The 66908-nt window shown below is 36.1% G+C and overlaps 1 long non-coding RNA gene and 2 pseudogenes across 1 annotated transcript; 1 reads left to right on the top strand and 2 right to left on the bottom strand.

The window, feature by feature from the left end:
• Positions 1–3414: 3414 nt before the first annotated feature.
• Positions 3415–3544, bottom strand: LOC123570690 (U4 spliceosomal RNA; annotated as a pseudogene).
• Positions 3545–9998: 6454 nt separating this feature from the next.
• On the bottom strand, positions 9999–25734 carry LOC141409293 (uncharacterized). The gene is made up of 2 exons (XR_012429130.1): positions 25604–25734; positions 9999–10125 (listed from the first exon to the last, which is right to left on the bottom strand). It is a non-coding gene; the product is annotated as an uncharacterized lncRNA (long non-coding RNA).
• On the top strand, positions 18228–18433 carry LOC123570668 (small nucleolar RNA U3; annotated as a pseudogene).
• Positions 25735–66908: the final 41174 nt, after the last annotated feature.

Genomic DNA, 66908 nt, shown 5'->3' with positions numbered 1-66908 from the left:
TAGGATGGTTTCTTGGTACTGAAAAATATTTTTAATAACTTTTTTATATTAAAATTTTTAATACTTTAATTTAAAATGTTAAGCTTTAAAGTCACACATTTCTGGATGCAATGTCTCATGCCTGTAGTCCCAGCACTTTGGAAGGCTGAGGTGAGAGGATCACTTGAGGCCAGGAGTTTGAGACCAGCCTGGGCAACATGATGAGATCTCATCTCTGTAAAAAACAAACAAAAAAAAAATCAGCCAGGTGTTGTGGCACATACCTGCAGTCCCAGCTACTGGGGAGGCTGATGCGGAAGGATCACGAGCCCAAGAGATCAAGCCTGCAATGAGCTGTGATTATGCTACTGCCTTCCAACCTGGGCAACAGAATGAGACTGTATCTCAAAAATAAACAAATAAAAATAAAATCACAAATTTTAAAACCTAGATTTCCTGAAGCCTTTAAATTCAACTTACAGCCTTATTCATCTATTTATAAATATAGGAAATAGTATATAAAAGCATTATCTTTCAGTGAGTGGTCAACTTCACTTGTAAACACTAAATTAAATTTGCCTTACACTGTCTTAATTACAAACTTGTTTTGTTTTTGTTTTGAGACAGGGTCTTGCTCTGTCACCCAGGCTGGAATGCAGTGGCATGACCATAACTCATTGTAACCTTGAACTCCTGAGCTAAAGTGATCCTCCCACCTCAAACTCTTGAGTAGCTAGGATTAAAGGGATGCACCACCACACCCAGCTAACATTTTCTATTTTTTATTTTTTGTAAAGACAGAGGTCCCACTATGTTGCCCACGCTGGTCTTAAACTCCTGGCCTCAAGCAATCCTCCAGACTTAGGCTCTCAAAGTGCTGAGATTACAGGCATGAGCCACTGTACTCAGCTAAACTGATTTTTTAAACAGGTAGAAATTTTAAACTGCATTTAGAAATTTAATATATTTATATTTATAAAATATATTTAGTTTTTAAAAATAACCTAACAACACATTGCTAAGAATGTATCCCTATCATTAATTGACACATGACTATATTTTATAAAGAGCACTTAAATATCACAAAAAATTCATAAAATTAAAATTTGATAGCAGAAATGTTTTCTAAATTAGTGAAAGGATGGGAAAATAAAGTTGGTGAAATCCCTCTGAAAGTAGAATCAAACAAAAGAATGTACAACACTCTGATGAATGTTTGACTAAAAGTTCCAGAAAGAAAAAAAAAAGAAGAAGAAGAAGAGGGTGGAGAAAAAATTGCCAAAGAAATAATACAAGAAAGCATCTCAGACCTTAAGAATATAACACTCTGTATTTAAAAGAATTGCCATAATAAATGAGAAAAAATGAAAACAAAGACACATCGTCATGAAGTTGTCACTGTATTTGGATTAAAAATGGTTCATAAAGCTTCCAAAGAGTGAAAAAAAGTTTAATAAAAAGTTTAATAAAAAGTTAGGAAATCAAATGGTAGTCAGGCTTTTCAAAAATGATATTAAAAACTAAAAAGAAATTAATCAATGCTTCTAAAGCACTGCAAGAAAATTCTTTCCAATTTAGAATTCTATGTCCAAACAGAAGGGGGATAAGATAAAGTAACTATACATCCACAGAAAATCTTTTTTATTATTATTATTATTATACTTTAAGTTCTAGGGTACATGTGCATAACGTGCAGGTTTGTTACATATGTTCTAGGGTACATGTGCATAACGTGCAGGTTTGTTACATATGTATACTTGTGCCATGTTGGTGTGCTGCACCCATCAACTCGTCAGCACCCATCAACTCATCATTTACATCAGGTATAACTCCCAATGCAATCACTCCCCCCTCCCCCCTGCCCATAATGGGCCCCGGAGTGTGATGTTCCCCTTCCCGAGTCCAAGTGATCTCATTGTTCAGTTCCCACCTATGAGTGAGAACATGCAGTGTTTGGTTTTCTGTTCTTGTGATAGTTTGCTGAGAATGATGGTTTCTAACTGCATCCATGTCCCTACAAAGGACACAAACTCATCCTTTTTTTATGGATGCATAGTATTCCATGGTGTATATGTGCCCATTTTCTTAATCTAGTCTGTCACTGATGGACATTTGGGTTGATTCCCAGTCTTTGCTATTGTGAATAGTGCCGCAATAAACATATGTGTGCATGTGTCTTTATAGCAGCATGATTTATAATCCTTTGGGTATATACCCAGTAATGGGATGGCTGGGTCATACGGTACTTCTAGTTCTAGATCCTTGAGGAATCGCCATACTGTTTTCCATAATGGTTGAACTAGTTTACAATCCCACCAACAGTGTAAAAGTGTTCCTATTTCTCCACATCCTCTCCAGCACCTGTTGTTTCCTGACTTTTTAATGATTGCCATTCTAACTAGTGTGAGATGGTATCTCATTGTGGTTTTGATTTGCATTTCTCTGATGGCCAGTGATGATGAGCATTTTTTCATGTGTCTGTTGGCTGTATGAATGTCTTCTTTTGAGAAATGTCTGTCCATATCCTTTGCCCACTTTTTGATGGGGTTGTTTGTTTTTTTCTTGTAAATTTGTTTGAGTTCTTTGTAGGTTCTGGATATTAGCCCTTTGTCAGATGGGTAGATTGCAAAAATGTTCTCCCATTCTATAGGTTGCCTGTTCACTCTGATGGTAGTTTCTTTTGCTGTGCAGAAGCTCTTTAGTTTAATGAGATCCCATTTGTCAATTTTGGCTTTTGTTGCTGTTGCTTTTGGTGTTTTAGACATGAAGTCCTTGCCCATGCCTATGTCCTGAATGGTATTACCTAGGTTTTCTTCTAGGGTTTTTATGGTATTAGGTCTAACATTTAAGTCTCTAATCCATCTTGAATTAATTTTCGTATAAGGAGTAAGGAAAGGATCCACTTTCAGCTTTCTACTTATGGCTAGCCAGTTTTCCCAGCACCATTTATTAAATAGGGAATCCTTTCCCCATTTCTTGTTTTTCTCAGGTTTGTCAAAGATCAGATGGCTGTAGATGTGTGGTATTATTTCTGAGGACTCTGTTCTGTTCCATTGGTCTATATCTCTGTTTTGGTAGAAGTACCATGCTGTTTTGGTTACTGTAGCCTTGTAGTATAGTTTGAAGTCAGGTAGCGTGATGCCTCCAGCTTTGTTCTTTTGACTTAGGATTGTCTTGGCAATGTGGGCTCTTTTTTGGTTCCATATGAACTTTAAAGCAGTTTTTTCCAATTCTGTGAAGAAATTCATTGGTAGCTTCATGGGGATGGCATTGAATCTATAAATTACCTTGGGCAGTATGGCCATTTTCACGATATTGATTCTTCCTATCTATGAGCATTGTATGTTCTTCCATTTGTTTGTGTCATCTTTTATTTCACTGAGCAGTGGTTTGTAGTTCTCCTTGAAGAGGTCCTTTACATCCCTTGTAAGTTGGATTCCTAAGTATTTTATTCTCTTTGAAGCAATTGTGAATGGAAGTTCATTCATGAGGGAAAGTTTTCAATTAGCAATAATCACATCTCGGATAAACCTCTTTGGCTACAATACTGCCACTGCACAAATCTTAGAAAATCTTAAAAAATGTATCTCTTCTGTATCATTTATCAGGAAACTATTGAAGAATGAGCTCATTCAAAATGCAGGAGTAAAAGGGTGAAAATACAAGATTTAGAGTATAAAGAATCCAACACAGGAGTGCAGGCCTGGAGAACAATCATTCTAGATTAGAGCAGGAGGATAAGAGACTCTGCGGGGAGGGGTGATGGATATGTGTTACATTTTGATCATGAGGAAAATAATATTCAGAGGAGTTCTATATTTGCTTTGGAGGAAGAATCAGTGATGAAGTGAATAATGCAACGTTTAAAGTGACACCATTATAAACTGCAAAAAAATGAAAAGTTTGAATAAGAAAGGAAACGTAATCATGTTCTTGCTTTGGCTCAATAGTGAAAATTCTTACATAATCATAATGTAAGTTACTTGGAGGCTTACTTCTCTCATTTATAAAATGGGTAAATGAATAATAATAACAGTCACTCTGATAAAGGAATTAATGAATATAAGCACTTAAAGATATTCCTGTCATATAGTAAATACTCAATAAATATCAGCTGTATTGTTAGCTATGTGTGAAGAAAATACTGAAAACGTATCAAAAGCTATGATACAACTATATTGAGAACAGCGAGTTCTTTTTTCTTAGATAATAATGAGTCAATAACCATATAAGCATATTTTTTAGAAACCAGGGGGTAAATACTATATAAAACAGCTAAAATAATTGAAAGTAGGTATCATTGGAAGTAGTAGCAGGGGAAAACTAGGTACTAAGGTTTTTTTTATAATCCTTTTAAGAATATTTGACTTTCTAAAACTACTTGCAGTTCTTTAATTAAAAATAAAAATAATTCTAAAACAACAGAGATAAACCAGGAAAACACTAAAACAGAAGTATGTGTGGCCATATTTGACAATATCAAATTGAAATTCAAAATGGATCAGAAAGGATAACCGATTACCATGAATATGAAACTATCATGAACCATTATGTACATAAGAATGTAATAAAACTATTAAAAGTGAAAAGGAAATTTGACAAATTCTCAATTATAGAGTGAAGTTTTAACAGACCACATATTAGTTCATTCTTACACTACTAATGAAGACATACCAGGGACTGGGTAATTTATAAAGGAAAGAGGTTTAATTGACTCACAGTACTTATGGCTCAGGAGGCCTCAAGAAACTTATAATCATGGTGAAAGGGGAAGCAAACAGTCCTTCTTCACGGGACAGCAGAACGAAGAAGTACCAAGCAAAAAGGGGGAAAAGCCCCTTATAAAATCATCAGATCTCATGAGAACTTACTCACTATCACGAGAACAACATGAGGGTAACTGCCCCCATGATTAAATTATCTCCCACTGGTCCCTTCCACAACATGTGAGGATTGTGGGAACTATAATTCAAGATGAGATTTGGGTGGGGATATAGCCAAACCATATCAGACCACTCTCCAAAACTGACAGATAAAATGGAACAAAAATAAATATCAAAAATAAGAAGTTTGAATAATATGTTTTCATTTTTTAAAATGTAATTTAATAGTTTTGCCTCAGAGAAGTTTATACCTAAAAAGAACACATTCTTTTCAAAAACTAATGAAGCATTTACAAAAATTGATCATTTATTAAGGTCTCAATGAAATTTTTATAAAATTTAAAACATAAAAGCCAAAATCTCTAACATGTAATCCAAAATTAGAAAATTAATAAGAGAGAAAACGGCTATCAGATTGGCAATGCTAAGCCTTTTGTAAAATAACTTTTGAGTTAACAATAAGCAAAAAGAGACATTATATCTCAATAAAGAAAAGAGAAAGAATGCACCTGAAAGAATAAAAAGGTAAATCCAAGAAAACACTGAAAAGAAAGAAAAAGAAAGGAGAAATTTGTGCTGCCAGATATTCAAATTGAACAATAACTGTACAATGAATAAAAGAGAGTGGTACTAACTAGAAACTCTAGCAATACATCCAAGCCTATATAAAGGTGACACTTCAGTGTGGAAAGGATTAATTATTCAATAAATAGTGCTTGGATCATTGGTTAACTATTTAGGAGAAATAAAGAGTAGACCCTCACATTATATTATTTGCCAAAATAAGTAATTTTCACTTAGATTAAAATTTTAAATGTTAAAAGAAAACCATGTAAGTTTTAAATATATATAATTTGGGGTGACTGGAACAGTCTTTCTGGCATAAAACCAAAGACAGCAATAGTAAGGAAAATATTGAAAGATTTGACAGTAGAGTGTCAAAAATATAATAAATAGAATTAAAATCAAACTACACACTGGAAAACTATATGCAGCAGAAAAATAGTTAATAACGCTAGTATTCTAAAAGTTTATATACTTCAGGACAAAAATAACCAATATCCTTACAAAAACTGATCAAAAGACCTAAAAAATAATTCACCAATGAAGAAATTTTTCCTCAATAAACATTTTAAAAAGTATAAACTTATTAGGAATTTAAAACATGAATAGTTAAAAAAAAATACCAGTGATATGCCATTTTTTGTTTGGGAAAATGGCACTCACACATTGCTGTTACGAGTTAAAATTGGCACAACCTTTATAAATAGTGTTTTGGCAGTAGATATCAAAAGTCTTAAAATATGTAAGTCTTTTAATCAAGATATTACACCCTAGGAAATTGTCATAGGAAAATAATGTGAAAAAAAATTGACAGTAAGATATTTATTACAACGCTGTTAGGAAAAAATTAACAATCTAAATGTGCACCAATGGTAAATTAGTGAAGTAGATGATGATGCAAATGGATTACAATGTAGCTACTCACAATAACAGCACTGAAATGTATTAGTTCACATATAAACATATGCATTGGTAAAGAAAACAAAAAGATTATGTAAGAATTTATACTCTCATTTATAATTTATACCTGTTCTGTTCTCATATATATGCTAAATGTCTAGTACATAACAGCTCACAATAACGGTTAAGTACACAAACTGTAAAAAATAATTGCATATATTATATACCTAATCACATATAAATAATTACAAATGTTAATTATATAATTAAGAACCTAACTATAAATTTAAATGTTATATGTAAGATAAATTTTACTCATATAAGAAGATAAGTATGCTATCTTGTTAAATAAAAAGACAAAATACAAATTATAAATATGGTGAATATGCCTAGAAAACCAGATTGGAAGAAAAGTTTGATTTCTTTTGGTAATAGAATTATCATGGATTTTATTTTTCTTCTTTCTATCTTTTTGTATTTTCCAATTTTTTGGCAATGAACTATTTGTAATGGGAAAAAAATATTTTAAACAAGTTGCATATTTTGGAATACTATGCATTTATTTTAAATTATATTTTAGAAGAATATCATTAACGTGAGAAAATGGCCACAGTATATTATTAAATAAAAACAGTCATTTGGAATATTACATTCAATATGGTTCTGATTACGTGTGGACATACACACACAAAGGCAAGAAAACTACAAGGTTATATTAAAACCTTTTAATTTTTTTTCTAGATATTAACATCGTTTTCATTTCCTTCTTAGCAATTTTCTGTATTTTCCAAATTTTCTACCAAAACAAATATATCTTTTGCAATCAAAAGAAAGGGACACAGGAAGGGGGAGGAAGAGACATTTTTATTTTTAAAAATGGAAAATATATGAATGGGTTGAAGGTCAAGCCATCAATCCTTAACAGATTTTTCTCAGCTTTGTGGGAATTCATTCTCAATGATAAACTTATTTTTCCTTCAAGTACATATTTTCTACAACTGTTCATGCTTATGCCTCTGAACACTATTAAAATATTAATGTATTCTTCTCATGTTGTTCTCTCATGTTGCCCACTCTCTATCTGAGCAATAAATCTATACTTTTCCAACCTCTAAAAGAGCAGGGAAACTTGCCCAAGGTGACACACTGCTTGTTGGTGGAGTCAGGACAGGACTAGAACACAATAGTCCTGGCTCCCAGGCCAGGATTATCCTCTTAGGAAACAAGTTTCCAAAATCTATTAAGCAATGTTTTAATGTTTGTTCTTTACATCCTTCAAGTCAGCAACAAGGAAAGTTTTGACCATTTCTATTATGGGCCCAATTCCAAACAGCCTCCAAGGGCTCCTGCCCTGTGAAGAGAGGAACACGATCATACAGTAAACATCAGTGTGGCCCACAATAGTGGGTACCTAAGGAATGTTTAATAACTACTTTTTACTGAATTGTTATCCTGTTTCATTGATGGAGGCAAAGCCTGCAGATGAATTCAAAACCAGGAAAATCTAGCTTTGGCTGTCACTCACAGTGTCTCTCCCTATCCATATTTGACATCCCCTAGAATCCTGGAAAGCTTCCCAGCACCACGAGGCTGATACACTTAGGCAGAAACATCAACCATTCACACTTATTCAAGACATATATACACTTCACACACATAGCATTCTGCCAAGGTCCCTCCTCGCAAAAACAAAAACAAAACAAAACAGATTTTAAGAATCTGTCAGATCCATAAATTGTATGTCATCTAATAACCCCCAATAAGTTCTAAAGCATATCAGATCAGCCTTTCAAATGGTAAATTTCCATGAACTATTAATGAAACGGCATCGCTCTCTTTTTAAAATTTTCTTAACTTCTGCATTTGAAATCCAATCCAACTTAGAACTCTTTAAACATCAAACCCAACTTCTCATTCACAGTGAACATGATGTCCAGAAAGCATCATTAGCCTAAGTTAGTAAAGAAATGTTTGCTGCTGTTTCTTCCCATCATAGTAAGAAATGCTGCCCAATAGGGAATGATTAAAAAGTCCATATGCCACATGAATCTCATGAATATACCTTTTCCATTGCTCTAAGTATCAATCCTATAAAGAAAACTAATACTGTGACTTAATGTTCTTTTCACTTTGCCAAAAACTTCTCCCAACCACCACACACATTTTAAAAGGCAGTAAAATCTAATTAACTTCTTTGCAAACCAGTGTAGTGTTTACATCTCAGTGTATGTACACAGGCCATTTTAATCTCCATCCAAAAGAAGGAAGAACACAAGGCCTGGGTGTCTCTCTCGCTGTGACTTCTACTACCATATTCACAATCATGTTACAAAAAGAAAATTAGTAATACCCTAAAATAAAGAATTCCACTGCAAGCTTTTTAATCCATCATTAATTTCCTCTTTACTCATAAAACAGAATTTCACATTTTGGAGTGTAAGAGTGCTGAGCTAAATATCCTTTTATGTTTAAGAAAGCAGATTAACTTTGGAGGAAATCATCGTTTCTTGTTATAGAGACAAAATAGTAGATCAAGGAAAAAATATACTAATTGATGGCTTTCTAAATAAAGCATGATCGTTGAGTAGTACTAAATTGGTTGTCTTGTGTGTCAAATTAATCTCTTCATTATGGGGAACCAGGCTGGCTATTTTGTGCTTCAATCCATCTTTAAGAGCAGCATTTTGATTAATCAAGTTAATGATGACAGTTTTTAGCTAGTAACAAATGATACATTTATTCAGGCCCTTTTTCAGATGATCCAAGCTATTGTGAGCAAAAGAAAAAGAAATTGAAATTTGGAAGATTAGATTAGTATGCCTAGTGTAAACTCTACACTTACTCTAGCAAATGAGATCAGAAGTAAGCATTAGTTAATGAGTAAATCTCCCAAGGAATCTCCACCATAAAAAAAATCATTATCCAACAGAGCATGCAAACTGTTACAGATATTTTATGTTAAAGAACACATTAAAAGCAACAGATTTGGGCTAACTTAAAGTTTATAGTTTTCAAAACCAAAATGGCCAAATACTTAATTTCAACTCAGCCACCCATAAAGTGACATTACTAAAATCAGAACTGTTTTTAGAACACTCCTCTTGAAAATAACTGTCAATATAGAATGAAAAGGCAGCTCATTTGCCCCCCTTCATTTAAGGTAAGTAGGTAACAAATTTGGATAGTCCGATCTATCAGTTTATAGCAAATGTTCTAAATACAGAGGTTGGCAAACAACAGCCCAGCCCATAGGCCAAATCTAGTCTGCCAACTGTCTTTATAAATAGTTTTATTGGAAGTAGTCACCATAGTTCATTTATGTATTGTCTATAGCTGTTTGCACACTACAATAGCAGTCAAGTTGAGTTCTTGCAACAGAAACTACATGGCCCACAACACCTGAAATATTTACTACTGGCCCTTTACAGAAACTCTGCTAGCCCCTGCTCTAATATATTGTTTTTCAAATTTTTCACAGTAGAAGTCTTTCAAGAAAAATCCTACAAGAAAGCCTAGCAAATAAGACATTTGAAAGCAATATTTTATTAGTATACATTACTTTTGTAAAGTAAATTGTATAACAATTACCTAATATGAAGTCAATCAGTTTTGTTGAACATAGAAAAGGCAGGTTGCAGTCGTAACAGTAACTTTGTTTTCTGTTCGAGGTTATTTTGTTTTTGTTTTCTGTTTTTTTTTTTCTTTGTATTTTGTTTTGGTTGCAGAGAATTGATTCACACAGATAAGTGGTTGCAAATAGTAACAGTTTTTTAAAGCTCCCTTGCAAACTCAGGATACTCTGCAATTAAAAGATAATAGAAGTTTTATTCCAAGAAACTGCACAACTTAACCCCGCAGCCCAAGTTAACACATTGCTCATCTCCAAGGTTTTAAAATTCAGTACCTAGCACATTTCTTATTTTTGCTTTGTATTGCCATTTTAAAAACAGATTAAGTTTAAAGGAATTTTTAGCTTGCTGTGAGTGTTACATATAAAGTACATAAAACTGCCAAGTTTTCTCTTCCCACTTCTAGAAAAATCTTTCCCCAAATTTCAAACATGTGATTTCAGTAAAGCTTTCATATTTCCTGATGATACCACCTTCCCAGTCACAATAATTGACTCAAGCCAATCTAATCATAGCCCCATCTCAGGATTCTTTTCCTAGGCATCAGAAAGACGACATTTCACTTCCTCTTTGATGTTGAAATGGGGACATATGAGGCCTGAAGTTTGCCAGGGGTGGTACTTTTCAGTCTTGTAAAAGAAACACATATAAAAGAAATATACTGAATAGACAAAGAAAACAGAGGTAGATGGGAAGACAGTCTTAGTGGCACTGAAATCAATGCTTCCAGTTGTCCTTGAGACCTAGCTGTATCACATCCTCTCTGTGTTTTAATTACAGAAGCCAAGAAATTCCCACATTTCTTGTCTGTGGTGGTTTGAATAAGGTTTGAATTGAGTATCCTGACAAATACACACAAGCATAAATATTTTAATAGCAAATGTATGGGTAGAAGTCTGTAAGAATATATATGATAGTGGATACTTGTCATTATTTCTGGCTACTCACTATATGAACCTCTTTCCTAAATCTGGACAGTCCTCCTCCCCCTTATAAGTCTCAGTGGGAAGTAGAATCAAGTCACACTATATACGGTGAAATAATAATAGCTAACATTTTATATATGCATCAGGAAGCATTCTAAGCAATTTACCTAGATTAACTTATTCAATTTTCCCTCCAACCCCATGAAGTAATTGCAACTATATTTCTATTTTACAAATGAGGAAACTGAGACAGAGAGATCAAGCAACCTGCGCAGAGCTACAACCAGTAAATAGAAGAACACAGTTGTAGCCCAAGAAATTTGGTTCCAGAGGCACTACTCTAAAACTCCTCTTCATTTTGTCTCTGAAAATCCCAGATCATTCCTTCCAAGTCCTTGCTGCATCCAGGCTACACCAATCCAAGTACCCATCCCAGAGTTGCAGGGACCAGGAAGATCTGTATATTTGACAGTGGTGGCAGGTGCAGAAGGATCACATTCCTGGGAAGCAATGATTGCAGTGCCAAGTCAACGTCCAATTTCTACAGCTCAGCACTATCAGTGGCAAGCCTCAGCACCTATCACACAGTGCCCATGACAGTGATATCCTCAGCATTATGCTGGGTATTGCCTCTCACTTGCCTCCTGGCTGCACAGTCCTCAACTTGGTTCTGAAAGCTACCCAATATCTTCTTAATATACTCTTTTCCTATTTAAATCAGCCAGCATTTTCTATTAGTTGTAATTAAGAACCTTGACTTATGAAATGTATTGCTAACAGTGGTTACTCCAGAGAAGTGGATTTGGGGAATGGTAAAATTTTTTGTTACTTTTTACATTTCTATATAGAAGGACGATGTCTGGACAGAGATGGGTTCTAGAGCAGTATGGAGAGTGACTTTGAAGAGGGCAAGACTACACAGAAGAGGACCTGTGAAAAGTCAGTTGCAATAGATTGCAACTGAGGTTCACTTTCTAGGCTTTAAATAGGGTTGTGGTAAGATAAATGGAAAGAAAGAAACAGAGTTGAGAGCATTTTGAGAGAGCATTTGGCAGAACTTGGTGCCTAAATTGACATGGGAGAGGATGTAAAGAAGGCTATCAAGGCTGAATTCCACGTTTCTTATTTCGGTGACTGAACGATGGTGATGCCACCATCTAAAATAGAATAAAGAAGTGGGAGAAAGCTTATAAAAGAAGATAATGAATGCCAGTTGCTCTTGCTGAGTTCTGAGAACCTACGAGATATCCAAATAGAAGTAGCCAACAAGCAGTTGACATTCATGGATTCCAGAGGGTCTATAGACCTAGAAATATAGACTATAGCTCATCTTTATAGATATAGCATATCAGCATTAGGTGATGATAACTGAAATCATGAAAATGAAGATCATCTAGGAAGTATGAAGTGTGAAAAGAGCAGAGATAAGGAAATAAATGGATTTCAGGGAAACATGTTAAGGACAAGCAAAGAAAAATTTAAAAGGTCTTATGTAAGAAACAAAGAAACAGCAGTCAAAGAGGCTGACAGAGATCAATTAATGTGAAATATCCAGAATCCAAAGGTGTACAGGACCTCAAAAAAAAAAAGAAAAGAAAAGAAACTGATCAACTATATCAAATTCAACAGAAAGATCTCATAAGAAAAGGACTGAGAAATGTCTGTGGATTTTGCAATTAGAATGTACCTACAAAGTTCATAATGAAGGCATTTCTAGAAGTGCTGGTCTGGAAAGTGTCTCATTTACAAAACATATTTAAAGACCTAGAACTTAAATGCAAGTAGCAATATAATGGCATCGAGAAAAAAGTCAATACAGCGGAAGTTTTGATTTGATTGTCCACATTACAAGTAATTAGGTTCTGATTCTGGATGAGGAAGGCAATTCTTTACATCTTTTCTGTAGGCTCAGAACCCATGGAATATGTTTCCTCACACAGCTGAAGGAATTATAAATAATCTACTCTTGAATATACACACACGCACTCTCCTGTTTTTATTACATTTTAAATAAGACTTTAAAATGCTAACTTATCAGAAATACACTAGAGGAAAAAGAAACAGCATGGATGTAACCCTCTACTAATGAGGCACTAATGCATAATTATTATAATACACGTACTTCTCTCCACAGACGAATATTTATAAACACTGAAATCGTCTAGTTTGCAGTGAAGTCTTATGTACAGATTATTTTTCTCTTGTGGTTTGTCCTTTTTTCTTATTGTGGTAATGTTTAATGAATTTCACAGGCTCTGCTCATTCTCTGAAAATACTGAATGAACTTGTATACATAATAGGTGCTGCCTTCAATGAGTATGTAGAGATGAGATATTAAACACACCATCATCAGTACCAGCAGTCAGTTGCCTTCTTTGTAAATACTCAGAGTTCAGCTAAAACACAATATGGTAAAACAAAGCTGGTCGAATTAAGTAATTTCAACATATGGTACCTAGGGAGGGGATCAAGGGAAGCATATATTAAAGTAATTCAGATTAAAGACTGATAAGGTTTGAGGGAATCCATTAAATAGCACCCTTTTCTCAGCCTGAGCTCTGAGCCAACTGAGAGCTAAACAAGAGACGGAGATCAAAGTATCAGCAGTGTTACCAACAAAGACCACTCTAGGTTGAAGGACACGGTTTAAGTATGCATCAACAATCACTGGAAGTAAGTGAATTCACTCAGCCCCATCAAGTGCTGAAACGCAGTCCTTTCTGGTCATCAAGGTGATCAAGCTTTGGAGAAAAATATTCTCCAAAGACCACATTTCACATCGTGTAAATATTACTATTTGTTCATTTAATTTCTCTCTCTTTTTTTTTTTTTTTTTTTTTTTTTTTGAGACAGAGTCTCTCTATCGCCCAGGCTGGAGTGCAGTGGCGCCATCTTGGTTCACTGCAACCTCCACCTCCTGAGTTCAAGTGGCTCTTCTGCCTCAGTCTCCTAAATAGCTAGGACTACAGGTGCCCACCACCATGCCCAGATAATTTTTCTTTTTTTTTTTCATTTTTTGATTTTTGTTTTTTAGCAGAGATGAGGTTTCACTGTGTTGGTCATGCTGGTCTCAAACTCCTCACCTCAAGTGATTTATCCACCTCAGCCTCCCAAAGTGCTGGGATTACAGGCGTGAGTGACCATGGCTGGCCTAGTTCATTTAATTTCTACTAATAGAAAACATACGTGGAAAAGCAGATTAGAATGTATGCTTCCTGTAAGTAGTTGAATGCACACACACACACACACACACACACACAGTGGGAGAAAGTGGCTAGGCTTTTCGTGCCCAATTCCTCTTCCAAACGCACTAGTGAGATAATTCACTGTACCTCTGTGGGTTGGAGAAAGAATTAGAGCAAGAGAAAAATTCCCCCCATGAAAACTACGGGATGGAGCAGGAAATGACTCCCATTTCCCATTCCCCTAATAAATACACATGATTATTAATTGATTGCAGTAAACTTTGCTTTTTATCAACTGCAGGGTGGGTATAAACATGTTGCTATATACTTCATTTCTCTTTGGTCCTATCTGCCAACATTATATCTACAGATAAGCATTGAAGACATATATACAGACTTATTGGTAGGAACAGGGCTTTAGCCTGGATCATAATTTCCTAAATAAAGATCTAGCTTCTGACTATGGAAAGTTAACATTGAGAAAAAGCATTACCCAAATTACATTCTGCATTGTGTAAACACCACCATCCATTCATTCAACAAGCCTTTATTGAGAATCTACAATATTCCAAACAGTAGGTTAAGCCATGAAGATATAAATATGAACAATTTAAATAAAATTCCTGACTTCTAAGAAAGAATTCCTCCTAAAAAAATTCACTTCATCAAATAATGCTACCAAAATATTAAAAGCTCAGTATCCAAATATATAAGAGAATGTAGCATACGACAACAGTAGCTTCTCAAAACCAAGAGGGACAAGTTGGACTACAAAATAAGGGGTGTTGAGGTATCTGGACGTCCATCTGGAAAAAAGCAAACATTTAATCACACCCTACACTTTCAGTCAGATTAAATTCCAAATGGATCAAAGGTCAGAAAATATACAAAAGTAAAACCCCACAATTTCTAGAAGAAAGCACAGGAAAATATTTTAGATTCTTAGAATGAGGGAAGTCTTTTTACTTGTGACTCAAAATGTAAAAGCTGTGTTCTCACCTGGAGATTTGACTAGGGAAAGATCCGCTTCCAAATTCCCTCCTGTGACTGGCAGAAGTCCTGGCAGTTAGCCTCAACACCAGCAACCAAGAGAACAAGCTTCTGCTACTTCCGGTCTCTGACTTCTAGACCCTTTTTCATAGAGCCCACCTGGTTAGGTCGGACCCACCCAGGGTAATCTCCCTTTTGATTAACTTTAAGTCAGCTGGTTAGGAACTTTTATTACAACTACAAAAATCCCCTCACGTCTGCCATATTCTCCTAATTAGAAGTCACAGATTCTGCCCTCATTGGAGGAGAGGGGTTTACACAAGAGCATTACTCAATGGGGATCAGGGTGTGTCTGCCGTATCTCCCTAATATATAAAGATTTCCACTCAACACTAATCATTAGACAAATGCAAATCAAAACCACAATAAAATACCATCTCACACCAGTCAGAATGGCTATTATTAAAAAGTTTAAAAATAACAGATGCTGGTGAGGTTACGGAGAGAAAGGGATGCTTATACACTGCTAGTGGGAATGTAAATTAGTTCAGCCATTGTGGAAAGCAGTGTGGTGATTCCTCAAAGAGCTTAAAACAGAATTACCATTTAACCCAGGAATCCCATTATTGGGTATAAACCCAAAGAAGTATAAATCATTCTACCATAAAGACACAGGCATGTCTATGTTTCTTGGAGCACTATTCACAATAGGAAAGACGTGGAATCAAGCTAAATGCCCATTAATGATAGACTGGATAAAGAAAATGTGCTACATATACACCATGGAATACTACACAGCCATAAAAAAGAATGAGATCATGTCTTTCGCACCAACATGGATGGAGCTGGACGTCATCATCCTAAGCAAACTAATGTAGGAACAGAAACCCAAATCCCACATTTCTCACTTGTAAGTGGGAACTACACAACAACACATGGACATAACAAAGGGAACAACACACACTGGGGCCGACTGGAATGTAGACGGTGGGAAAAGGGAGGGGATCAAAAAGCTACCTACTGGGTATTATACCTATCACTTGGAAATGAAATAATACGTACACTGAAACTCCATGATATGCCATTTACTTATGTAACAAACCTGCACATGTACTCTTGAACCTAAAATTAGATTTTTTTAAAAAAAAGAGAAAATTACAAGTGTAATTTTAAAAACATTTAATTTTAAATGATTTTTTTAAGTTCCAAGAAATCTATGAAAAGAAAATCCAGTGGAAAAACTGGAAAAAAAATGAATAGTTAATTCCGGAAAAAAATATACAAGTAGCTCTTAAATATATGACAAGATGTTCTATCTCATTTATACAAACAAAAAAATGCCTTTTTAAAGAATACCTATCATATTGGCAAAAATCTAGAACTGTTCATGTATTCTCTATGCGGTAACAGGTACTCTCAAACATTGCAAGCAGAGGTTTAACTGTGTCTAGCCCTTATAAAGAACAATTGGTAATTGGCAATATCTATAAATACACATCCCCCGACCTTGAAATTCCAAACCAGAAAATTTACCTTAAAGATCTATCAGCATGTATGTGAAATTATATTGATTTCAGCAATATTTCTAAGAGCAAAATATTGGAGACAATGCAGACATAGCTATCCAACAGGAGGTGAGTTAACTATTGTCCATTTATATAGTGGAATACTGCATAATTTTAAAAACTGAGGAAACATTCCAAATACTGCTATGGAAAAATTAATGTAGAACAGTGTATTTAATAGCTATGTTTTTCGTAAAAAAAAAAAAAAAAGAAAAATAAGAATATAATTTGTATTTGCTTGCAAGTGCATAAATTTTAGAATATGTGGTTCTACATCTGGAGGTGATATGTATGCATATATATATGTGAATAATAGACGATCAGTAGGTAGGTATGTAGATAGAGGATTGATAGATGCAGACTATTTTACATCTCATATCTTATGGTTGCTTCTCTGCTACCATCTAGTCATGGCCAAACTTCTAGTTCCAAATTCAGTCAGAACTAGAGTTGTATTATTCCAACATTCAACATGAAGAAATTCCTATAGGTCTGCAACAGTAAACTGGCTATGACTGAATCCCCAATTACCCAAATTCACCATATTAATACTTTGCATGCATTTTCACCCTTTGCCTATTCTTCAAGGTTTTGTAGTAACCCGACTATTCACCTGATGAATACAAGTTATATGCCTGATACAAGAATGGAAAGGGACTTTTTACCATTACCTCCTAGTTTGCTCAACAAGTAATCTCTTAATGAATACTTCTATAGAATTTTACAGTCATAAAAAATGCTTTTCGGATGCCTGCAATTATCTAAAATAAGAAAATTTGGCAACTTGAACTCACGTATTTATCTCTGTTTCCTCTTTTACTCTATTAAAATAACAAAAGAGGAATCAGAAGCTATGAATCCACAAGGACAAAGAGAACAGGAAACGAGACAAAAACAGGAGAGGGATATCTTTCTATCTCACTTTAATACGAACAAATTATAACTCATTTCACACAACTGAAAACCCTACAGCCTGAGACTGCAGAGGGAAAAATCAAGAAAATGTGACTTTATTCATGTCCCCAGAACCCTAGGAAAGCGTCAGAATTCAAGAGAAGTTGGGTTGATAGTTTAGCCAAAACTTTGTTAGCCAAAGCCTGTGGGCCAGCAGCATAGGCACTCTTCAAAAAAAAAAAAAAAAAAAAAAAAAAAGAAATGCAGAATTTCAGGTCCCATCCCTGATTCCGTCCCTACCCAATCAGGCCTACACTTTAACAAGATTCCCAAGTGCTCTGTAAACCCCTTAAAATTTGAAAGGCAGTGATATAAAGAGCAGTTCAAATCCCAGAATTTCTCCCACATTCCACGGAGCCATGCAACTGCTCCCTCAACCCTAGATAAGAGATTTTCTTGATGATGTTGAATCGAAGAGGTCCCAGATTCAGGGACGCTGGCATCGCTGAAGACATCAGTACAGGCATTCCGCTCGTCTACAAGAATAAGGCCCACAGTGCCCTTATCCTGTTGAGCAACCCAAAGTCTAGCAACAGCCTCCCATTCCCAGGTAGAATGTCTGAAATGTTTCTATGGGGGAAACCTACTAGCCCAGAAGAGAAGACCTGCACATACTGACATGGGGAGAATCCCGATTAAGAGTCACTTCATCAAGACTATACTTTCAGGGATCATTCCTACAGTGCACTACCAGAGAAGTTTCTGTGAACGTGCAGAGCACCGAAAACCATGAGCAGGAGGCGCAGCGTTCTCTCCTGAGCATGAGCCCGGATCTTGGTGTTGCTTCGCTGCGACTGCCATTGGCCGTTGATGATCGTTCTTCTCTGGGAGAGTAAGAAAGGACACAGTTTGAGTGGTTCCCATTTTTTTTAAAAAAGAGTCACCTCATCACCTTAGCATCCCTACAGTAAATAGAGAGTAAGGCACACAAGTCTGATTCCAATCAGAGTGAGGAGTAGTTTTTCAGGTTTTTTAATACAATGTGCCTTCTCTCAGATTAGTTTCTAGCTCAGCACCAATAATAAAAAAAGGAAATACTCCAACCCAAGCTACATGTGCAAAGATGTTCACTGAAGCATTGTTTAGCATGAAAACTATATTTAAAAAATCAGTAAAAAAAAAAAAATCTGGTTTAAGAAAACTAGGTCCCTGTGTGAAATGCAATACTACAAAACCATTACAAAGAATGAAGTAGATCTATATGTGTCCATATGACATAATCTTCAGGGTATGCTGAAAAGTGAAAAAAATAAGGTACAGAAGGATAAATATAACAGACTAACATTTCTATTTAAAACATGTATGTATGTAAGACATTTCCACCTACATATACACACAAATATATATGCTTGTACTTGGAAAGAAAATGTCAAGTACATTTCTGAAAACTGTTAACAATACCTAAATCTGGAGAAAGGAATTGCGGACTTGGGATGGGAGAAAGACTTGTGTTTTATTGCATCCATCTAATTTTTTTACCATATGCATGTATTTTCCCATTTAAAAACAAAATATTAAAAGGACACTTTTTAAGTAGTGTATTTTTATCTGAAGCATTAGCTACCATTAGAAATGAAATATTCCCAAATCTGTATCCCTTACCTAAAATTATCTCCTGATAGTTAGACACATAAAATTAAAACTCAACAAGTCCAGAACTAAGCTTCCAATCTGATTATCTCAACCGTGACTGGCACCACCATTAAACACGTTTCAGTTCTTCTATTTCCTAGTCTGACCACCCTTCATCAGGTCTCTTGAGTCAGAAACCTGGAAGTCATAGAAGACTCCACCTTTTCTCTCACTTCTTACCTCTAATCACCAAACCAAATGCTGTCAATTCTATCTCCTAAGTACCTCACAAATCTATATCCAACGTACCATCTACTCTGCCTGAACACACACAGTATTTATACTTCTCCCAGCTCACTCTAATCCTTGTTACTAACTCTCTGCATCTAGTATCTCTTGAATCTAAATTCCACACAATTTCCAGAGTGGTCTGTCAATATTCCCCAGTTTGATCAGATCATTCTCCTACTTAAAACCCTTCAATAGCTATTTGTCTTCTTCAGAATAAGGTCTAAATTACTTGGCATATCACACAGTTGTGGCTTCTGCCTGTCTCATCTACCACTGTCTCCACTTTTTCTCCCCCCCTCACCGCAATACACAAATCTACCACTCCAAATACTTGCAGCTCCCAGTTTTATCACGCCAAGCTTATGTTGTTTCCTCTGTCTTTTTTTCTTTTCTTTTTATTTTTGAGACAGGATCTTGCTCTGTCACCCAGACTGGAGTTCAGTGGCTCAATCATAGCTCATTGTAGCCTCAAACTTCTGGGCTCAAGCAATCCTCCCACCACAACCTCCCAAAGTAGCTGAGTCTACAGGTGCACACCACTGCGCCAGGCTAATATTTTTATTTTGTTTTAGAGACAGGGTCTTGCCTTGTTGCCCAGGCTTGTCTAAGACTCCTGGCTTTAAGTGATCATTCTTTCTTTCTGAAACATTTTTGCCCCCTTTTTTACCGAAGTCTCATTATTTCACTTGGTACCTCTCCTCTGATTATGAACATTTTTATACTACTTCTTTTATTTTCCTATCCTCAGATCCTCATTAAATATTTGTTGAATAAATGAAGCAAGTTAGACAAGCCAGCTGTCATTCTAACGCAGGTAATAACTCTTTTAGCTTATCATAAGTTCCTCCTTAAAAACAACAAACCCTTATGGCTTCGCATTGAAAAGAAAACGAATCTTGTCAATGCATCTTTTGATTCTTACCAATGCAAGCTGCTCTCTTAACACATCTTAAGATAACTTGAGTGAATACGGTTTTACATTGTGCCTTAAAAACTGAAGCGTTCATTCTACATGGAAAGGCCCACTGAGGGACACTACTAATGAGATGTGACATGGAAAAAATGACTCAAGTAAGAAAGTAACAGCTTTCAGCCAATTCAGATTAATACATATAAATTGCAAAAATGCTGAAGAACAGTTTATAGTTTACGTGTGGTTTGTCCCTTAAAGTTGCAACTTATAGGAGGCCAGGAGTGGTGGTTCACACCTGCAATCCCAGCACTCTGGGAGTCCAAGGCAGGCAGATCATGAGGTCAGGAGTTCGAGACCAGCCTGGCCAATATGGTGAAACCCCATCTCTACTAAAAATACAAAAATTAGCCAGGCGTGGTGGTGTGCAACTGTAGTACCAGCTACTCGGGAGGCTGAGGCAGAAGAATCGCTTGAACCCAGGAGGCAGAGGTTGCAGTGAGCCTAAATCATGCCATTGCACTCTAGCCTGGGTGACAGAGTGAGACTCCATCTCAAAAAAAATTATAATAATAAAACATCGCAACATATAGAAAAAATTCCAATTTATCTAACCAAGGAAAGGTTAGAGATAATGGTAAATAATGTTTGCTTGAACAATGGAATCAGGAAAAAATTTTAAATTATATAAAGCCTTTTGTGAAATATAAAACATTCAACTCTCAACTCATTTTCCTATTGCCTAAATGTCCTGTACTTTCAGAAGTATTCCCCATCACCTTGATGATATTCTTTTGTATGCAAATTTTATTTACCTGAATTATTAATGCTGCTTTTGTTTGTACCTATATCTTAATTCTTCTCTCTTCATTCACCTGTCATGAGAGTTTTGATTCACATTTCAGAAAATCATGAACAAAATATTTCTTTGGGAAGTAGGGTAGTGTCACCAATGTTTTTGTACTACTAGAGATTCTGTTTTTCCAGTTTTAAAAAATGAGCATTTCTTCTTTTTATAAACTGTCAAACACTGAAATTAAACTTTAAACTGTACTGAATGGATAAAAGATAGATTTTTAAGTATGGATTGTATGTCAGATGAAAAATATAGTACATAGAGACTCCAGCGAGCAAGCAATTCACAATATAAAATATATGCCTTCAGGAAAAATTCCTCAGGCCGATAACAGTAAATGGCAATTAGTAATGCTCATGAGAGTATTATTTTAGTCATACAGCCAAAATCTTTATTTTTTCACTAGCATCACACTATACAGCATACCATGTCTATGCTGAAAACCTGTTTGATTTAGTCAGAAGTTTTGCTGAAGCAAAAGTTGTGGATAGAAATACTCAAGGGTTGAGATTATAGTAGGACAAATTCATCAACTTTAGTTGAAAAGGAGGTGGAAGGTTCACACTCTCAGATCTTTAAAAAAAATGTACTTGTAGTTTGCTCTCTTTCATTGTACAATAAACTAAAATGTAATTATTGAAAAAGAAGAGAAAGCAAGTCTGTCTTTTTGCAAAAGTTTCTTGAAAGTCTTTAAGGAATAACAATGTCTCACTAACTCCCACTGAAATCCCAGATTCAACTGAGACATTAGGAGACCATATGCACAAACACTCTGTGATTTCAAAAAGACAAGCTCATTGGGAAGAAAAAAGTTCTCTGTCTTTGATTTCTTTTGGAATGATAAAATGAAAGGGACATTAATACATATTTTAAGCCCTGTGAATTCACAATGGGGCTTCACAATAAAGAGGTAAAAACCTTTGAACTAACAAAGGTCCATCACTGTGCACTTTTTTTCTCACAAGTGCCTTGTAAAGGAAATTACGCTAGATTGAGGGGCCAGCTGGCTTTCGCCACTACACCTTTAGTAACATAACACATTCTCAGACTGTATCAATCCACCCAGAATCGACCACATCATTGACTCCTCTTGGACCGCTCCTCTTATTGCATACTGCTGTTTTCAGTCCAATGCCCTGTGAAAGCATTCTCTCACTGGCTTACATCTGAGTGTCTCTTTGTACTAGCCCAAAGCCTGAAGTCAACAAACTCCATTAAATTGATTAAAGTAGTCCTAGAGACTACCCAGGCTTTTACACTGCCCTTAGATTAAAGACAAAAAAAAAAAAAAAAAAAAAAAAGGCTGCTTCTTCTGAGGATGTTTTAGTTCAGGTTGGAGGATTTGGATGAGGTGTTGAGTTCTGTAAGTCGTATGTTTTGTTTTGTTTTGTTTTGTTTGGGAGGGTTTGCTGGATTTATTTTATTTTCTCTGTAATTTTCAAAGAGGTCAACAAAAATATGAATGCTCTTAGAAAAAGAGAGAAGGCTTTTATTACAAATGATCTCCAATTATTCCTTTGTTCCCAAAGACAGCAATTACAGCTGCTGAAATTGAAGAAGCCAACACTGTGTCCTGAGGAAGGATTTATCATGCGCCCTGGAAAAAGAGCCTTACATTAAGTATCAGTCATTTCCCTAAATTTAACTCAACGGAAACGGTTCCTCAGTCAAATTCAAACTCCAAAGGAAAAATTGAAAGGCAAAAAAATCAAATAGTATAAGCTGTGAACTGATCATAAACCCACAAAAAATCAAAGAAAGTGAATGAGACATAGCACAATTGAGTGTTAATTTTCTACGACACAGGTAAATGTATTGCATAGTGGTTGCAGGAGTTAAACATCCTGGTTATCTGACTAGATTCACCAATGATTTGACCTCGGGAGAGTTGCTTAACCTCAAAAGCTCGTTTCTTATCGGTAAAAATGAGGATGATAGTATCTACCTTGTTGCGCTATAAAGATTTTAGAGAAAAGGGACCAGGCACGGTGGCTCATGCCTGTAATCCCAGCACTTTGGGAGGGCAAGGCGGATGGATCACTTGAGGTCAGAAGCTTGAGACCAGCCTGGTCAACATGGTGAAACCTCACCTCTACTAAAAATACAAAATTAGCCAGGTGGGTTAGTGCACCTGTAATCCCAGTTACTCCAGAGGCTGAGGCAGGAGAATCGCTTGAACCCGGAAGGCAGAGGTTGTTGCAGTGAGCCATATTGTGCCATTGCACTCCAGCCTGGACAACAGAGCAAGACTCCATCTCAACAACAACAAAAAGACTTTAGAGAAAAGGTATCTTAAGCATTTAGCACAATATCTGTAAAATACTACACACACAACACATTTTTTAAATTATTGTTATTCTATATGAGATATTTTCTGGAGTTCAACAAAGCAAGTTTAGAAGCAGTAGATGGTATTATCTGTGACCCTATGCTAAGCCCCCAAAAGACCTGGATTTTAGTTCCACCTGAGGCATTTATTTGCTGTGTGACTGTAAGCAAGTTTCAGAGCTTCAAGATCTTCATCTGTAAAATTAAGGAGTCAAACTAAATTGGGAATTTGTATATCCAGATCTCTTCTCCACAGCACCAGTCTATATGTTCAAAACTGAATTACTGCTATTTCTTCCATCCCATTCCACATAGCCAAAAGAGAACTTTTTCTCTCCTAAACCCACATCTCAACCTAAATTCATGACCAAAGGGCAAATTCTCCTATGGGTGAGATAATATGGATTTTCTCTAGTGTTATTCTTCGCTCACAGTATTAGCATCATCAAATATTATCTTAACACCAGTCACAGACCACACTGATGTTCAACCTACAATTAAAAGAAAAATTGAAAATAATTTGAGATTTACACAAGTTCTACTTCCTTTTTGCAATAATCTTGATGCATTTTTAACTCCCTATTTCAGTAAATGGTACTGTTATTCATCTAGTCCCTCAGGACAAAAACTTTGGAATTACTATTAACACCTATCTTTTATTTCATATTCCATACCAAATCCAAAAGCAAGTACTGTTGGCACCTACCTACAATATATACCCAGAATTTCACCATGTCACCTTAACATCCACACTTACCTTTCTAGTCCAAGGCACTGTCATCTCTGGCATGGATTATTACAATAGTCTCTTTCCTGATGGATTGTACAATTACAATTTACAATTACAAAATAGCCCTCTTATCTCTGATAATGCTTCTCCCCTTAAAAACCTACATCGATATGAATAAAGCTGTAATACCTTTCTTTTGGTCAGTGTTTTTTTAAGTATACCTTTTCCCAACCTCTCTTACATTTAACCTTTCTGTATCTTTATGTATTTGGATCCTTTGTTCTTTGTAAGCAGTATATAGTTGGAGTTTGTATTCTTATCCAGTCTTAAATGTCAGTCTTTTATATGGAATATTTAGTTCATTTACTTGTAATACAATTGTGGATATAGTGGGTTTATAACTATGACTTTACAATCTGTTTTACATTTTATATTCTGTTTCATATTTTTTTTATTTTCCTTTCTTTTTTGGATTAATCTAGTACATTTTAAAATATTTTCCTATGTTAATTTGTTATACTATCATTTTCATTGTATTTCATGGTATAGGAATATAGATTACTTAGATTACATCATATATACTTGAATTATCACATTCTAGTATAAATTATTACTTATATCATCTTCCAATACTGCTAGAACCTTATAACACCTTACTCCTATTTAATCCTTTTTTTACTTTTTGCATTATTTTTGTCATGCATTTTGGTTATATATCAATTTAAGACTCCAAAAGACATTACTTTTATTGTTCTATACAATCAATGTTCATTTGTATTTACCCAGATATTTTCCCTTTCTGGTATTTTTCATTCCCTCTTCAAGTTACATGCTTCTCTCTGAAGAGCTCCCTTTGCTATTGCTTATTATTATTATTTTTAGTACAGGACGGGTAGCAACAAATTTTATCCATTTTCATATGTTTGAAATTGTCTTTATTTCACCTTAATTTTTCAAGTATATTTTCACCAGGTATAAAATTCCTGCTTGGCAATTATTTTCTATCAGCATGTGAAAGACGCCGTTTCATTGCCTTCTGACTTCCAATGTTTCAGTTCAGAAGTCAGATATAAGTTTTACTGATGTTCTTTTGGAATATAGTCTTTCCCTGACTCCAGTTAAGACTTTCCTACTATTTGTTTTCAGCAGTCTTACATATAAAATGCTGGGTATTGTTTTTATTGTATTTATCCTACTTGAATCTATGGATTCACGTTTTCCATCAGTTTTGGAAAATGGTTAGCTTTTCACTCTGAATATTGTTTCTATTCTACTCTCTCGTCTTCTCCTTCCAGAAATTCAATTACACATCATTTTCATCACGGTCCACATTACTCTTACCTGTTTTTTCCATTATTTTTTCTCTCTGTGCTTCTGCTTGGGTGTTTTCTGTTGGCCTATTTTCCAATTCTAAAGAAAACGCAGAGCCTCCAGATCATGCTATCTTCCATCAGAAAGGCTTTCCTCCTGCTAATAGCAAGAACAGCTATTAGGGTGATTAATCATCTCAAGCCAATCAGGAATGCTGCTGAGTTGCAGCTGTGAAGAAGTTTTGGTAAAACTCAATGTAGTTCTGCTTGGCCCTGTTCCTAGGGCATGGCTCCCCAGGGTTTTCAACTGTAAACTTGGTAGGATTTTGATTTCCCAAATCTGAATGACTGAAGGAGGTTCAGTTCTGCCCTTCGGAAGTTTATCACTTGGTTCTTTAGCTTCCTGACCCACACAACTTCAAATGTGGCAAATGTCATCAAGGAACCTTCTATGTGTCTGACACTCCTCAAGTCTGCAATTTTGCTACTTCAATCCAAACAAACAAACAAAAAAGTCGAATCCTGTTGGTTTCTCTGCTTCTCAGGAAGGGCCTTCTGCTACTCTGCTACAGGTCTAGCCTAGATTTTCAGCCTCAAGGGGCACCCAGATTTACTAAGTATCCCAGACGAAAAGTATCTCCAGATCAATTCACCACTCCTTCTAGGGATTTTATTATCCTTGCATATTTTATTTTGGGGTCTGCTCCCCAGAGCAGCCTTTGTTTCCTAAGCATCACAAGACTATGTGATATTTCACTCTACCTTTCAGAAGCTTTCAACCTAGCTCTTTAATCTCCTACCTAGCTTCAGAGTTCAGCAGTTGTCTTGTGGGAAAACCTGGCCATGTATTTGAGATCCCTATAGTCTCAAATTTTGTCAGTCCAGCTTCACATAACCACTAAAGTTTTTATTTTCCCAAGAAGTAGTCCTCAGCCTGGGCCAAGTTTTAATCCTTAGCCCATGCCCAGAATTATCAAATGCTCTCACGGGAGAAAATAGCTCCTAATCATCCATGTCCCTCTCTGAAATTGTAGCCTGTCTTGTCCTCATAGCTCCCATAGCTCTTTGTGGCTTTAAAATAATACATTTCAGAATTTATCCAGGTTTTTCTAATTGTTTTCAGCAGAAGCATTGCCCTAATGCAACCTACTACATCACACGTAGAAGTGGAAATCTACTTAAATCTCTCAACAGGCTTTGCTGCTTCCATTCTGGCCATACCATAGGCTCTTTGCCACCCAGAAGCAGCAGGATCCTTTAAATCACAAATCAGGTTACATATCTTATTATTACACTTATACAAAAATCCAAACTCCTTATTTTGTCTTACATCTCTCATTACACTTATACTAAAATCCAAACTTCTTATTTTGCCTTCAAGGCCTTTTATGTTCTTGATGTGATATCTCTCTGGCCCATTCTCCTAACTCCCTCCTTGTTCGAGGTAGTCCAGAATCATTGGCCTTCCTAGTATTCCTCAAGCATGCTAATCAGAAATCTGCTCTCCCTTATTCCATCCCATCCCAGAATACAAGCTCTATGAGACAATGGACTCTGTCTACCTTTTTCGACCGCCTTATTCTCAGCACCTAAAATAGTGCCTGGCCATATTGTAGATGCTAGATAAGTATTTACTTAATAAATAAATGAATATAATTGAATAAAATGGAAGTTGTCTGGCTAAAATGTAACTGGAGTTGTGAAGCCCTGATTAACAACCTCCCCCTTTGCAGACTATGATAGCTTAGATAATTGAGAACTGATTACATAATTTAAAATTTTTTTTTTTTTTTTTTTTTTTTTTTGTTGAGACAGAGTCTCGCTTTGTCACCCAGGCTGGAGTGCAGTGGCCGGATCTCAGCTCACTGCAAGCTCCGCCTCCCGGGTTTGCGCCATTCTCCTGCCTCAGCCTCCCGAGTAGCTGGGACCACAGGCGCCCACCACCTCGCCCGGCTAGGTTTTTGTATTTTTTTTTTTTAGTAGAGACGGGGTTTCACCGTGTTGAAACTTTGAAACATGTCCAAAGCCACTTGGGGTTCCAAGGATCACAGGTTAAAAGTAAAAGGTGTCGCCAAGAATCCTTCCCGTTCTAACATTTTAGTCAAAACACCATATTAAAGGAAAGCTAAAGCTGAATATTCCAGCAGGTCTATTCCACTCACACATACATATATATTTATTTGTGGTATATACGTATTTGATACAAAATATGACACACGCACATGATTTTTCATGACGAGTACAGGTAGACTGTTAGAGACAGAGTAATTCCTCTTCAAATTAGCCTTTAGGAAATGTTTGTGTGTATGTGTATATATATATATACACATACACACATATATACACACACAGATAAATATCTATATATACACAACATGCTATTTTTGCCTTTAATATTCAACTTTTTAATTATTAGGACATATATTTGTCTTGCCTATATATTCATACATATATATTTATTTTTGGTATACATACATACACACATATATTTATCTCTGTATATATATATTTATACCACTATTTTATATATATTATATATATACATATATATAACATATATACACACATATATAATATATATACACACATATATGTACCTATTCCACTGGTACATACATATGTATTTGGGTGTATATGTGTGTGTGTGTGCGTATGTCTGTGTGTGTGTGTATATATATATATCTGTGTGTGTATATATACACACACACACAAATAAATACATATGTATGTACCAGTGGAATAGGTGCGTGAGTGTGTGTGTATATGTGTGTGTGTGTATATATATATATAAAGTGGTATAAATATATATACACACACACAGAGATAAATATGTGTGTATATGTATACCAAAAATAAACACATATGTATGAATATATATAGGCAAGAAAAATATATGTCTTAATAATTAAAAAGCTGAATATTAAAGGCAAAAATAGCAATGACTATGCACTTACTTTGATTCTGCAACTTATTTCCTAGTGTAACTTTCTCATTTCAGTGACAGGCTTTGGGAACCTAATCAAAATTTGTTCTAGGCTTCCCTCAGAACAAAAAATAAAGATAGTCTTCTTCAGAATGCTTCAGACTCTAGACAACAAACTATGCTTGTGGCAATTTCATATGTGCGTAGCTTAAATTCTTGCAGTTTTGCAGCTTGGGTTTAAGATCTTAGGCACACAGAGTTATACAAGTTTCATTTGTAGGTGAAAAAGAAAAAATAAAATACGATGTTGTCACTGACCTATGCTCTCCCTTCCCTGAAGATGAAAAAGAACTTCATGCTCATGGAACTTCACAAAAGTAATGACTACTTAAGGTCCAAACAACTCTAGTCCTTGGAAAGAACTGCATTTCATCAAAAGAGGTTATTAGTAATCACTCATACAGACCTGGTATTTTCTTCCCACCTCTACGAAAAAGTATCAATTTGTTTTCTGTCTCTGGGCAGCTTCCTATCATTTCTCAAGACAAGATTTCCCTGAAGTACCAGCTTAGCAGGCACAAGGGTTGTGAGGTATACCTGTGGTACCTATCCCTTTTCACTGCAAAACATATCTTTCATGATTCCCTTGACACACGTAGTGATGGTTTGGTTTGGTTTGGTTTGGTTTGCTTAAGTAAGATAGCATACAAAGAATTAGTCATTACAAAGACAAAACTTAATGGACCGAAATCTTAAAATGTGCAATTGTTACCTTAGACTCTGGCAAAATTATTTTGAGACAACCTAAATTCATGACCCAAAGGCAAATTCTCCTGTGGGTGAAATAATATGGATTTTCTCTGGTGTTATTCTTAGCTCACTACATTAGCATCATCAGATATTATCTTACCACCAATCATAGGCCACAGCTGATGCTCAGTCTACAATCAAAAGAAAAATTCAAAATAATTTGAGATTTACGCAAGTTCTACTTCCTTTTTGCAATTAAGCTTGATGCATTTTTAACTCCCAAGTATCCATGTTAAACATAGGTAGTTACCAAATAACAAACTACCTGAGAATTGTTCATGACTATTACAGCTAGACTCTTAGAAATGGAATAAGTTCGCTTCAAATTAGCCTTTAAAATGTAGATACTAAAAATGCTTCTTACTTTTGAGATTGAAATTGAAAATATTTTTGTCTCCAGATACTTGAGCCTGACGACTAAACAAACAAAAACTGCTACTTCTCGCCTCACAGGCTTAGCTTGTAATTCAGAAGTTTCAAATGGCGGCCAGCAGACCAAATCCAAAATATAAATGAGTTTTATTTGACCCACGCAGTGATTTTCAAATTTTTAATTTTAAAATTTAATTTTAAAAATCAAGAAATTTCGCTTTAAAAATGCAAATGTCAGGCCAGGCTCAGTGGCATAGGCCTGTAATCCCAGCTCTTTGGGAGGCTGAGGTGGGAGGATCCCTGGAGCCCATGAGTTTGAGACCAGTCTGGGCAACATGGCAAAACCCCATCTCTAAAAAATACAAGAATTAGCCAGGTGTGGTGGCGTGCTCCTCTGGTTCCAGTTCGTTGGGAAGCTGAGGTGGGAAGGATCACTTGAGTCCAGCAGGTTGAGTCTGCAGTGAGCCATGATCATGCCACTGCACTTCAGCCTGGTAGTAGAGCAAGATCCTGTCTCAAAAAAAACAAAAAAACCCCAGATGTCCAGTGTCTTTTGCTGTGCCTTGCACAAAGCATCAGGTGAAGGGGGTAAGTCGGGCTGGTTCCCAACTCACATTCCGTTGCTAAGCCATGTTCACAAGGCCTGCACTCATTTGCCAAGCCTGGACTATAATCACTAAGGGGAAAGAGTGACTTTTTCTAATTTGCACAAATGTGCTATATGGTCTAACAACATCTCATCCCTAGGTCTGCATTCATCATTCACACCTCATTAGTAGAAATCACCTGGAATATTTAAACAAAGCATGTAAGCTTGAATTTACTACACTCCTCACCACCCCCTGTTATTACTCTCCTGCTTCACTATATTATACCTGTTATCTCTGTAGATATTTGAGTTTCCAACTTTTGGTTAGGATAAAAAAAATAATACTTCTAATTTATTCATCTAAATTATGTAAGTTTCAATTCACTTTGCAGATGTAGGTTGATGATGCCAATGCAAACTCTCAGCAAGCTGACTTTTCAATCAGATAGATCTGGGTAGCTATCCAACAGGGGGAAAGTTATGAGACCTGTCTGTGTATCAATTTCCTTATCTGTAAAATTAGACTAACATTACCTGCTGGGTTTGTAGTGCAGATTGAATGAAATGACATGTGACAAAATATTTAGTGTATACTAAGTACTCAAAACATGTAATTTCATGTTAATTGTTGAAATGACATCAACTTGCTAATCCTGAAGTAGAAACCTTGTCAATTATTTCTAAAATCATAAATATTCATTCAAATGTATTAGACTATAAGCTGCATGAAGGCAGGTACCATGTCTACCTTTCATTAGTCTCTCCCCAACACTGGCACACAGTAGGAACTTTAAATTTATTAGTATAATAAACAAATAAAATTACTTTCCAGTCTGCACTGGAAATTGGGAAATGAGCAAGATCCTTCTCCCTCTCTAATCCAGGCATACTTTTCCAACATGAATCAGATAATACAATTAAAATAGGAGTCTATACCAGAGACTAATGATAGATGCACTTGAACAGTGTAAACGAGATTAAACATTTGCCTTGTGTTGACATACCTGTCCTGGACAATTAAACATCATAATATCATAATGCATTAAATCCAAAAACAAAGAAAGCCCAGTCATTCTCACTACCAAATACATGCATTAAAGTCTATTAATGTGGAAATCTCAGTTGCTCTCATTTGATCTTCACACATTATATGAATGTATCAAATTACCACATGTAACCCCAAAATATGTCCATCTATTATGTAGTATTTTTAAAATGTTTTAAATGAAAGCATTCATTCAAGGCATGAGATCCAAAAACCAAATATAAAAGAGTTGCAGACTGTCAGTTTTCAAGTGGTTCCAGGAAGACTTTTAGCATGATAGATGGCTGGAAGTTTTACTTAAAGGTAGAAAGTTTTAGAAACTAAGCATGTCCCACAGGTCGTCAATAAAATAGTGAGCTAACGGCAGAACTCAGTGGCTCTCTGACACTTTCCCCTCTTTAAAAAGAAAAATAAATTAAAAACTGATAGATCCCAGAAGACTAATTTGTTCAATTGTTTCCTGTCTGCAGAAATATGCCAAGACTTTGGCAGGGTTTTCACAGTGGAGGAAACAAGGTAGTCGACACCTTCTAGTTAGCCAACTTGGATCTAAAATGTAAAGGCAAGTGAGATTTGTTTTCCTTAAATCTTTCTTTAAGACAGCATATCAGTCTCATTCACCCTCCCACTAACTTTCCTTGAAAACACTCAAGACTGGTACAATAGACTTTAGTGATCAAGGTTCCTCCTTTTTATATTAGTACAACTGGAAAGTGTGACACTACCTCTATGTGTGTAATGTAGCACAAAGGTATGCTCACTGAGGCATACAACCAGAATGTGTCAGTTCAGAGGAGGAAAAGTCCTCTCATCCCTGGCAAAACATTTTACACTAAAAACTATAACTATTTCCAATGCAAGATTTACTAAGTGATATACCTGGGGGACAAGTGACTTCATGTTCCAATAAACACCTTATTGCATGGGGTCTAATTTGATATACCCACTTTTTAAAGGATAAGGAATTTTTTAGCTGTTCAAAATCTAGGCAATTTGTGACCGTATATTCCCTAACATAGCAGATTCCGTTGGATTCACTTTTATCACCGAGATCTTATGCTGTTGAAAAAAAAATGTATGAGATGCTGCTACTTTGATACATAAATGTTTTGTTTTTAAAGAAACAGAGATATTTTTCTATATCTACCAGTGAAAAGAAAGGCGATTTTTCTGTTTCTACCAGTGAAAAGGCTATGAGCAGAGCTGCCATTCGTTGACTCTTGTTACTTGAGTAGGTGCCTGTAAAGGGCCAGGTGGTGTTTATGCAGATGACTGAGCAAGTTCCAATGTGTTCTTCCTTTTGGATAAAACATTAGTGTATCAGATGTGACAAATCAGATGTTCATCTTCCGCACTTCTGCATTATTTTACATTGAGAATTAGATGATGTGCTGGCTTAGCTTTTTGCTTTTTTTTTTTTTCTTGAGAATAAGTTCATAAATAAAGTTTTCTCTACACTCTGCATAATCATAGTCTCACAGAATAGCTAACTGGCTAGTTAATATGATAATTACACCTATATCTGTCTTACAGTGTGCGAGAGATAAAGCACATGCTCTGGGATAACAAAAACACACCATTCATACACTCTAGGAGCTATTTAACATATCATCCATTCCTACACTCTTGTTGTCAAGGGAAAATGTGGTCTTCCCATAAACATTTTGAGATGAAGCATCTGACACTCCAGTGTCCAACCAGGAAATTAGCATTTACTGAGCACCAAAATGAAAGGCTCAAAACAAACTTCTACTTCCATTCCAAAGGGATACCTGAAGTAGACTTTATGTTTAAATTAAGTTTTTAAAGAGCCTGAAAATAATTTTTAAATATTCAGATAACATTCCCATCTATAGAATCTGCAGGAATCTTGCACCCATTTACCATTCCCATGCTTTCAGATCACTCTAACTCTCCTTGGCTGCTCTCCAGAAAAGATTTTCCCAAGAAAAGACATTTGGAGGTTCCCTGTGAACACATATTTCTAATAAAGACAACTGAAAAATGTATGCTGCTTTGTGTATTTTATTTTAACTTTTTAGAGACAGGTTTCACTATGTTGCCCAGTCTGGCCTCAAACTCCTGGGCTCAAGTCATTCCCCTGCCTCAGTCTCCTGAGTAGCTGGGACTACAAGCACATGCCACCACACCTGGGTTGGTATCTTTATATTGAGAGCTTCTATTATGAACAAGGATAGCACTCTGTCACTAGTGAGAAACTAACAGAAGGCGGCAAGTGAATGGTGTGAGGTTTCCTAAAAGTTCTATTAATGCTCTTGACTCATGCATCCTTTCAAAAAATGTTTATTTTCTGTCATATGCAGTCAAGATAAGACCTTTCCAGAAGGGAACACTGAGGGAGGAGATATAAATGCCATTTTTTTCACTTCTCTCATCTCCAAACCTCTGCCACATGATCATTTTCAAAGTTTAGTCTCTTCTACCTCCTGAATATCTCTAATGTACTCTCACTCCCCTTTCCACTGATATGGATTTTGACCCTCTTCATCTGTCAGAAATATTACTAGAGCCTCCATTTTCCGATTCATTCTATTCACTAACAGTTATGGAATTCCATAATCATTTGTGGGGCATGCTATAAATAGTTTGCTCCTGATCATAAAACTACAAAGTTTGTAAAAAGACTTTACCAGTGCAGGAATTGAGTGAAAAACCTATAATTTGCTCTGTACAAGGTTTGGAAGAAACTTTCCCAATGTGGAAATTGAGTGGAAATGATATAAAGAGGCTGGATTTAAACCTAGGTCTATCTGACTGCCGAATCAGTACTATATCCACTAGACCACACTGCTATTGTTTTTTGAACTTCAGCTGTGAATTCAGCACTCAGGTGGACACATTGCATGCATCAAATTTAATTCTAATAGAGCTTTGTATGGTCTCATAGCATCTTCTTTATACCTTCCTTATAGCACATTTATGATATAATTTATAATATAGTTGTTATCCACGTACAGTGTATTTTCCCCTACTCTCCACGATATTGGTTCCTTTAAGGCAGGGAAGATAATATTCACCTTAATATCCCCTCAGAACCTAAAAAAGTGCCTTATATATGCTAACCATTCAACAAATTATGACTGAATAAATAAATCCATAATGGCCTTGGGTAATTCAAGAGCTGTTTCAGAATTATCATCATAAATACACTCAATATTATAACATTGATAAAATCAGTGAGAAAATAGAGAATATTGGAATAACTAACTGCCTTAGAATGTTATATTAATTTGTATTGCTGCATAACAAAATACTACACAATTAGCTTCTTAAAACCATCTACATTTATTAATCTTCAGTTTCTATGGGCAGGAGTCCTGACATGGCTTACCTATGTCCTTTGCTCAAATCTCACAAGGCTGCTACAGTCTAGGTGTCAGCCAGGCTGTGTGCCTTTCTGGAGTTCACATGGTTATTGGCAGAATTTAGTTCCTTGTTGCTTTCATAGGGCTGAGGTCCCCACTTTCTTTCTGGTTATCAACTGAAAGCCAATCTTAGCTCCTAGAGGCCCTGCAGTTCCTTGCACTGTGGCCCCCTCACACATGACAGTTTACTTATTTAAGGCCAGTAGAATAATCTGCTAAAACTGAGTCCTGTATAATCAAGGGAGTGATTATCCCATCACCTTTGCTGTCTAATATAACCTAATGAAGGGAGTCACTGGCTCATCATATTTACAGGTCCTTACCAATGCTCGAGAGGAGGCAATTCTACAGGGCACATACACCAGGGAATGTTGAAGGCCATTTTAGAATTCTACTCATCATTGTGGGGTCCCCAGAAGCAGATCCTGGGACAAGAATTGATGTGAAAGTTATTTATTAAGAAGTTTTCCAAGGAAAAACCAGTAAAGGAATGGAGAAGTGGGCAGCAAATAAAAAAAAAAGGAAGCAAGGATGCCAATATCTAGCAAGTTCCCATGGGAGCTAAATTTAGCTCAATTCTACAGTGAAACTCAACAGTTTGGGTTATGTCTAAGGGTTGCAAAGATGAGGGGTAAGGAAACTTGAATATTACACTCCTGTCCCTATCAGGTATTGGTATCAGGGCTATCTCCAAAGCATATAAATTCCCACTTCAGGCATCCACAAACAAACTCACAGCCATAGCCTACACTCAACTTTCTCACAAGGCAATGCAGATGCTAGCTGTCAGGAATGAAAACTTCTGGGAGTCAAAATAAACAAAAATGATTAAGGGATTTAAGAAAATAATAGTGGGGCATTGACATTATCTGCTACATGAACTTTTTGTAAAAGTGTGTAAATATCACAGTGAAAGTTACATCATTTTGTTGTAAAAAATATATATAAATGTAATTAAATATTAAATAAATATGCAAACTTCTGGTTTTAATAACATGGCAGGCTGAGTTAACATTGACCCCCACACACACATTCACACTATAGCCATATAGAAATGCTGAATAAATTAACTGGCAACCAATGAGTGAGGAAAGATCAGGAAAGGAGGAAGTTGAAAGAGATTCTTTAAATCTCTGTATGAAGCCTTGAGCTCTCCTCAACCTGAATATGTGTAAAGTCTACCAGACTCAGACAGCAAAAGCTCTGAGACCTGAACTGTAGTATACATCACATATGGAAGCATGTAAGCCCATAAGCTTATGAAAGCACATAAGCTATGAAAACCAGAATAGCACAGCAAAGTCTGTGAAAACTAAACTGACATTGGAACCAAGCCCAACTAGACCAAGTCAGAACTTACAATGTAAATCCAAGGTTGATTTCTTGCTTTTAAAGAAACAAAGCCAGTCTCCAAAAGGATTTAATAAAGCCCAAACTCATAACACAGTATTCAAAATATCTAACACACAATTCAATATTACTTGATGTAAAGAATCACTAAGAAAATCTAAACAACTGAAAGGAAAGGGCAATCAACAGACATCAACATTGAGATGATCTAAATGTGGAATTATCAAACAAAAATCAGTTATGACAGCTAGTATAAACATGCCACAAGAAGTAAGGGCAAATAATCTAGAAACAAATGGAACTATAGTCTCAGGAAAGAAATAGAAGTTACAGAATGAAAACTTTTAAAAATCTACAACTGAAATATACAATAAAAAAGTTTAAAATTCACCAAAGGGACTTGACTCAAAGGCCAATGAAAGAAGAAAGTCAATGAACATGAAGACAGATTAGTAGAAATTATTCAATCTGAACAATGAAAGGGAAAAAATGGTCAAAAAATAAACAGAGCCTCAGAGACCAGTGAGATAATATCAAAGGTCTATCATTTATCACACTGGAGTTATAGAAGGAGAGGGAAAAAAAAGAATAGTGCAGAAAAGTATTTGAATAAATAATGGCTGAAAATTCCACAAATTTGGTGAAAGACATAAATTTACAGATCTGAAGAATCTCAGCAACCACAAACTGGATAAACATAAAGAAAACCACACCTAGGTATATCATAGTGAAACTCCTAGAAATCAAAGATAAAGTTTTAAAATCTTGAAATTAACAGGAAAAAAATACATTACATATGGAGGAGGAAGAATTTCAATTACTGCAGCTTTCTTATTGGAAACTATGGAGTCCAGAAGACAGCAGTATAACATTATTTTCAAGTACTGAAAGAAATAATTATCAGCCTAATCCTGTATCAAAAATATCCATCAGAATGAAGGCAAAATAAGGACATTCTTGAATGAAGGAAATACGTCACCAGGAGATGTGCTTTGAAAGAAATGCTAAATAAAGGTTTACAAGTGGAAGGAAGGCAATAACAGAAGGAAACTTGGAAGGTCAGTAACGAGGAAAGAGCAACATAAATTGTAAATATCCCGGTAAATAAATTAGAGTATTATTTGCCTCTTAAGTTTGTTATAATATGCATGATTGCTGAAAGCAAAAATTATAACGCTATTTCAAAATAGGTTGATGTGATACATATGACAACCACATCAAAAATGGGGAAGTGTAAACTGTCCTAAGATCTCTTCATTTTACCTAAAGTGGTAAGTATTAATTCTAAGTAGATTGTGTAAAGTTTGATATGTATATTGTAAGCCCTAGAATAATCACTAGAAGAAAAACTATACCAAGAGATATACTAAAATAAATACTGCAGATAAACGAGAATGGAATTCTAAATGTTCAAACAAATCAAAAGAAGGCAAGAAATGAAAAACAAAGATAAGAAAAACAAAATGGATGGACAGAAAACTAATAAAATAGTAGCCTTAAATCCAACCACACAAATAAGTACATTAAATGTCTGTGGTCTAAACATACTGATTAAATAAGAAAGAGATTATCAGATGAGATTTGAAAAAGAAAAAGTCAACTATCAGCTGTCTAAAAGAAATCCATTTCACATAATGGTGAAAAACAAACCAAAAAAAAAAAAAAGGCTAAAAATAACAGAATGAAATAGCATATACTAGGAAAATACTAATAAAAGAAATGCTGGTGTAGATGTATTAATATTGGACAAATTCAGAATCATGAAAATTACCAGTGACAAAGAGGGAATTTACATAATGATAAAAGACTCAATTCACCAAGAAGGTGTAACAATTTTAAACATCCGTGCACCTAACAATACAGCTATAAAGCACATGAAGCAAAAGCTTAATAAAATGAAAAATACACACAGAGAAACCCACAATTATAGTTGGTGACTTCAACTTACCTCTATCAGTAATTAATAGAATAAGCAGACAGAAATGCAGCAAAAATGTAGGAAGTTTGAATATTATCAACTAACTTAACCTAATTGACATCTATAGACTACTCCATCCAACACAATAGAATATACATTCATTTCAAATGCCTTTTGAATATTCTGTAAGTTGGACCACATTCTTAAATTTTAAAGAATTAAACTTATTCAAACTATCTGCTGTGGTCATAATAGAATTAAACTAGAAGACAATTAGAAAAATATATCATTTCCCCCAGATATTGGAATTGAAACAATGCACAATTAAATAATAAAAAAAAAAGACCCAAGGGAAATTCAAAAACACTTTGAACTGAATGAAAAATAAAAATACAACATATCAAAATTTGTGAGATATAGTTAAAACCGTGCTTAAAGGGAAATTTATGGTATTAAATGTGTAGATCAGAAAATAAGAAAGGTCTCAAATTAATGCTTTAAGCTTCCACCAAAAGAAACTAGAAATGAAGAGTAAATGAACTCAAAGAAAGGAAAGAAATAACAAAGAGAGAAAGATCAATTACACTGAGAAGAGAATAACAAAAGAGAAAATCAATGAAACCAAAAGCTGTTACTTCAGAAACATTAAAACATACATAAAACTGGCCAGGTTCATTAAGAAAGACAGAAGGCACAAATTACAAACACCAGGAACGAAGCAGGAGATAACACTTCAAAACCCACAGACATTAAAGAATAATGAAGGAATACTACCAAAAAAAAAAAACTCTATTCATATAATAAATTTGACAGCCTAGATGAAATGGAACAATTCTTTGAAAGACATTAACTATCAAAACTCACTCAAAATATAAATAGATAACTAAGGGGTCCTATATTTATTAAATAAATTAAATTCATAGCTAAAATATTTCCAATAAAACAAACTCTAGAACTAGAGGGTTTCACACATGAAGTCTACCAAATATTTAAGAAAAAATTAACACTGGTTCCACACAATCTTTTCCAGAAAAAGGAATGCTTTCCAGCTCATTTTATGAAAACATCACTACCCTGACCCCTAAACCAGACAAAGACAATACAAGAAAAGAAAGCTACAGATCAATATCCCTCATGAATACAGATGTAAAAATTATTCAACAAAATTTTAACAAATCAAATTTTATCAATATATTTTAAAAAACACATCACAACTCAGTGGGGTTTATCGCAGAAATGAAAGGCTAATTTACTATTTGAGAAACATTCAGTGTGAATCACCATATTACAGACTAAACAAACAAAAAAAAGCTACACGATCATATAGGCAGATACAGAAAAAGCATGTGAGACAATTCAACATTCATTCATGATATTTTAATTATTAAATAAAAAAACCTCTTAGCAAACTAAGAAGAGAATGGATCTTCTTCAATCTGATAGGGAGCATATACAAAAAGCCTATAGCTAACACCATACCTAATGGTGAAAGAACAAAAGCTTTCCTCCTATGACTGAGAAATAAGCAAGAATATCCAGTCTCACCACTTCTATTCAATATTGTTCTGGAAGTCTTAACAAGCACAATAAGATAAGATAAACAAATAAAAGACTTTTAAATTAGAAAACAAGAAATAAAACTATCATTCAAGATAACATGTGTATCTACATGGAAAATCCCAAGGAACAAGGGACCCCAACCCACAGGGCCACTAACTGGTACCATCCATGGCCTGTTAAGAACCGGGCTGTATAGCAGGAGGTGAGCATCTGCAAGGGAGAATTACTGCCTGAGCTCCGCCTCCTGTCAGATTAGCGGTGGCATTAGATTCTCATAGGAGCAGGAGCCCTATTGTGAACTGCACACACCAGGGATCTAGGTTGCGAGCTCCTTATGAAAGTCTAACTAATGCCTAATGATCTGAGATAGAAAAGTTTCATCCAGAAACCACACCCCCATGCCCATCCATGAAAAAATTGTCTTCCATGAAACCGGTCCCTGGTGCCAAAACAGTTGGGGACTGATACTGAGGAATCTACCAAATGCTCTTAAAGCAGCAAGTACACTTCACAAGGTCACAGAATACAAGGTTAACATACAAAAATCAATCATTTTTGTATATACTAGCAATGAACAACTGAAAACCGAAATTTTTAAAAGGTACCATTTACAACAGCCTCCTAAAAAATAAAATACACATAGATCTATATGCTGAAGACTATGAAATACTCATGAAAGAAGGCCTAAGTAAATAGAGAGGCACTCCATTTTCATGGATTAGAATATTCAATATAAATAAGATGTCAGTTTTCCCCAAAGTAATCTAGATTTAACACAATAGCAATTAAAATCCCAAAGAGATATTTTGCAGATATAGATAAGCCTGTTCTAAAATTTGTATGGAAAAGTAAAGAAACTTCAACAGTTAAAACGATTTTGAAAAAGAACGAACCAAGAGACTCACATTACCCAACAGTAAAATGTAAGATAAAACTATATCAATCAAGATTGGTAAAAGGTGAAAGGACAGACACATAGATCAATGCAACGTTATAAAAAGTTCACAAATACATCCACATAATTATGGTTGGTTGATTTTTAATAAGGATGGAAAGGAAATTCAATGGAGAAAGGGTGATCTTTTCAACAAATGATGCTTAGAACAATTGGATATCATCTGCAAAAAACCTGAACTTCAGCCTTAACCTAATACCACACACAAACGTTAGCTCAAAATGTATCAGAGGCTTAAGTACAAAATAGAAAAATATGAAACTCAGAAAAGAAATGTAAACATCTTCATGACCTTGGGTTAATCAAAGAGTCTTCTGATAAGACACCAAGTGATCAATCCATTATAAAAGAAGAATTTATAAATTGGACTTCATCAAAATTAAAATATATTGTTCTATGAAGAAAATCATAAAGAGAATGAGAAGACAAATCGTAGATTGCAAAAAAAAAAAATCTGTAAATCACATACCTGATAAAGGATTTGTTTCCAGAATACATTTTAAAAACTCATGAAACTTGGCAAAAAGAAAACAATCAACTTCATTTTTATTTTTTTATTTTTATTTTTTTTTTTTTTTTTTTTTTGAGACGGAGTCTCGCTCTGTCGCCCAGGCTGGAGTGCAGTGGCGCGATCTCGGCTCACTGCAAGCTCCGCCTCCCGGGTTCACGCCATTCTCCTGCCTCAGACTCCCGAGTAGCTGGGACTACAGGCGCCCACAACCGCGCCCGGCTAATTTTTTGTATTTTTAGTAGAGACGGGGTTTCACCGTGGTCTCGATCTCCTGACCTTGTGATCCGCCCGCCTCGGCCTCCCAAAGTGCTGGGATTACAGGCGTGAGACACCGCGCCCGGCTAACTTCATTTTTAAAATGGGAAAAAGATATGAAGAAAAATCTGAATGTCTAATAAACACATGAAAAGAAATTGATATCATTAGGAATTATGGAAACACAATTTAAAACCACAATGAGATACCAATTAGGCGTTATGGAAACACAATGAAAAACCACAAAGAGATACCATTACACACTTATTAGAATGCCTAAAAAGAAAACAAAAAAAACAAAAAACAATACCAAGTGCTGACAAGGACACAGAGCAACTGGCACTCTCATAGATTCCTGAGAGGAATGCAATATGGTCCAGCCACTTTGGAAAACAGCCTGGCAGTTTCTTATAAAATTAAACCTACACTTACCATATGACCCAACAATCCCACATCCATCTGTTGTACTCAGCTATTTTTAGGGTATTCATCCTAGAGAAATGAAAACTTATGTTCACACAAAAACCTGTAAATGGATGTTTAGAGCAGCATGGTTGCCGCAAGTAGAAACCTGCCAAAGAAAGCTGTCCTGCCTAGGGCTCTCTCTCCTCCATGGGGAAGGTCTGCATCCAGTGACTAACCAATGTGAGGGCCTTGGCCTCCTTGCTTTAAGACAGGCAATTTTGCACAGGCATCCCAGTTTCAGGACTCTCTGTAAGATCAGTTGAAATGTCTATTGTGACTGAACCATAGTTCAACTTTTCCCTTAATCCAATTATTCTTCCCTCACCATTCACAGGTATGTCTCCCAAAACACCCGCCAAAAAAAACTTCCACACACAAATCTCAGAGTCTCAGAGATTGTTTAATGAGGAACCCAATTCGTGACATGGTAAAATTAAGTTTACCTCAAGTAAGGGAAAGATAAGAATGGGATTTGGGACAAGAATAAGAAAAAGTTAAGCTAATATTGGTGTTTGTTATTTTTATAACTGTTTTAACTCTATGCATGTCTTCAGCAGACACTCTGATATATGCTATAGTAATTCAAGCCATATATCTCTGACAATTATGTAGTAATTCCAAAAATTCATAAAATATGTAGGTAATAATCTGGCCTAGGGGCAAGGCGGGAACCTTTAAATATTGAAATGCCAGATGAAACAGTCTATTGTACTCAGCTATTTTTTTCTCTGAAAGTCACTTGTAAAAAAATTTATATATATATATATATATATATATATACACACACACACACACACACACATATATATTTAAAGTTTAGGCCAGACTTAGTGGTTCACACCTGTAATCCCAACACTTTGGGAGGTCATGGCAGGAGGATCTCTTGAGCCCAGGAGTTCAAGACCAGCCTGGCCAACATAGTGAGACTCCCACCTTTACAAAAAATAAAATAAAATAAATAAGCCAGACATGGTGGTGCATACCTGTAGTCCCAGCCACTCAGGAGGCTGAGGTGGGGGCATCTCTTGAGCCCAGATGACTGAAGCTGCAGTGAGTTGTGATCACACCACTGCACTCCAACCTGGGCAACAGAGCAAGACCCTGTCTCAAAACATACATACACTATACACATACACATATATATATATGGTTTAGGAAACAAACTTTAGTTCTGGAACAAAAACAAATAGTAAAAAAAGAATATTTTCACAAGACCAAAAGGATAAAGATTTTTCTAACATAAGACTTCCTTTTCATTGGGGCTTTTACAGCAATTTGAAAGAATAATACTATCAAAAAGAAGTATACATTGTATTTCCCATATATTATCTCATGTTATTAATTAAATGTTTTTAGTTATGAATCCCCATGTTGCATGGCCACAACATAAAAATGAGCCTTGATTTTACTGTTTTGGCTACTTTAAATATCACTTCAGACCATCCAAATTAGGATGGCAAGCCAAGAAACTGGTGAGAAAAAACTGCTATCTCACAACCTTATGGTATTTGAAGAAGCTGTTAGCCATGGGAATCATCAAGGGACAAATTCACCCCCTGCCTCTGTGCCCGACTCACAGATTCTAAACTAGCTGAGGACACTTTAAAAAGTCTGCTTCATGAGAAAGTTCTTTTTCTCCTTTTTATGTGTGCACGTGCACACATAGAGACACACTCACGTTGCTTCAAGTTCACAGGCCTGCAGCAGAATGGGCCTGGAGAAAGGAGATGATCTCTAAAAGGCTATATATAAAAGTTGTCAAAAAAAAAAAGAAACTGCCCACAAGGACTGAACTTCCAGGAGTGCAGATACAGTGAGGGACAGATTAGCTAAAATTCTGTGTTTGCAGAATAGATTAAACATCAAAAAGAAAAGCAGAGACCCCAAAAAAATTCTCTTTACAGTAAGACTTTTTGTTTAGTTCTTATTTTTAATGCTTTCCCACAGAGAATAGAATATGAAACCAAGAAGCCCAATCTTAACTGAGAGAGAGAACATTAAAGGGCATAAGAAAGAGAATTGAAGATTTATTCAATGGACAAAAGATTGAAGAGCTTTGGTGGGTTTTGTGGGTTTTTTTTTTTTTTTTTTTCTAGAGGATGACTTAAACTACAGCAGCCTGAGGGAAAGAGTAAAAAGTCTTGGATAATGGCTAAGACTGCTAAGAAATCTTGGGTCAGAAAAGAGGAATTGCTCTGCAGTGGCAGCCAGAGGCAGTTTCAAGGATTGCCATCTGCTTCCTAGGATTGGAGCTACTTCAGCAATTGTTTCTACGCCTATGTTCAAAAACCAAGGCAATGTCACCAACGAGATTTGGATTATCCCAGGAAACCAGAACATTTGGGTCTGCCAGCACTAGGTAAATGACTACCATGTAAATAAAGCATACTCTGTCCAGATCTGCTTGTCTTGCTAAGGAAACAAAAGCCACATCTCTTGCTTTCAAGAAGTTTGCTACCCTATAGAGGAGAAAAAAAAAACATCTATATGGGTTAACATACAATTTCTAAAAGGCATAAATGTATGTCTACAATTAACTGTTGTTGTATAAAATGTAAGAGCTAAGTACTTGAGGGAGATAAGAGAAAGCAAGGATGGAACAGTTATTCCAATCAGACTATGACCAGAATCAGGTTTAAGAACAATGGATAAATGTTTCCCAGGAGACACAAGTTGTACACATTTGTCTTGAAAGTGGTAGGCGTCATGGTTCTATGGAAAAGAATAAGAAGAAGATATAACACAAAAAAATTGTCACTGAGCCAGGCATGATAGCACATACCTGTAGTCTCAGCTATTCAGAGACAGGTGGAAGGATGCTGTGGTTCTATGGAAAAGAATAAGAGGAAGATATAACACACAAAAAAAATATTGTCACTTAGCCAGGCATGGTGATCCACATCTGTAGTCTCAGCTACTCAGAAACTGAGGTGGGAGGATCACTTGGGCCCAGGAGGCAGAGGTTGTAGTGAGCCGAGATAGTGCCACTGTACTCCAGCCTGGGTGACAGAGCAAGACTCTGTCTCAAAAATATGTATATATATTGTTACCTTCTAGAGTTCCAAGATAGAGATAAGGAGAGTGTGCTTGAAATTTGCATTGCTAACACATTTCCTAAGATGTATCAAAGAAAAAAAAGTGCAGTTAAAATGGGAGTCAGTGAGAGGTTTAGCAGTTTTCATTTGGTAAATGAATTAAAGAATTAATTGAAAAGGGGCAGCGTTAGGTGGAATTCAGGTGAATCAGTTAAAACTGTCAAGAACCATGAAGAGTCTAAGATTTTACCTTACTTGCAAGCTGACGAGTTAGCCTGCAAAAGTCATGAGATCCTGTATCAGAGATAAAGGGTTTAATTACTCAGGACCCAGCAGGCCACATGAACATCATTTTTGCTTTAGCTACACTTCCCACCCAAGTGCCATGGGGGTGATGCAGAAAGGGCCCCGTGTATACTGCACATGCAGTAGGTTTGCATCACAACTGAGAAATGCTGAACTTACAAAACCTGAATCTTTTATAATGGGCAGTAAGCAAACCTGTCTGACCTTGCTCCAGAAGAAGACATTATTTTATTATACAGGACAGTAAGCAAACCTACATCCTTGAAAAGATGATCCAGAACAAAAAGACACTTGTTTCTGCTCACCAGATAGAAAAAAAAAGCAAGAGACCTATGGAGAATTTTCTCCAAACAAGTGGAGGATAGAAAGGTCTACAGAATGAGTGCATGTAAAAACAATAATTAAGAGATGAAGGACTATCACAGGGCAGTACATACAATAAATGAGGGGAAAACAATATAGCTTAAGTAGGTGAGAAAAAGTCAAGCAAAACTATTCTGAATTAGTTATTTGTTGCTACATAATAAAATTACCCCCAGAGCTTAGTGGTTTAAAACAATAAAAAATTATTTTCTCACATAGTTTCATAGGTCAGGAATCTGAGAGCAACTTACCTGGGTAGTTCTGGTTCAGTTCTCTCATGAGGTTGCAGTCTAGAAGTTGGCTGGGATTACAGTTATCTGAAGGCTTGACTGGGACTAGCAGATCCACTTTTAAGCCAATCATTCATTCACAGGCCTGGCAAGGTGATGCTGGGTGTTGTCAGGAAGCTTCAGTTGTTGACCATGTAGACCTCGGAATAGGGCTGTGTGAGCGTCCTCTGACATGCAAGCTGGCTTCCCACAGAGCAAATGATCCAACAAGAGAGATCAAAGAAGAAGTCACAATGCCTTTTATGATCTAGTCTCAGAAGACTTCCTCTCACTCCTGCCATATTTTATTCATTAGAAACAAGTCACTAAGTCAAGCTCACACTCAAAAGAAGGGAAATTAAGCTTCACATGCTGAAGGATGGAATATCAAAGACTTTGTGGATATATTTTAAAACCACTACACAGTCCAAGTTTAAGCATCTGGCATGATGATGGAGAATGTTATCGATAAGCAAAAAGTGCTATCACTATTAGTGAGACTGTAGTTGAAACAAGAGACAGGTCCTAGAGTAGAGTTAGAAGAGATGACATAATACACCCAAGTTGCAAAATTTCTGTATAGGCATACCTCAAACCTGTGGGTTTGGTTCCAGACCACTGCAATAAAGAGAATATTGCAATAAAGCAAGTAACACAAATATTTTGGTTTCCTGGTGCATATGAAAATTATGTTTATGCTATACTGTAGTCTATTCAGTGTGTAATAGCATTATGTCTAAAAAACAATATATATATATATACGTTAATTTTAAAATATTTTATTTCTAAAAATGCTAATGATCACCTGAGCTGTCAGCAAGTCATAATCTTTTTGCTGAGGATCTTGACTCAATGTTGATGGCTGCTGACTGATTGGGTGGTGGTCACTGAAGGTTAAGGTAGCAGTTGAAAATGTATATATATATGTTGAGACAGGGTCTCACTTTGTCACCCAGGCTTGAGTGTAGTGTTATGATCTGGGCTTACTGAAGCCTTCGCCTCCCAGGCTTAAGCCATCCTCCTACCTCAGCCTCCCAAGTAGCTGGGACTATAGGCTCGCACCACCACGCCTGGCTAATTTTCGTATCTTTTTCATAGAGATGGGATTTCACCTTGTTGTCCAGGCTGGTCTCAAACTCCTGAGCTCAAGCAATCCACCCATCTTGGCCTCCCAAAGTGCTGGGATTATAGGCATAAGCCACTGCACCCAGCTGCTGTAAGAATATTTTTAAATAAGACAACAATGAAGTTTGTCGCATCAATTGACTTCTCCCGTTATGAAAAATTTCTCTGTAGCATGTGATGCTGTTTGACAGCACTCTATTTATAACAGAACTTCTTTTAAAACTGGAATCTGGCTGGGCATGGTGGCTCATGCCTGTAATCACAGCAGCACTTTGGGAGACCAAGGTGGGTGGATTGCTTGAGTCCAGGAGTTCAAGAGCAGCCTGGGCAACATGACGAAACTCTAGAAACAACAACATCAACAAATACATATATATATATACACACACACACACACACAATTTTTAAGTGTTTTATTTAAGAAATATATTTTATAAGGCTTTAGCTGTCATAAGTCAGGAGTAAAATATATTTTTCTGTATTTTCTAAAAAATGCATTTTATAGTCATATAAAATGCATTTTATGTAATAGAAATATAATATATACTTTGTATATTATATATACTTTCTATATATAATATATACTAGAGAGAGAGAGAGAATGGTGAATTCTTCCCAGAAGATTTTCAATTTATTTTGCCCAGATCCATCAGAGGAATCCTGACTTATGACCGCTAAAGCCTTATCAAATATATTTCTTAAATAAAAGACTTCAAAGTAGGACTGGGCTCAGTGGCTCACGCCTGTAATCCCAGCACTTTGGAAGTCCGAGGCAGGCGGATAACAAGGTCAAGAGTTTGAGACCAATCTGGCCAATATGGTGAAACCCTATCTCTACTAAAAATACAAAAATTAGCCAGGCATGGTTGCCTGTGCCTGTAATCCCAGCTACTCAGGAAGCTGAGGCAGGAGAATTGCTTGAACCCAGGAGCGGAGGTTGCAGTGAGCTGAGATCGTGCCACTGCACTCCAGCCTGGGTGACAGAGTGAGACTCCGTCCCAAAAAAAAAAAAAAAAAAAAAAAAAGACTTAAAAGTCGAAATTACTGCTTGATTCATGGGATGCAGAATAGATATTGTGTTGGCAGGCATGAAAACAACAGTCATCTCCTTAGACATCTCTATCAGAGCTCTTGGGTGACTAGGTGCATTGTCGATGAGCAGGAATATTTTGAAAGGAATCTTTTATGGAGTAGGAAGTCTCAACACTGGGCTTAAAATATTCGGTAAACCATTATGTAAACAGATGTGCTGTTATACAGGCTTTGTTGTTCCATTTATACAGCACAGGCAGGGTAGATATAGCATAATTCTTAAAGGCCCTGGGATTTTTGAAATGGTAAGTGAGCATTGGCTTCAACTTAAAGTCACCAGCTACCTTAGCCCCTCACAAGAAATCAGCCTGTCCTTTGAAGTTTTGAAGCCAGGCATTGACTTCTCCCCTCTAGTTACGAAAGTCCTAAAGATGGCATCTTCTAATACAACATTGTTTTGTCCACATTGAAAATCTGATGTTTAGTGTACCCACCTTCATCAATCATCTTCTGGATAACTTGCTGCAGCTTCTATGGCAGCACTTTGTGCTTAACCTTGCAGTTTTATGTTATAAAGGCAGCTTCTTTCCTTAAACCTCATGAACCAACGTCTGCTAGCTTCTAACTTTTCTTCTACAGCTTTCTTACCTCTCTCAGCCTTCATAGAACTTTCACAGAGAATTAGGGTCTTGCTCCAGATTAGGCTCTGGCTTAGGGGAATTTTGTGGCTGGTCTGATCTTCTATTTAGACTGGTAAAACCTATTCAGACCCCTAAAACTTTCCCCATATTAGTGATAAGGCTGTTTTTGCTTTCTTATCATTCTGTGTTCACTGGACTAGCACTTTTCATTTTCTACAAGAACTCTTCCTCAGCATTCACAACTTGGCTAACTGGTGCAAGAGGCCTAGCTTTCAGCCTATCTCAGCTTTCAAGATGACTTCCGCACTGAGATTAATCATTGCTAGCCTTTCATTTAAAGTGAGAGACTTGCAATGCTTCCTTTCACTGGAACACTTAGACGTCTTTGTAGGATTGTTAATTGGCCTAATTTCAATATTATTGTGTCTCAGGGAATAGGGAGGGCCAAGAAAAAAAATAGAGATGGGGCAACAGCCAGTCAGTATAGCAGTCAGAACACACACATTTATTGGTTAAGTTCACCATCATACACAGGTGTTGTTTATGGGGACATGAAACAGTTACAACAGTAACGTCAAAGATCCCTAACCACAGATCACAATAAAAGATATAATAATAATGAAAAAGTCTGAAATATTATGAGAATTACGAAAATGGGACACAGAGACACAAAGCGAGCACTGTTGGAAAAATGGTGCCGATAGACTTTTTGGTGCAAGACTTCCTGGTGCAGAATTGCCACAAACCTTCAATTTCTTTAAAAAAAAAATGTAGTATCTGTGAAGCACAATAAAGGGAAGGACAATAAAATGAATTATACTAGTATTTGGTTTCCTGTTAAATTTTATATTTTTGCTCTTTCTTGATCCTTATCCTATCACCAGTATCTAGTTCTTTGTACATAATCGCAGAAATTTTATGGCTTTATTTTGATTAGACTATAATGCAAGATGATGTTCCCATAGCAATTTTTTTTTAAAGCAAGCACTCCTGTCTAGACAGAGGGAAAAATTGATCCAGATGCTGAGGAGAAAATTGTGTTGATCTCTAACAGATATCTATTATACTGAGGTTACAATCAGTTCCTGGGTTTGTGGTCAAGGTGAAAAGCCAAAACCTTCTAATCTACGGCAGGATTCAATTTTCTGTATGAATTCATTCCTTCCAGGTTTATTGTTTAATAGCATCACGAAGATTATATCTGTATTCATGCAGATTTCTTAGGCAGAATATGAAATGACTGAGCTCAAAGTCAAGAATACAAGGTGGGATTCTATTACAGTATCTCAGGCAAAAAATAATAAAGGCCTGAATACAGGCAGTGGTATGGAGAAGAGAAAAGAAGGGAAAGTTTCTAGAGAGATTTCTGAGGTATGATACCCAGAATTTGGTTACTAATTAGAGGTGGGAGATGAGAGAGGGGGAAGTGTGGAAAGAAACTCAGAGGTGCTGGTTTGGAAGATTTCATAGATAGATAGATAGGAGGCCCAGCTGGTCCCAGGTTGCCCAGGACTTTCTCAGGTTCATCACTGAAAGTCTTGCGTTATGGGAAACCCCTCAATCTCAGGCAAGTTGTACATTTGGACACCCTATGATAGAAATAACATTCATTTATATAGGGAATACAGGAGATGGAACGTTTTCACTGTGGAAAATAAATTCTGTTACGGGCAGGTTGAATTTAAGATAACTACAGAAGATGTAAGTAACAAGTTGGAAATGCATTTTCAGAGCCCACTGGAGAGGCTGAGGCTGGATATGGAGAATTGTCAGTCATTATATGAGAAACGATGCCATGCAAGAAGATGAGACTCTCCTAGGAATGATTTATAGAGTGGGAAGAAAAGGGTGGCTGAGAATAGAATTCAGTTTTAAAAAAAAAAAAAAAAAAAAAAAAGGCAGGGAACGGTACTTTCTCATGGAAAAAGAAAGTCCACCAAGGGAGACAGAGAAGAGGTTCAGAAGTGGGAGAAATAGGAAACAGTGATTATCCCAGAAGCCAAAGAGAAGGGGAATTTTCAGAAGGTAGGTGGGGAAGACGAAAGTGTCAAAAGCCGCTGGACCTGGAATTAGGCTTATTTCCTGTAGTGATGGAAAAGGGGTGGTATTAGGAGTATGTGCTACAAGAGTAAGGAGAGCACGGGGTCCAGCCCCAGCAAACTTAAAGAGGATCCCATCCAGCAGATACATGCTTACCTGACCCTCTGAGAGCCGAGGGAGAAAGACAATGAATCATCACTTCCAACTTACTCTCTAGTCTCAAGCACTGAGACATTATTCTACCTTTCCTCACTTACTTTCTTTTCTTTTTTCTTTTTTTTTTTCCTTTCCTTTCTTTTCTTTTTTCTTTCGACAGAGTTTTACTCTTGTTGCCTCAGGCTGGAGTGCAGTGGCGCTATCTCAGCTCACTGCAACCTCCACTTCCTGGGTTCAAGTGATTCTCCTGTCTCAGCCTCCCAAGTAGCTGGGATTACAGGTGTGTGCCACCACGCCTGGCTAATTTTTGTATTTTTAGTAGAGACGGGGTTTCACCATGTTGGTCAGGCTGGTAGCTTTATTTTTTTTAAAAACTGGCATATGTTGAACACCTAGTCTGTGCCAGGCACCTTATATGCTTTATCTCATTTAATCCTCATAGCAACCCAATGAGGAACTTTTATAAATATTCTTCATTTTGCTTCCCTTCAATTTCCCTACTTTAAAAAAAAATCTGTAATGACAAAAACTAAAGTTTTCTTAAACATGCCATATTCCTCCAATAATATCTCCTTAGTCTTGGAGACTATTCAGTATCTCTGGATCCTGAGTCTCTAGTGTCTGCTTTGATTCCCAAGAATCAAATGAATTTTTTTTCTAATTTATAAGATATTTTTGAATTCTTTTATAATTTTCTGAGGTACAATAATCCCACCTATCTCATGCTAGCTACCAAGTTAAGAAAGTCTACCCTTCAATTTTTCTAAAAGAATGCCTAAACAGGCATGCAAATATTCATAGCTCTGCAATATTATTCTTGCAACCTCTGTAGTTCAATAGTTTGCTAATTGCTTTATGATAGTAACTTTTGTTTATCTATTAGATGATAAACCTCTAGATGTCAGGAGCCAAGCATCATACTTTTCTCATCCTCTACAACATCTAACAGATTATTGAACATCATAGGCATTAGTGAATATTTGATGGCTTAGTCTTCATACTCAGAAACAAAATAATGAGCAAAGCATGCTTGCACCCTCTCTGGCATGGTCTCCATGCTGTTCCCTAGCTGCAGCACCAATATCAATCCTGTTACTCCTGCGCTTCTACCACCAAATCATTTCATTGCTATGGGATTAATTTATATACTGGATGAAAATGGAAGAGCACAGAAATAAAAATATACCATATGTGGTAGTACCCATAAAAGATTAAATGAATAAATATCCATAAAATGAATTGGCATCATCTCAAAAGCCTCACTGTAAAGGGTTCATATAAACGTTACTTTTTGCAGTTATACAAGTTTCTGTATACATTTTCCCCTATGATATTGTAGTGGCGATAATACCATATTCCCAACTCACCAAAAGCTAAAACATATATAAGCAACTAATGAAACAAACTCTATTTTTCTCCCTCTGCATTACTCAAATTGAAAAAACATCCAGAGTTATCAATTCTTCTGTAAGACAGACAAGTCTAGGCTTGTATAACTATGATTTCTGCTAACTGGCCACAGCCTAGTATTTTCACACTTTTTTTATACTAAATGGTTAGAACTGATCACTCCACCCGAAGCTGTCATAGAGAAATCGTCATTTAAAAATCTTAATAAAACATGCAGCAATAGAGTTGAATTTTTAAAATATTATTCTATTTTTTGCATTTCAGTAAACTCTTGCAAATGTCACCCATTTGCCTTTTGTACAATTATACACACATGAATGCCCGTTAAGATTAGTAAAAAGGAAAAAAATGTATTCAGTTTGTCACATATCATCAGTACATTTCTAGTCTGGACAATTCTTTGGATAATTAACTGAATTTTCAGAAGTACTTTAGGTTGCTCATCTAACTTGGGAAAAGCTGTTTACTCAAGTAAACTAAGCAGGGGTGATGGGGAGAGATAAGGTAGGGAGGGAGTAAAACACCAAGCTTTGCTAATAAATAGTTCTCAGAAATATCAGCTCCCAATTTACTACTTGTACACAATGGGCCAGTTGAAACTTGTATGGTGATCCAATTTGCCACAGCTCTTGTTTTTAGTCTTTGTGGAGCTGCTGTGTGAGCACAGTGGGGGCCGCTCCTGTGTATCCCCTGAGTCAAATCAGTGGGCTTTTGTTTCCTGCTGGTCAAAAATTCAGGTGGCTTCAAGAGTCTAATTATCAATGAAAAATTAAATTCAATACAGAAATGTAGCCACAAGCACCCCTCACCTCACCCTTTCTGAGCCCTCACCACCCCCAGGCGTGTGATGAAGTATCAAGTCATTCCTTAGGATTCCAAAGAGATAGCAGGGGAAAAAAGGCCCAGACCTGGGGAAGAAGCAGAATTGATTTTTACTTGTATACCTTTCTCCTTTCTTGGTAGAGGACTGTTCTAATTACCATAAAAGTTCTGGAAATTAGCAGACTGTAAGGAATTTTCTCTAAGAATTGTTAAGCCAAACTTATCTTAACATTGTATCATAACATCTTCTGGCCATAGTTCCCATCAGAAACTGTATAAACAGAAATGAAAGAAGATATATGTTATTGTCAATAAACTTGATAATTCAAATAGGCCCTTTTTTAATGCGCTGAAAGAGTTCTTACTTGCTCACTAACGTATATTCTTTTATCTCTACTGAGTTTATCCCAGGCATTTAGGAAAACATGAATCTGGAAATGCTAGTAACTGCCACTTATTTCAGGCTTTCAAAGTAAGTACAGGTTCTTCACTTCACATTCTAAGTCACAGAATAGAATTGGAAGCTGCCAAAACCAAATGTAATACAGCTTTAGTTTTCTACACATGTGATTCCCTTCTAATCCTTGTCTTTTTAAAAAATATATATGCTTCATTTATAAGTGATCAACTAAGCTTATGGTGGGAGAAAAAAATCTACCGTCTTAAAATATCCACCCTCATCAACACTTCCCATTAGATACCTCCTCCAAAAAGTGAAATATTAAAGTTGAAATCAATCAAGGCAAGCTTTTTCATGGTGCTCAAATACTTTAACTACAGTGTCAATGTGCATTGTTTTTAAAACGCCAAAGTAAGTATTAGAGTTGATTCACAAATACCATTGAAGTGTGAAGTGTTCTTCCATATGGTATCCCTATACAGTCCCTAAGTATATCCCTGTACTTTTGATATCTCTATATCAAAAGATGATATCAACCTTGGGTTAAATGTCTCTATAGATTATTTGATGAGACAATGCAACTTTCTCTATGAGTCTTGGATATATGTTAGGTAACAGCTTGAACTAGAAAGTGCTCCAATGCAGAATGGCGTGAATCCGGGAGGCGGAGCTTGCAGTGAGCAGAGATCGCGCCATTGCACTCCAGCCTGGGCGACAGAGCGAGACACTGTCTCAAAAAAAAAACAAAAAAGAAAGTGCTCCAATGCTCCAAAATCCTTAGGGAACCAATTATACAATTGTCTGAGCCTATTTTAAGGATAACAAAGACTCAAAGACCGAATTATAGCCAAACTTGTCCAAAGGCACTCTTGGAACTCAATAGAAAAACATAATAAGAAGCATCCTCAACACGAGAGAAAGGGCCCAGCCCAGTGGCTCACGCCTGTAATCCCAGCACTTTGGGAGGCCGAGGTGGGCGGATCATCTGAGGTCAAGAGTTCGAGACCAGCCTCAACAAGGAGAAACCCTGTCTCTACTAAAACTACAAAATTAGCCGGGCATGGTGGTGCATGCCTGTAATCCCAGCTACTTGGGATGCTGAGGCAGAAGAATTGCTTGAACCTGGGAGGCGGAGGTTGCGGTGAGCTGAGATCGCACCATTGTACTCCAGTCTGGGCCACAAGAGCAAAACTCTGTCTCAAAAAAAAAAAAAAAAAAAAAAAAAATACTAGAGAAAGGCAGAAGAGGGGGAAAATAGTAAAGGTAAATTCATGATGAAATATGAGTTATATTTTAAATGTTTTAAATAAGACTTTCTATCTTTTGCAAATATGAGTATTCAAAGACATAAAAGATAAATCCATTTTGTTCTCCTGCCACTTTAAAAGAGAGATATTTACTGTACACTGAGGAATGTGTTATTTGTTATTATCATTATTCATTAGAATTTTATTTTAAGTAATTTTATATTATATAGTTAAAGAATAGGCTATTTTTGAACATGGCATTTTCAATAGAGAAGAGCGTTGTTTGACATTCTTTGGCTTTTACACATTTATGTGAATTTTGCTAGTTTATTTTATCTTAACACCCAAGACACAATATACATGTGCATAACAGCACCACATCAGAAATAGTTACTGAACAAGGATCACTCTTTACAAATGAACACAAGGTAAAATCCTAACAATTAAAAAATAATAAAATACTAATAAAAGCTAGGTAAAGGATTTTTTTAATGTACTTTAAACCTATAACAAGCAAAGATATATCAAAGATTGTGTTTCTGTATTCATACATCTTTGTTGAAATTGGCTTGACTAAACACCTACAAGTAACTTTTTTATCACATTCATTCTCTTAGATTTTACTGAATAAAATCAGCTTTTTACCATGAAAAGGTAGCTGGCTGCACCAAATACCACCCTTTTCCTTTTAATAGATTCTATATTGTCTACATAGTTTTTTAATGCTGTTTTATCTAAAATTTTAAAAATATACACACAACACACACCCCAATATAGTTAACATTAAGACAAAAGTTTAGCAACATAAATGGAATATTTTCAACTGAGATATAAGGTAGTAGTAAACATTTTATGCAAATGCATTTCAGGTTTTCTGTTCTTCTTGATATACCCCACCCAGAACCTTCTAAAAATGAAGCTGTCCATGCTATTTAAAATTGCATTATGCATTTTATATTATAAATTATTAAAGGACTTAATGGACAATGTGCTAGAAAGAAAACAGGCAAATTACAGAATAATTTAACATTGCAAAGAAACAGAGTAACTTGCAGGACATTAAACACTCTATTTTGACATGGAATGCCTGAAGCTAAAGCAATTAAAGCTGCAAAATATTGCTGGCTGACATGATGTGTATGTAAATTTGTCATTCATTGGCAAAGGTTTGTACCAATCACTGGGAATGTTCACAGTAAAACAATCCATGTAGTATAAAATGCTTTTAGTGAAGTCCTCTAAAAAAGCAGTTATGTATCATTTAAGCATCTAATCATTATCCACAGTAAATTTTTGGTTTAATAAAAGAGTCCTCTATGGAAATGGCCTTAAGATTGAGGATTAGTTCTCAACGTATTATTTATATCTGTTCATTTCTTAAAGGGAAAATATCATTTTTAACATACCTCACAACTGGAAAAGAAAATACAAGCCAGAAATTGATGTTTTATTTAATTTGGTTATATTTTTCCCTAGGACTCCAAAAGAAGGCCTGCCTTTGAGTATTGTGTCTAACTCTACTCTAGAAATAGAGTCTAACAGAGCCATACTGAATTCTAACCATTTATCCCAGCTTAGAATTAGTGGTATTCTCCCACAGGAGGTAGAAGGGGGGAAAAAAAAAAAAAAAAAAAACCACAGTAATCCCCCAAATGCACTGTTGCTATGGAAGAGAAGGAGATGCCTGCTGAGATTGAAAGTCACAAAATATTTGGGCAGTTGAGAAAACGTAGGCCAACCCTCCATTGCCAAAGCCTGAAGACTCTCCCTGCCAGGACTCCCGGGTCATTTGGCACTGCAGAGATACGCTGGACAGAACCCTAGCAGAAGCTATAAGGAAATAAGACACATTTTAGTATTTATTTATCAAAGCTCTTCAATTATCCTTTCAAATTAGATGAACCAACAGTAAACTGGGAACCAAGAGAACATTCTAATAAATACTAAAAGTGACTTCATAATAGAAAAAATAGTCAAATAGCTGGTGAATTACATTTCTTTGACATTTCACCCATGAGTTTAATTAAACTTTCCCAAAGCCTAGGAGCAGGAGAACATCCTTCTCTCTCTCTTTTGGAAAAGATCTGGCTCATAAAATTTCACAGCTCCAATTTCTCTCTCTAAGGCAGTATATTCAATGTTCTTGACTGTTTTAGAAATTATATCAAGGATTAATCACTAACTGTATGTTTTGGAGAAAATCATCACGAACCACAGGCTCCATTTGGTAAATAAGAAGCTATACAGGAGACCCCAGCCTGCCACACATTTAATGTTATGCTTAAACACTGTATTGATAATCCAAACCAATCATCTTTAACCATTATTTCTAAACTAAATTAATTACACATTTAAATGTATATATAAGCACATATAGTACTAATAATGAAAAAATATCCATATCCTGGAGTTCAATGACTCTGACAGTGTGTAACCTGCAAAATAAGAATATTGACTTGTGGGAGCTCCACAAATGTTTATTGAGCATCTCTGATAGGAATTGTAGGAATTTTTTAGTGTGTAGTATATGTCCTCAAAAAGCATATAGTCTAAGGAGAAAAATAGGTAATCAAACATCACACACAGAAGAATGGCAAAAGTACTAAACAGACACATAACAGATAAAATAAGAGAGAAGAAGGAGTGGAAAGATAGAGGGAGAAAATTAAAGAAAAAAAAAAAAGAAAAGTCACTGACAAACAGGATGAAAAGTGATGGAACATTCCGAAAACCCGGCTCAAGTGTCACGTCGTGGATTCATGCAGAAATCTATCTAGCCACACTCTCACTATCCACAATTAACAATTTCACAAGGTTTTAAGAAATAAATACCTCTCTAGGATGTCCATGTAAATAAATGTTTTAGGATCTGCTTCAATGCCGGAGTTATGATAACTTAGAAAAGAGACAGATAGTCTTAAAGTTTTTATGCCGGCAAAACAATTTCTAAGTTGAAAAGATGAGCGCACATTTCAAAGTCACAAACTATAAATATGAATCATAGCATTGCTACACAGTGTGAATAGATTTCAGATCTCTGAGAAAAGAACCAAAATAATTCTAAAATTATCTCCACCTCTGGACAATAATAACCAGTGGTCTTTTTTTAATCTAGAAGTTTAAAACATATTTTAATGTTGTTTCTCCTAAGCCTTAACACAGTAAAAGAAAGTTGAAATGTAGTCTTTGTGACAAACATGTAGTATCTGTGAAGCACAATATTAATCCCATTTGTACCATAAAAAGTATGATCCACTTGAGCCTTGCTCTCCTGTGAATTATGAATCATTCTAATACTCAGGGGATAGTCATCACATCTCGAAGTTTCCTGCTTTGTTTCTACAATGTTTTTCATCAGATACCTAAAGTATCTAGGAAATTTGAAATCCCCATATGAAATATCTTAACATATTATTTCAACATACATTCCACTCTTTCCATATCCACAAATTATGTAGCACAAGAGAACCAGATTCACCAAATAAAATGATAGTAGGTGTATTTTATTCCTTGAAAGAAAAGGCTACTTATTACAGTCATATTCCTTTGGTAAGTAGCTAAAATATCCAATTAATAGGGTTTAACCATCAGGCAGAATTTGTTTTTAGAATAACGAAAATGTGTTGTCATTACATTGTTATTCCCTTGTGTGTATTTTTTTGAGATGTGACTCATTATAACTTATTTTAGCTGTTCTGTTTTCTAATTCTTCATATTTTCACATCTTTTACAACAAAATAATAATACATAAATAATACCTGACAAGATTTTACAGATTTTTATCTATTAGTATGCTTTTGTTCTCCAAGCATCTTAAAACATGGGTGTGGTAAAATACAAAGAATGTGAATATAAGCATCTTTACAAGAAAAAGCATCAGTTTTCTCTCTTCTGCCACACACATTGCAGATTACAGTTAACAATGCATTAAGCAATACAGAATAGTAATTTTGAACCCAAACATCATGCCAAATAGATCTAGTGAAACCTAGTTCCTAAATGTAGCTTCATTCTGAAAATCACTGTTTTCATTAACAGTGTCTTCCAGCAGCCTTATTTCAATAGTACCACTATTAACCATGAAATTTAGCTGCTTCTGTTTACTCTTTGAATTATACCTATTAAATTGCCAACTCAGTTTATTTTCCCAGTTGTCATTACCCTGTTAAGAGTATCGTTAATAAGCTAAAAAGTCTATTCCTTTTCTTAGCTTATGTAGCTGCCTGAATTTACTTACTAATACAATTTAGAATATAGGATCCAATAAAAAGTGGAGTCAATTCCTGACATATGCCTTCACTTCAATCTTTATTAAAGAGGCACATTTCTAGAAAAGAGTTGGGAGTATTGCATGCATTTCTCTTTTTGCTACACGTAATCAGCAACAACATAATAGTCTAGTGACTATTTTGACATAGCCACTTCAGATCTATGAAAAAAGGATGTTTTAATTAAAATGTAGGCCAGTGGCACAACTAATTTAAGAATTAGTTGATGTCACATAATTAATTCAATTTTACCAGATACTATTCTTATCATCGAAATATATAAGATAAGGCCAGGCATGGTAGCTCATGCCTGTAATCCCAGCATTTTGGGAGGTCGAGGTGGGTGGATCACCTGAGGTCAGGAGTTTGAGACCAGCCTCGCCAACATGGTGAAACTTTGTACTAAAATACAAAAAATTAGCCGGGCGTGGTGGTTGGTGCCTGGAATCCCAGCTACTCAGGAGGCTAAGGCAGAAGAATTGCTTGATCCCTGGAGGCCGAGGTTGCAGTGAGCCGAGATCAGGCCATTGTACTCCAGCCTGGGTGACAGAACGAGACTGTATCTCAAATAAAATAATTTTTAGAAAAAGAAATATATAAGATAGCAAAAACCAATTGAAAATTAAAATTAATTTTTAAACAATTTTTATTATATCACAACTATAGTCAATGGGTGGTAACAAATATATATTGTGCCCCTAGGATTTTCGAGTTAATATGCCAAGTATTTGAAATACCATGAAAGATCAGACATGGTTCTTCCCATCAGGGAATATATATTGACTTGCAAACATCACTTGGATATGCTGTTTTTAATTAATCAATGACTTCATATTCAATTACATAAACTTTGAGTACTTATGTTACACTAGGCACTGATGCAAGGATTAGGGACAAAAAGACATATACATCACATATTGAGGATAATGTTAAACATTAATTCATTAGTTATGATCAGGAAGTATGCATAGATAAACGTTCCTGACAAACACTCCAGAATTTTTTTTTTTTTTTTTTTTTTTTTTTGAGACAGAGTCTTGCTCTGTCACCCAGGCTGGAATGCAGTGGCAATTTCAGCTCACTGCAACCTCCGCCTCCCAGGTTCAAGCAATTCTCCTGCCTCAGCCTCCCAAGTAGCTGGGACTACAGGCATGTGCCACCACACCCAGATAATTTTTTGCACTTTTAGTAGAGATGGGGTTTCACCATGTTAGCCAGGATGGTTTGATCTCCTGCCCTCATAGTCCACCTGCCTCGGCCTCCCAAAGTGCTGGGATTACAGGCATGGGCCACCGCGCCTGGTCACACAATCCAGAATTTTTAAACCAACACTAAGAGAGAGACAGATGTGATGATACTTTTTTGTTCATAGCTCACTGAAACCTCAAACACCTGGGTTCAAGCGATTAATCCTCCTGCCTCAGCCTCCCAGTAGCTAGTACTACAGGTGCAAGGATTTTTGTTTTTTTATTTGTTTTTATAGAAACAGGGTCTTTGTATGTTGCCCAGGCTGGTCTCAAACTGCTGGCCGCAAGCAGTCCTCCCACTTTGGCTGCCCAAAGTGAAGTGCTGAGATTACAGTCATGAACCACTGCTCCCAGCTGATACTTTCTTTAATTAATAAGTAGACTTTGAGTGTTTTATTTCTTTTTCTTTTTTTCCTACTTTGTCACCCAGGCTGGGGAGCAGTGATACAATCACAACTCACTGCAACCTCGACCTCTCAGGCTCAAGCGATCCTCCCACCTGAACTTCATGAGTAACTGGGACTACAGACACGTGCCACCACACCTGGCTTAGTTTGGGATTTTTTGTAGAGATGGGGTTTTACTATGTTGCCTAGGCTGGTCTCGAACTCCTAGGCTCGAGCGATCCACCCACTTTGGCCTTCCAAGTGCTGGGATTACAGGTGTGAGTGACCATGCCTGGAGAGTGTTTTATTTCATTATTCCCTGACCAATCCACAAGGAACATTTCTCATCTTGCTAAGGAATACTACCACTATGTACTTTCAAACATAAAGACCAATATCTCTCATCCTAGAATGAGATTAAAAAGAAAACCTCAAGGGTAAAGCTATAAGCTGAAAAATTTGTTGAGATAAATGTTTATGTGCATACTATGTATTCATGGTAATACAGAGTAAAGTTTTTCTTAATGAGGAAGTATTCAAAGTTTTACAACACTATTGTTGAGATATAGAGGACCCCTAAAATGCTGTCACAGTTAACTGCAATAGATGCTATTAAGTTAATTTTTGAAATCTGAAATTCATACGGTACTGGAGCAGATTCTCACCATGTAGCAGATAATGAATTCTCTTATACAGATTCACTTTCATGTAGCTATAAAAGGGCTGATCTTAGTAGACTGCAAACCAATCACAGCAATTCACTCTGGGGAATATAGAATAAAGAGGGTGAGAGATCACTAATTACAGTTGCCAATATTTTCTATAGATGTGGCCAAGTCACCTTGTAAGAAGTGGTAATATATGTAAGAAGCAGGAGTATATGTCTTTCTTAATACTGACATTACAAATATATGGAGTTAAGGTATCTCACAAATTCAAGTCCTTCAAAAATCTGCTCTCTATATATATTGCCCTATACTAACATATTCTTAGAACAAGCCTGAGAGAGAAATTCCAACATTCACTCCACTGTTGGACAACAGTGAGTCTAAGAGGCTTCTAGTGAAAGATAACATCTTTTTATAAAAAGAAATTTAAAAGGTATGATATGTGATATATTTCCCCATTTCAACTAAATAAATATTAGTGGTTCTATCTTTTGATTGATAAGAAACTATATACTATTGGAGTTCTATCTACAGAACAAGTTGAGCCAAAGAAAAGTAGGGAAAGGGGTCAGTAAAGTTGGTGCTGAGGGACAAGACTAAACACTATTTTTTAGGTCAGTGGTTCCAAGTTTGTTTCTAAGAGCTGATGTATGTTGTTTTGAAGAACATCATTTGATCCTCAATATAGTCCAAGCCACAGAAAAGAATTTTTTTATTATATCATGGCCTAACTGTGTAACAATACGAGAAGTCAAAACAAATTTATATTAAACTTTATTTTTAAATGTTAAATAGTCAGTTGAAGGGGGTATGTTAAATACACAGCTTTGTGTCTTTTCTAAACACTTATTATTCATATCAAGAATATCAGGGCAATGCCTTAAGAATGACTGTGAATCTTACAAGCCATATAAAATTAATTCTATAATGAATAAAATCCCTAATCTCCAAAAACCAAATATATTTAAATGTATATTTCTTACCATTTCTAACAGAAGCATCTGGAGCCAGAAGACTGACACAGAAGTAGAGGGTTTTTTGTTTGTTTTGTTTTGTTTTTAACATCATAGCATTATTTCCCTTTGACTTGTAAAGCCTAAGGTATTATCTTCTTGTGATGCTGATATTGGGAAGTAAAGAAATATTTACATTATGGGTTCTGTGATATAATGAAAGATATGTACTCTATATTACAAAACAGAAGAACCATGATTTAATCTTTCCCACAACTCAAACCATGTTAGAGAGTGTGCCTCATAATGGGTTTTTATTATGTTTTGTTCCATAAAGCATTTCTAGTCATGATAGTGGTAAACTGATATTTCAGCATTGTTTCTATAAGTCCAAATAGACTTTTCAAATCAGAATTCCATGCAGAAATCAGTCCTAAAGAATTACAACATTTTTAAGCATTTAAAAGAGCTATGAAATATTCTTGGACACTAAAATCCTTTATACGCATCAGGGCCTCAAACAGATATTTATACATGATAATAAGGGTAAGTGCAGACACACAAATCAGTACAAATTTATCTATATGGATAAAGAGATGCTTCTGTTTGCATATGGATATTCATGAAAATTAGAGGGAAAAAGTCAAAACTAAATAAATATTTAATATTTCAGCACCTGTCATATAGTTTTTTGTATGTGTGTGCCTTACTACTATTGACTAGCAGTAGTACTGCTACTCTAACCAACTTCATTAAAGAATAAAAGAAAAGTAATAAGTCATTTCACACTCTGTCTGACCATTATACAATAATAGCAAGATTTCATGCAAGGGTACAACATTATGCCCGTCTGCAATCACAGTCTCTTTGCAAAAATCTCAATTCACACTTCACATGCAGCTAACCTTGTTACCATCCCTTCCTAAATCCATCAGTGTTGCAGCTGCACGTCTTCACAGCCCAACATCTTAAAATTCATCACTTTGGCACCTTAGCATCACTATAGGTCAAGATAAAGAATCCAACCAAGAATAATTAAAGGGCACCCAGATGTTTAGTTTACTTATCTCAAGTCTTTCCTTTAATATATTCGAATTGCCTGTGTGTACTATTTCTTTCATATTTTTAAGATATGTGCAATGTGATTATTTTAAGGGTATGAGACCTGGAACAATACATTTCAGACTTTTTTTTTACAAGTAGAGTTCTTTGTAGTTGAAATTTGAACAAGAGGCGTGATAATGAGTAGGTTGAGGGAAGGAAAGGTGTTATCTCATTAAGGTAATTACTAAGACATCCCTACCATTATATCGGTTTGAAAATGTGGCAATTAAAGCGCCCTACATGGGCTCCTGGAGACAAGAGAACAAGACAGTTCTCTTGGAACTTCTATAGTACGGTTAATGTGTGTCATGTAAATGAAAGGGTAGACTATTGCTATTTAATTCTTTTCCTCAAACCCCCTACCCTCACCCTCAAATTTCTTTGCCAGTTATGGTTCTTATTTTTTTTTTCTTTAACCTGAATTTAGTTCTCATGAAAGGTGCTAGATTGACAACCCTACAAGCTAGAGCCCTCTACTTACCCACAGAATAGTTGGAGCACAGAAAACAACAGGGTAAGCTGGGCAGGCAACATGCTACCAACCTAAGTCAAAAGAGATCTGACCTTCCTTCCCACTCTTTAGTCAGGCAAGTCTCTTGCTCTGATGAGAAGGCTGCCAAATTGATACCCAAAGTCAGGAAGCCTTAAAATACATGTAAGAAAAATGGTAAATGATGTTCATAGCTTACTTCACCACAACCTATACTGGGTAACTCATGTGGCTCTCAATTCACTCGGGCTGAATTTACATAATTCAGTGAAACCACTACCTTTGGTCACTAATTCGTTTCCCCTCCTGAGCTGGTCATCTTGCTCTTGGCTCTTTCATTGCTTCCCCTCAAGATCAATAGTAATGTGATACACAAAATAACACATAGAAACCATTCTCAAAAATTTTGCTTTCATGGTCACTGAAATATTATTTTAAAATACAAAAATTAGCTGACCATGGTGGCATACACCTGGAGCCCCAGCTACTTGGGGGGCTGGAGTAAGAGGATCACTTGAGCCCAGGAGATTGAGGCTGCAGTGAGCCAAGATCCCACCACTGCACTCAAACCTGGACAATAGGATGAGACCTTGTTTCTATATATATATTTTATATATATATTATTTAAGTCAAAATTTAAAAAATGTCCAGCAGTGGAAGGATGGTTGACACACCTATGGTACTGTTTTTTTGTTTGTTTGTTTGTTTGTTTTAGCCACTACACCCGGGTTATTTCTTAATTTTTTTGTAGAGACGGGGGTCTCACTATGTTGCCCTGGCTGGAGTGCAGTGGCACAATCACAGCTCACTGCAGCCTCAACCTCCTGGACTCAAGCGATCCTCCTGCTTCAGTCTCCCATGTAGTTGGAACCACAGGTGTGTGCCGCTGCACCTGGCTAATTTTTAAATTTTTGCAGAGACAAGGTCTCACCATGTTGCCCAGGCTGGTCTTGAACTCCTGGGCTTAAGCAATCCTCCCACCTTGGCCTTCCAAAATGCTGAAATTACAGCTGTGAGTCACTGCGCCTGGGCACAATTATGACATATTTATGGAAGAGATTATTATATATCAAATATCATACTTACAAAGAGTTTTAAATAATATAAAGAAATACTTGTATTACACAGGAAAAACATATACATCCCAGATGAAATATGACACAACTACATAAAAATGCACTTAAAAATCCAGAAATTATAAACCAAATGTTAGTAGCAAGCGGTAGAAGATGAGTTTTTTCTTCTCTCTACTTTTTAGCATTTTATAAATTTTCTACAGTTAGCAGGCATTACATATACAGTAGGAAAGTTATTTTAATGATTTTCACAAAAAGTCTGTTTCTTTTGTAGTAGAATTTGACCACATAAATTTAACTCCATTAAAATTGAAGGTCAAGAATAATCTGAAAGTGCTGTAATCCTGTGGTTTCTGTTTTCTTTCCTTTTGTCTCCTATCCTTATAGGGAAAAAATAAAAATGGGAGAGGGGAAAAACCATTAAACAAATATGTTGTAGAAAAAAACTGAAGTTTAGAATGGGTATTAAACTAGATGACTTTTGAGATTCCTTCCAGTCCTGGGTTTGGATCAAGATGAGGTCTGCTTAAAATTCAATTACTTATTAATGTGGATGTTAGAAATATCCTCTGCCAAATTTCTGGGCAGAACCGAGTACCAGTCATGTTCCTCTAAGGGACTAGATCATTCATGGGAAGAAAAGAAAAGCCTGTAAAACATGATGCCAAATAGAAGGGATCCTTCTTGAAATGCCACTGTCTTATGCGGCACGTGTGTATAAAAAGCAGTGTTTTGAATAGTTGGGTTTTTAAATTATGTCCCAAAATATTAATTAATAGTAAGATCCAATGCATTTACAAGCTTAAATGTACATGGTCATCTTTTCATCATTGACATTCCTCAATGGAAATGTTTGTTTGACCTGTCACCTTTGGCCACATGAAAACACCCCAGACATGTGAAATAACAAAGCAAAAATCAGGAGGACAAGGAAGGCAGGGAATGGGGCGCTGAAGGGATTCTGCAAACTTGGGTCTTAAAAGTCTCCCAGCAGGCCACAACTTTCCTCTTTTGAATTCGCCCACCTGACACTTCTCACCAGACCCTTGGCCATCATGTCTATTATCAGTTTCTGAAATGAAAGCAGGCATTGTTGCTTTACTAAATGAGGTGGAAAGGTCTTAATGTTTATATATAAATTCTAATCTAATTGTGCCCCAATAAATATCTTCGTGGGAGGACTTTCAGAATGTGAGAGGCACTGTACCTTCTGCAGGAAAAATCAGGCCATGAGACTCAACATGGGCTGTGCGGAGCTGCCTAATATCATCCCTTAGGCGCCAGCAGGAGCGAAGACTTTTAACTCAAAATAATAATAGGAGACGGGAAAGAGGACAGGGGTAACAGAAATTTGGGCCCCGGCTCTGCAACCAGGCACGCCCAGGTACCTGCCACTCAATGGCTGAAGAGAAGGCAATGGGAGAGCCCCTGCAATTGCTCAGCCAGCCGCGAGGGCAGTCACGTGAAGCCGCTGAGTAGAACTGTTTGGTGCGAACAACTGGCTCTTGATGGTCAGCTCTAATGTATGTTAGAGAAGTTTGTGGGGGAATCAAAAATGTGGATTCCCAGAAATTTCCAAAGCAATCCAGAAAAGAAGGAAGATAAAGGGAAATGTGCCATGCCCACGATTATCCAACTGTGCTTTATGTGACTTTCTGGACCAATCTATCAATGCATAGTAATGAAAGATTATGTGAAACTTATGTATCTATACACATATGAGCATGTTTAATGCAATGCCTCAGTGTGTTCACTCAAGGCCAGTGAGGAAGTAGGTGTCCCGTTAAAATCCTCTTAATTTAACGGAAACAATTTGATAAGCTTTCATTAATAGAACATTCGTGGGAAATAAGACAGATGAATAAGAAGGTGATGCTTTGAAGTGGCTACAGCTCGGATGCACCCTATTTCCAGTGGGATACTGTCTTTCTTAATATCTAATCTAGAATCTCTGTTCATCAGTTTGCAGATACCCAGTCTGCGGGAGGAAAGAGTTGCTTCAAGAGGAAGTTGGGCAATCAGATTATCAACGCTACTAACAAACATTATTTGCATTTTTCACAAATTATGACACGGCAATTTTATCAAATTGGAGATACATTTAAAATCAAAAGGTTAAAATTAAATCATTAGAAAAACAGTTCACCCTACAGGAAACC

This window comes from Macaca fascicularis, chromosome 1, assembly GCF_037993035.2.
Source record: "Macaca fascicularis isolate 582-1 chromosome 1, T2T-MFA8v1.1".
NCBI classification, from domain to species: Eukaryota; Metazoa; Chordata; class Mammalia; order Primates; family Cercopithecidae; genus Macaca; species Macaca fascicularis.
This window is presented reverse-complemented; position numbering and strand designations above follow the sequence as displayed.